The following is a 67,655-nucleotide window of genomic DNA, read 5'->3' as shown; positions in this document are numbered from 1 at the left end:
ACCCCTAGTATTTATAAGATTGGATTTTTAATAATATTTTGGACCCCTAAGATTTTGTAGAGGGGTGTTTGGTTGAAATAATAATTGTTTTTCTTTTTTATCTCATTTTTGAAACAAATAATATTTGTTCCATAAATACATATTATTACGGTACAATTACAGTCAACAATTTCATATACCAAATTTTTTTCGTATTTCGGTTTCTTTTTCGTACACAAACACGTAATTGTAATTAAATAATAAATTAAGGCGGTTTTGAATTTACCTTTGTTACACGACATGAACATATAAATTGACATAAATACATATTTAAAGAAATATTTTAAAATTATTTAAATATATTTTATAAATTATTGTATTTATAATTTTATAAAAAATAGAAAAAATTCAAATTCAAAAATTTGACAACACTTATAACTTATTGACTTAAACTCAATTAATAAAAGTACTCCTAACAAAAAAAATATTGAAAAAGAAAATCATTATTTTGTGAAAATGTTTAAAAACAAAAGAAGAAGCTATTGATTAATTTATAATTAGATTTGAATGAGACCTTTGAACGATTTTCGCTTGCGACTCAACTGGAGGAACCTAAATATGGAAGCGAACGAGGGCTTGTCGTGCATTTGACAAACTCACCACACATATTTCAAGTAAAATGTGTCACTGCACATACGAGTGTAACTTAGAATTTCTTTTGCTTCCCATTCTGCTAGTAATAAAAGATATGCGAAAACTCTTACCCATGTCTCCATATTTTTTTAAATTATTTGCTGGAGTTGTTCGATTATAACTTGAGGCGCTACTTCAATGGCTCGATCTGAAGACGACCGTCTCTACAAGTTTTAGTACCATATCTTCCAAACCAAGTTGTATACCGTCTTGTTTCAACCCTACTATATCCTCGTTTACGATATATATGTATATGTATATATATGTATATATATTTTGTTCATTTCGAATAGGGCGACCTTTTTTTAGTACATGAAATCCATATACGGGGTCAGAGGATTTGGTCATCATATGAAACCTCAATCCAAGATAAATTATTTAATCAATAAACAAATGTCAGCAGAAGATATTTAACATCTATGACCCCAAACTAATCCAAGATCTTTTAAGATTACAGTTCTAGAAACAAGAATTCCAAATTCAATAAATACATTTTTCACTTTCTTTTAAATAATTCTCAATTCAATACCAAACCCACTAGTATAACTTTGAAAAGAAGTACACTATCCCAACTATAAAATAACATAATATAAAATAATATATCTATATATATATATAATATAATATAAACAACTTTACATAACAGAACTTACACTAGTCCGCAAACCCTGGCCAACCACCTTCCAAAAGCTTCTTCATTGCTTCCTCGAATTACACGCTAAATATATATAATATTTTGTTCGTTTCGAGTAGGGCGACCTTTTTTAAGAAAATGAAATCCATACTTTGACAAATGAGATTTATAACAAGTAGACACTTCTGCAGGAGCATAATCGATTTTATGGTTAAATACATTACGAGATATTTTTTCATACTTTTCATATTTAGTTCTAACTATTTTTTGCACCCTTTAATCGACCTGAACAACATTACACATATAAGGATCCCCTCCACCCTTTTTCATTACTAATGGAATATCATTCATTATTTTACTAAAATTGGAACGCAGTGATTTTGTTTTATTTCAAGGTTAAAAACAAATATATTGAGTAACACGAGAAGTACTTTGTTGAACAGGTTTTATTTTTACGGACTCAATTAAGGTCCCTCGGGAACGGAATGCTGCCCTTTTTCTATGTTAGCCAAATAGTCTGGATGGGATGAGACTAAAAATTTAATCGAAATTATAATATTTAAAAATGTTTTGGTCAAAATTACATAAAATATGACACAAAATTACACGACATGCAGGTACATGTACACAAACGAATTCTTAACTAGTGATGGATTTAGTATTCATTTAAACTAAACACGAAAGTACAAGAAGACGTGAAAGAATATAAAATGAACAAATTATCAGGTTTAAGTAAAAATCATCGTTCAACAAAATAAAAATGAATTGACACTAGTACTAAGAAAACTCCATTCAAATAAAAATGATTTTGAACTGAAATTAAAAAATTAAAAATATTTCAATTTAAATGTTTCAATTTCGATAAAATATTCCACCTAAATTGATTAAAATCGACCGTTAATAATATAAATAAATAAATATTATTCATATTTTATATAACTATTTGCTATTGCATTTTTAGGAACAGGAGATATATGATTCTTGTTCCAATTTTATCCGAAAAATAAGCGACTGCATTTTAGATAGGGTCAGAGGGAGGAGGGAGGGAGGGAGTGAGGTTCTTGTTGTTTCCACTTTCTCTCAAAGTTATTCCTCACCAGTCCTCACACTAGAACTCCCGCACAATACTTGGTACTTGGTTCTTGATTGACATAAGTTCAATCTATGTTCCGCGTTCTTTCATAACAGTAAAAGCAATCCTCCTTTCTTTTATCTTTCAAAGCTTGTCTATTCACGGTTTTATCATCGTAAAATCGAAAATGAGTGTTTAACATGCTGAGGATTGCCATCAAATTTGAGTAGAATCATAGTATTTCTTAACTTCTTTGGGCACAACCTATTGTAGAAACATTGCTAGTTTCTTGGCTAAGGTATATGATAATGTTATTGAATAAATGCAAATGCAACTTGTTCTCTGAAAAATGGTACTGTCACTTTATTTGCATAGGTACACAAAGGAAGATTTAAGCTGATCAACGAGATGTGCACCAAGGAATTATCATCATAAATATTCAGTCTAATAGCGTGATTAGTAAAATAACGACATAAGATTCTTCCAAAAACAGCTCTGCTCCCATCTTCCCATCCAATCTTATAAGGGATTCGATTCATTAAGAAGTGGATGTGGATTTTCACATCGTCCATTAAAACCAGATCCTAACTACTAAACTTATACATTTATAAATTATTAATATATATAAATAAAATTTAAATATAATCAATTAATAAAATTAATTTATATGTATTAATATTCTAATTTTTCAAGTTATTTATTTTATTTTCAAAGTAACTATTATTTCATCATATTAAATTTCTTCTACACACCACATTTTATCATATTATAATGAGTGAATCATGTGTGTCAGAAATTATTTTCAATACATAATTAGTTTATTTATTCACAGTCAACATTTTTTATTTTAATTTTTAAAAACGACTTATATAATTAATTCATATCTTTCTTAAATTACATGTTTTACTTTTATGTATTTATTTTATAATTATTTTAAACTGAACTATTTCACATATTCAATATTTCACAAATCTTCTGACTTAAAGTTGTGTGCTACACATCTTCTGAACCATTTAAATTAATTATTCATCTCAAAAAATTTAAATGGATTCGGAAGGTCCGATCCGATAATCGAGATCCTAATGAATTTGGATATAAATTATGTTATTAAAAAATCTGAAATTGATCTGATCTCAATCCAATCCAACAAATTTAAATAAATATGAATTAATTAAATCCGATCCAAATTTGAACATCAGCACAAGGATAACTTACTCGATTCACATTGTATATCTCCTATAAGGCACTTACCGCTTCAATTCAACAGAAATGGAATGAAATTTTATCATGTTTTACTAAAATTGCACCAAAATTTCCATCATATTTTAGCCAATATTACTTGTATGGTAATATTCTATCCCCAAAAACTTCTGTATTCATGATTATATCTTCCTATAAAGAGGTGTTAGCATATTTTTCGGCAATTGAACCTTCCTCCAACAAAAAATTCTTTTAAGGCCATATTATTAAATGAAAAATAGATTATTCCCATTATTTGATACATTGACAGTCTTCGGATCGTAATATCTTAAAAATCTTATGCAAATCATGTTTTTCCCGGTAAGAAAAATATATTTAAAAGGAAATTACAATACCGAATTTGACACGTAAGTCACAGCAAAAAATTTAGTCAAAACGGACACTGCTAAATAATTAGCTTATATGTAGATATTGTCGAATTATTTTTTAATGTGAATTTAAGGAAATTTTCAGCTAGATTAAGTAAAATGAGAGTGGTGGTGACAACCGGCAGAATAACAAATTCGCTAGAATAAGTATTTAATAATAAAATTTATTGGCTTAATTTGAATTAAAAATGTGCAATAGCATTAATATTACTAATATCCATACATTAAGAAATAAGATTTTTGTAACTCCCGAATCATTGATAGTGTCACAAGGTACAATATGTTTAATACCTTAAAACAGATTAGGAGGTTATAATTGTTGCCAGCTTCAGTGTAAATGCCAAGCCTCTTATAAATAGCAAATGATTTTACACTACAAATCAGAGCTTCAACATGCATAAACATTGCTCCATTGTCTTTTCTTTTGGTTTCCGTTCTTGATAGCTTGTTTAGAGATGGAAAAAAGAGCCCAGCATTGGTCACCAAAAGATCAAGATTGCGAAAATAGAGCGTAAGAATCACCTGCAAGTTACCTTCTCCAAACGTCGATCGTGGCCTTTTAAGAAGGCGAGTGAGCTCCGTACACTTTGTGAGTTGGGATTGCCGTTGTATTCCAAGCGTTTGGTATGAGCGAAAAGCTTAGTCCGAGATATGTTGGACCTTTTGAGGTTTTGGTATCGTAGAGAGTTGCGTTGTCGCCACAAACTATCTCATGTGAATAATGTGTTGGCATGTGTCTAGTTTTGAGGGGCTATAAATATCATCCCTTACACGTAGTTAAAGTATCCATTGAATAAGATTAGAGAAGATCTTTCTTGTGAGGAAGAAGCTTGGGAGGGGGCGAATTTGTGGGAAGAACGCCATTCCGTTATGTGAAATTGTGGAAAAAATCATCATGGAGAGAGAGTCTACTTGGAATTAGAAGATCTATTTGTGAGAATATCCGTATTTATTCGATTCAGTACGAGTTTTTAGTTTGTTAATTCCGGGGACGAATCGTATTTAAGGGGGGTATATATGTAATATACGAGAATTTAATAATAATAATAATAATAATAATAATAAATATAAGATTTGAATTAAAATTAAAATAGTGATTTAATTCATTTGTTAAATAGCATAGAAAATAAAGTAATAGTAATTATTTGTTATAATTCTAATTCTAATAGTTAGAGGGAGACCTTGTGTAATATATATATATATATATATATATATTATATATATATAATATCAACACATGGGCATTCTTAATTTACGCAAGCAAAGGAAAAGAGAAGAAAAATCTTAGAAGAGCAGGCGGATAAAGATCTTAGAGGAAAACAGAGTCATCGAGCCTTGTAGTAGTTTTTTTGTTTGTTTTCATTGAATAAGGTAACTCTTTATTGCATGTTATTATAGATTAGTCATATAGCTAAGCACTTCGCATGTGACCTTGTCAATTGTTGACAGAGCACACACAACACACAAATTTAGTAATAAAGTGTATGGCCATCCTTGTTTCTTTGTTGTCAAATCACGTCATTAGTGTCAAGTACGAATTATATTATTTATTTATACATATGTTTAATCCACAAGATCTGCTGCTTCAATTCCAATATTCATGTTACTTTAAAATTATTAAGTTAGATTATGCATATGTGAGCTTTTATTTAATTGCGGTTGATTAGACTATGATAGTGTGGCAACATGGATGATTCAAGTTATTTAAATTATTTATATAAAATTAAAATTTTGTGAGGGTTTTTCACTACTTCAATATACTTATTTATTAGTTATAATTTAAATTGATTTTATGTATGCCAGCTTACCATTAAAACAATTTAATTGGTGTACATGTACTTAGTCCAATTATACTAGTGAGTCCAATTATACTAGTGTCATAATTTATAATTAATTATTTAATAAGGTGAACAATGGTAGTTAATTTGGAATCTAACTATTTTAAGTATATGTATTATTAAATTAGTAAGCAGTGTGGTAGTTAGGTGCATTCGTTTAAACAAATTGTATAATTATAAATGTAATAATGACATGACATTTGGTCTCTTTAGTGTTAAATTCGAGGACATGTAATGTACTGATTCGGAGCCGAATAGTTGTGTATTGATAAAAAAATTATTTTTGAATAAATTAAGAAGCAACAAACATTAATTATAAATTTTAATTTTGTAATTAGATCACGGGTCGGGGATTTAGCACATCATTTGCAGATTTTGATATTACTTAGTTGCGATATTCGAGGTACGGATTATGTCCCTTTTTTATTCACCGTTACTTCCTCTTGTCCATTATATTTATTTGATTCATTCTGTTCTACTTTCTGTTCATTCCGTTAATATTTGCTTTGACCGTTTTAAATTTCCGAAAATTATTTTAAAATTTGATTTTGAAAATTTAGATATCTGTGTATGCGGTTTTCAAAAATTATTTATGACACTCACCTGCTTTGGAAATTTGTATCATTTTTCTCATGTGATTTTTAAATTTTGCGAGAATATTTTCATTTTGAACCCTTAGTGTGATTTAGGGTATACCGAGTTAACAGGAGTACTACAGCCATGTCATTGCGGTACCAGTGACATGACACTTCCGTGACACTGTGATTGGTCATGGCGTATCCTTCTGTTAGCTCTTGGGAGGAGCGTTTGCCATTTTGATATTTGTTCAGGATACGTGGCTGCACCCAGAATTTGATTTGTGATTTGATTTATGGTGACGTTGTATATGTCGTACACTGTTATCCATTCTGTTGCACATATTAGGTACCCTATGATGTGTGTATTTGTATCCGTTCTGATTTCGGTATGAAATATCATAACCCAAATTTATTGTTTTATTATAAGCTGTGAAATATTTATTTCTGATTTTCTGTTTTATAAATTGTATTCCAAATCCGTACTGGACGTTTGGCTCATGCCGTATTTTTTTCCGGTAGGTGCATAGGGGAAATCTTGGACTGTGCTATGGAGAGCAACCCCATTTATTGATTAGAATTTTTGACTTTATCAATATTAGACTTAATTATTTATTTAGAGATTTCAACATTCATATTTTTGGTTTAGACAGTTTGTAGATTTAATATTATTTTTGGAGATTTTATACTGTTTATTTATTGTTTAGAAATATATTAGTGCTCTGTTTGCAGGTTTATGATAGCTAATACCTCCTTCTAATTTTTAAGAAGGGGTGTTACAAACTGGTAGTATTCAACTCCCATTCTTCCAAAAACAGGTCTGCTCCCACCTTCCCATCTAGAGCTGCAAACGAACAGAACCGAGCCGAGTTCTGTCCGAGCCGAGCCGAGCATAATTTTTTTTTAAAATGAACCGAGCCGAGCTGAGTTTAAAAACCCAGCCGAAAAAAATGTTTACGATCAGCTCGTTTATAAAGGAGCCGAGCCGGACACGAGTTTGCTCACGAATAACCGAGCCGAGCCGAACTCGAGCCGAGCCGAACTCGAGCCGAGTCGAGTTGTTCACTAATAGTTCGCATATATTTTTTAATCGACCAAGCTTAAGGTATAATTTATAACTTTATAAGTTTTATGGAGATCAAATACTAATTTCATCTTACAATTATATACTCACACTTACACTCTACACTTATCAATTTTTTTCACTAGTCGAGTTTTAAGAACAAAATCATTTTTATTTTAAATTAATGAGACATTCATAACTTTAGAAATCATACAATACTTTTAAATTGTTGATGTCGATTGTCAAAGATTTAGTAATTTTTTATATTTCAGTTAAATTGTTTTAGATTAGAAACGAGATATAAAATAAAATAAAGGAAGTAAGCCCATTTAAGTGGTTGAGAAATAAAATTATTAAAAATTATCTTATGTTTTTCTTAAAAATATTATAATTTATTTTAAGAACTCACTATTTTAATTTATTTGAAATTGTAATTTTGGTCGATTTTATCATAGACACCTCTAATAAAAGTGTGAGGTGATATTTAGTGTTAAGTTTAATTAGAAATTGTTTGTTAAAGTAACCAAGCTCTAGTGCTATGTCTGAAATTAATTAAATTATTTATTGTTAAAATATATATTAAATTTTTATTAAATTAATTATTATACTTTAAAATTAGTATTAAATTTTAATTAAAAAAATTTAAAATCTTTATAAAAGTGATTAGTAAATATTTATTACTCCCTCAGTCCCTTCCAATTGTTTACATTTTTGGGGAAGTGTCCGACACGCATTTTAAGGTGCATAAAAAGTATAGTTATGTAACTTATTTTTACAATTTTTTTTTGAATAAAAGTTGAATGTTTTAATTTTTATTCAGAAAAATAAAATTGTAAAAAAAATTACAGAACTATACTTTATATGCACCTTAAAATGCGTGTCGAACACTCTCTAAAAAATGTAAACAATTGAAAGGGACGGAGGGAGTATATGTTATATTTAAAAAATTTATCTGAGCCGAGTTACCGAGTTCGAGCCGAGTCCGAGCTAAACGAACCGAGTCCGAGCCGAATATTAAAAAACTCGGCTCGGCTCGTTTAATTATCTGAGCTTATTTTTTTATTCGCGATCGGCTCGTTTAAGAAAATGAGTCTAGCCAAGTTCACTTAAGCGAACCGATCCCGATTTTTGTTCACGAACGGCTCTGTTCATTTGCAGCTCTATTCCCCTCCAATCTTACAAGGATTCGATTCATTAAGAAGTGGATATGGATTTTCACTCGTCGATAAAAACCACATCCGAACTACTAAACTTATACATTTATAAATTATTTATATATATAAATAAAATTTAACTATAATCAATTAATAAAATTAATTTATACGTATTGGTATTCTAATTTTATAAGTTATTTTATTGTATTTTCACATTAACTATTATTTCATCACATTAAAATTTCTTGTACACACCACATGTTATCATATTCAAATGAGTGAATCATGTATGTCACAAATTATTTTTATACATAATATTTTAGTTATTCACAATTCACAACATTTTTTTATTTTAATTTTTGAAATTGATATATGTAATTGATTCATATATTTCTGAAATTACAATGTTTTACTTTTATGTATTTATTTTATAATTATTTTAAACTGAACTATTTTCACATATTTTCAAAAAAAAATTATTTTCACAACACCTCTAACTTAAAATAGTTTCTTGTGCTTTAGTTTTTTTTATTATTGAACCATGTTAAATTAAAATTATTCATCTCAAAAAATTTAAATGGATCCAGTGGTCCGATCCGATAATCGAAGATCCTAATGAATTTGTTTATGAATTACGCTATTAAAAATCTGAAATTGATCCTGATCTCAATCCAATCCAATAAATTTAAATGAATATGAATATGAATTTAATCAAATCCAATCCACATTTGAACACCAGCACAAGGATAACTTAGTCTGGTTCGCATTGTATATCTCCTAAAAAGGCACTTAAGCTTCAATTCGACGGAAATGGAATGAAATTTTATCATGTTTTACTAAAATTGCACCAAAATTTCCATCCTATTTTAGCCAATATTATTGTATGGTAATAATTCTATTTTAAATGAAAAATAGATTATGCCCATTATTTGATACGTTGACGTCTTACGGATCGTAATATCTTAAAAATTTTATGCAAATCATGCTTTCCGGTAAGAAAAATATATTTAAAAGGAAATTACAATAGCGAATTTTGACACGTAATTCACAGAAAAAAATTTAGTCAAAACGGACACTGCTAAATAACTTATACGTAGATATTGTCAAATTATTTTTCATGTGAATTTTAAGGTAATTTTCACTAGATTAAGTAAAATGAGAATGGTGGCTACAACCAGCAGAATAACAAATTCGCTACAATAAGTATTTAATAACAAAATTTATTGGCTTAATTTGATTTAAAAATGTGCAATAACATGAATATTAGTAATATCCATACATTAAGAAATAAGATTTTTGTAACTCCCCAATCATTGATATTGTCACAGGAACAATATGTTTGATTCCCTTAACACAGATTAGGAGATTATAATTTTTGCCAGCTTTCAGTGTTAATGCCAAGCCTCTTATAAATACCAAATGATTTTACTCTACAAATCAGAGCTTCAACATACATAAACATTGCTCCATTTGCTTTTCTTTTGGTTTCTGTTCTTGATAGCTTGTTTAGTGATGGCCAAAAAGTTCAGCATTGGCCGCCAAAAGATCAAGATTGCGAAAATAGAGCGTAAGAATCACCTGCAAGTTACCTTCTCAAAGCGTCGATCAGGCCTTTTTAAGAAGGCAAGTGAGCTCTGTACACTTTGTGGAGTTGAGATTGCCATTATAGTCTTTTCTCCAGCTGGAAAAGTGTTCTCCTTTGGACATCCTAATGTTGAAGGTATAATTGATAGGTTTTTTTAGTCGCAATCCTCCACCTTCAAACTCAAGCACTCTCCATCTCGTTGAAGCTCATCGCAGTATGACTGTTTGCGAGCTGAACTTCCATCTCACACAGATTTTCAATGAACTAGAGGGTGAGAGGAAGAGAGGAGAGGCACTTGATGACATGAGGCAAGCTAGCCAGAGCCAGTTTTGGTGGGAATCTCCAGTCGAAAAGATGGGATTTGATGAGCTTCAACAATTGAAGGACTGCATGGAAGCGTTGAAGAAAAATGTGAACAATCAAGCTAATAGCATCTTGATTGAGAATGCAAATTCTAATTTGCCACCTTTTGGTTTTAATGGACACAGGGCCTTTAATCAGTTTGAAGCTAAGCCTAATCAGATTGATCCTGCTTCTCATGTCCCTGGTTACGGATATGGTAATGGTTATTTTGGTCTGAGCAACTTTGCTGCGTAATCTGAGCTTGTGTCTTGCTAGACAGTTCTGAGTCTCCATTTTGATTGATGCTGTGTGGCTTTGCCGGAAAAGAAAGTTCATTTTTCTATCTATTGGTTAAAGTTGTAACTTAAATTTGACAAACAGTTTGATCTGAAGTTTATTCTGAGGTTGTAATGGATATTGTTTTTTGAAAATGGTCAGCTGCATATGTCTAAATATTCTTTAAGCTTAAAATGTCAATTACTATTGAAAAGTTATCAAAAAAGAGAGCCCTGTGGGCATCATTCGTTTCAAATAGCCATCATCAACTAACATAAGCACTGAGAGTTGGATGAACGCGCAACTTATAATCTTGTTTTTCATACCAAAACAAGTTATATTGGGAAAGAAAAATTACCAACTTTTTTTTGAAATATTAATAAAAAAAGAAGAAGCAATTGATTAATCTATAAATTAGATTTGAAAGATGAACTTTGACTTGCGACTCAAGGAACTGGATCTCAAAGCGAACGGGGTTTTGTCGTGCATTTGACAAACTCAGATTACAAATTTAAATAGGATATTAACATCTACCAACCCCCACTATATCTACCTTTACTATATATATTATATTTTGTTCGTTTCGGATATAGCATGACTTTTTTGTAGTGTATAAAATTCACACATTAACACTCGAGATCTTGTAATGAGTAGATACTTCCACAAAAGTATAATCGATTTTCTGATTAAATACAGTACCCGATATTTTTCTATACTTTTTGCATTCAATTCTAGCCATTTTCGCACCCTTTAATCGATCTAATCAACATATATACATATAACTCTCCCACCCCTTTTCATTACTAATGGATTATCCTTACTATTTTATTTTACTAAAAATGCAATGATCTTATTTTGTCTCTCGGTTTAAAACATATGTCTTTAGTTACATGAGAAGTATTTTTCTAAACATATTTTATCTTTACTGACTCAATTAAGATCCCTTGGGAATAAAATCTTATCCTTTTTCTATGTTAGCCAAACAGCCAGGCAGATGGAATGAGATTAAAATTTTTAATATTAAAAAAAATGTTTCATTTAAAATTACACAAAATATGACACGAAATTATGATATGAATGTACATAACATGAAACGAATTTTTAACTAGTCATGTTTTGGTTTACTATTCATTTAAACTAAACATAAAAGTTTCCTGATTTGAAAGTATATAAAACAAACGAATTGTCGGGTTTAACTAAACATATACGAATTGGGGGGTTTAAGGTAAAAAGGTCTGAGCTTTAGTGGCTCTCAGGTATAGAGCATGGGTGTGTATGTACAGTATATGCGAAGAGGGGTTTTGGATATGAAGGAATTTATCTGATTCTGAAATGCAGTAACCGCTGCAAGGGGTTTTGGGCTTGAGTAGGTAACCAAAATCGACCTAACCCCAAATTTGTATTATAATTTTTTATGAATTGACTTGTCAGGACATATGTTTAAATTGAATTCGCAGACGCACATGAATGCATGCAAGATCTCATATTATTACGAGAAAAGTTATCTTTTGTTATAATTATTTGGACCCCTAGTATTTATAAGATTGGATTTTTTTAATAATATTTTGGACCCCTAATATTTTGTAGTAGAGGGTTGTTTGGTTGAAATAATAATTGTTTGTTCTTTTTTATTGTCTCATTTTGAAACAAATAATAATGTTGCCATAAATACATATTATTACAGTACAATTACAGTCAACAATTTCATATACGACACAATTTTTTGTCGTATTTCGGTTTATCTTTTTCGTACACAAACACGTAATTGTAATTAAATAAATAAATTAAGAGGCGGTTTTGAATTTACCTATGTTACACCACATGAACAAATATAAATTGACATAAATACATATTTAAAGAAATATTTTAAAATTATTTAAATATATTTTATAAATGTATATTGTATTTATAATTATTATAAAAACAAAATAGAAAAAATTTCAAATTCAAAAATTTGACAACACTTATAACTTATTGACTTAAACTCAATTAATAAAAGTACTCCTAACAAAAAAATTATATTGAAAAAGAAAAATCATTATTTTGTGAAAATGTTAAAAACAAAAGAAGAAGCAATTGATTAATTTATAAATTAGATTTGAATGAGACCTTTGACGATTTTCGCTTGCGACTCAACTGGAGGAACCTAAATATGGAAGCGAACGAGGGTTTGTCGTGCATTTGACAAACTCACCACACATATTTCAAGTAAAATGTGTCACGTGCACAAACGAGTAATGTAACTCATAGAATTTCCTTTTCGCTTCCCATTCTGCTAGTAATAAAAAGATATGCGAGAACTCTTACCCATGTCTCCATATTTTTTAAATTATTTGCTGGAGTTGTTCGATTATAACTTGAGGCGCTACTTCAATGGCTCGATCTGAAAGACGACCGTCTCTACAAGTTTTAGTACCATATCTTCCAAAACCAAGTTGTATACCGTCTTGTTTGCAACCTCTACTATATCCTCGTTTACGATATATATGTATATGTATATATATATAATATTTGTTCATTTCGAATAGGGCGACCTTTTTTTAGTACATGAAATCCATATACGGGGTCAGAGGATTTGGTCATCACGATGAAACCTCAATCCAAGATAAATTGTTTAATCAATAAACAAATGTCAGCAGAAGATATTTAACATCTATGACCCCAAACTAATCCAAGATCTTTTAAGATTACAGTTCTAGAAACAAGAATTCCAAATTCAATAAATACATTTTTCACTTTCTTTTAAAATAATTCTCAATTCAATACCAAACCCACTAGTATAACTTCGAAAAGAAGTACACTAGTCCCAACTATAAAATAACATAATATATAATATAATATAATATAATATAATATAATATAATATAATATAATATAATATAAACAACTTTACATAACAGAACTTACACTAGTCCGCAAACCCTGGACCAACCACCTTCCAAAAGCTTCTTCATTGCTTCCTCGAATTACACGGCTAAATATATATAATATTTTGTTCGTTTCGAGTAGGGCGACCCTTTTTAAGAAAATGAAATTCATACTTTGACAAATGACATTTTGTAACAAGTAGACACTTCTGCAGGAGCATAATCGATTTTATGGTTAAATACATTACGAGATATTTTTTCATACTTTTCATATTTAGTTCTAACTATTTTTTGCACCCTTTAATCGACCTGAACAACATTAACACATATAAGGATGCCCTCCACCCTTTTTCATTACTAATGGAATATCATTCATTATTTTACTAAAATTGGAACGCTGTGATTTTGTTTTATTTCAAGGTTAAAAACAAATATAATGAGTAACAGGAGAAGTACTTTGTTGAACAGGTTTTATTTTTACGGACTCAATTAAGGTCCCTCGGGAACGGAATGCTGCCATTTTTCTATGTTAGCCAAATTGTCTGGATGGGATGAGACTAAAAATTTAATCGAAATTATAATATTTAAATAATATTTTGGTCAAAATTATATAAAATATGACACAAAATTACACGACATGCAGGTACATGTACACGAACGAATTCTTAAGTAGTCATGGATTTAGTATTCATTTAAACTAAACACGAAAGTACAAGAAGACGTGAAAGAATATAAAATGAACAAATTGTCAGGTTTAAGTACAAATCATCGTTCAGCAAAATAAAAAATGAATTGACACTAGTACTAAAACATGAAAACTCCATTCAAATAAAAATGATTTTGAAGTGAAATTAAAAAATTAAAAATAGTTCAATTTAAATGTTTCAATTTCGATAAAATATTCTAACTAAATTGATTAAAACCGGACCTGTTAATAATATAAATAAATAAATATTATTCATATTTTATATAACTATTTGCTATTGCATTTTTAGGAACAGGAGATATATGATTCTTGTTCCAATTTTATCCGAAAAATAAGCCGAATGCATTTTAGATAGGGTCGTAGAAAGGGAGGGAGGGAGGGAGGTTCTTGTTGTTTCCACTTTTTCTCAAAGTTATTCCTCACCAGTCCTCACACTAGCACTCCAGCATAATACTTGGTGTTTGGTACTTGATTGACAAAAATTCAATCTATGTTCCACGTTCTTTCATAACAGCAAAAGCAATCCTCCTTTCTTTTTATCTTTCAAAGCTTGTCTATGCACGGTTTTATCATCGTAAAATCGAAAATGAGTGTTTAACATGCGGAGGATTTCTTGCCATCAAAATTTGAGTAGAATCATAGTATTTCTTAACTTCTTTGGGCACAACCTGTTGTAGAAACATTGCTAGTTTCTTGGCAAAGGTATATGATAATGTTATTGAATATAATGCAAATGCAAATTGTTCTCTGAAAAACGATACTGTCACTTTATTTGCATAGGTACATATAGGAAGATTAAAGCTGATCAACGAGATGTGCACCAAGGAATTATCATCATAAATATTTAGTCTAATAGCGTGATTAGTAAATTAACGACATAAGATTAGTTAAACTTGTAGTATTCAACTCCCCTTCTTCCAAAAACAGCTATGCTCCCGTCTTCCCATCCAATCTTATAAGGATTCGATTCATTAAGAAGTGGATGTGGATTTTCACTCGTCCATAAAAACCAGATCCGAACTACTAAACTTATACATTTATAAATTATTAATATATATAAATAAAATTTAACTATAATCAATTAAACTTATAAGGATTCGATTCATTAAGAAGTGAATGGGAAAGTGTTCATGGACGACTTCTCAGTCTTTGGCGATTCATTTGATGAGTGCTTGCAAAATCTTGGACACGTTCTCAAGAGGTGTGTTGAGACCAATCTGGTTCTCAATTGGGAGAAAAGTCACTTTATGGTACGACAGGGCATTATTCTTAGGCACAAGGTTTCTAGTAAGGGTCTTGAGGTGGATAAGGCCAACGTGGGGGTCATTGAGAATCTTCCTCCACCTATTTCTGTTAAGGGAATTCGTAGTTTTCTTGGTCATGCGAGGTTCTACAAGCGTTTCATCAAAGACTTATTTAAGATTTCGAAGCCATTGTGCAGGTTTTTAGAGAAAGACGTCCCTTTCAGGTTTGATGACGAGTGCCTCGCAGCTTTCGAGACATTGAAGAAGAGTTTAATCACGGCACCAGTCATAACTGCACCTGATTGGAATAAACCTTTTGAGATGATGTGCGATGCAAGTGACTATGCAGTTGGAGCAGTTCTTGGACAGAGGAAGAACAACATATTTCATGTGGTCTACTATGCTAGTAAGACCCTAAATGGTGCCCAACTGAATTATACTACTACGGAGAAAGAGCTTTTGGCTATTGTCTATGGTTTTGAGAAATTTTCGATCTTATTTACTTAGGACTAAGGTGACAGTTTTCACTGATCACGCTGTAATTCGATATCTCGTCTCGAAGAAGGACTTGAAGCCTAGATTGATTAGATGGGTTCTTTTGCTTCAAGAACTTGAACTAGAGATCAAGGACAGAGAAGGAACTGAAAATCAAGTCGCTGATCATATCTCGCGTTTAGAAAATCCTAATGCTACTTCATTGGAGAAGACATTGATAAATGAGTCTTTCCCGACGAGCAGCTGTTTGGAGTGCAAGAAGAAGAACCGTGGTTTGCAGACATTGTGAACTACCTTGTGAGTAATATCATGCCTCCTGACTTATCTTACGCTCAAAGGAAGAAGTTTCTACATGAAGTAAAGTGGTATTGTGGGGATGAGCCATTTATTTTTTGACAAAGAGCTGACCAAACCATCAGGAGATGTATTCCGTACATCGAAACGGGGGGATCTTGCGAGATTGCCACTTAACAGCTTATGGAGGACATTATGGAGGAGAAAGGCAGCAGCTCGTGTTCTTCAAGCAGGTTTCCTTTGGCCGACATTATTTAAAGATGCTCATCAGTTCGTTTTGAAATGTGATCGATGTCAACGGGTGGGTAATATGTCTAAAAGGGATGAGATGCCTCTTAATGTGCTTCTCGAGGTTGAAGTCTTCGATGTTTGGGGAATTGACTTCATGGGGCTATTTGTCTCATCTTGTAACAATCAGTATATCTTGTTGGCGGTTGATTACGTGTCGAAATGGGTTGAAGTTAAGGTGTTATCAAAGAACGATGCGACAGTGGTGCTTAATTTTCTTCATAAGCAGATATTCACAGGTTTGGAACTCTAAGAGTCATAACCAGTGATGAGGGGGTCGCATTTTTGCAATCACAAGTTCACTGCTATGATGAAAAGGTATAATGTGAATCATCGCATTGCTACAGCTAATCGTCCTCATACGATGACCTTTCAGGTAGTGATGAGGAAAAGCTTTTGAAGATTCTGAGAGAGTTCAAATCGGCAATTGGCTGGACTATAGCAGTTATCAAGGGAATCAGCCCTTCTTATTGCATGCATAAAATTCTGCTAGAGGAAGGTAGCAAGCCTATGGTCGAGCAGCAAAGAAGACTTAATCCGATCATGCAAGAGGTAGTGAAGAAGAAATTCTTAAGTGGCTAGATGCAGGGATCATCTACCCTATTTTGACAGTTCATGGGTAACCCTGTTTCAATGTGTGCCAAAGAAAGGTGGAATTACTGTGGTAGCAAATGAGAAGAATGAGCTTATTCCTACTAGAACAGTCACAGGATAGAGAGTTTGCATGGACTATAGAAAGCTGAACAAAGCCACTAGAAAGGATCACTTCCCTTTGCCTTTTATTGATCAGATGCTCGATAGGTTGGCTGGTCATGAGTATTGTTGTCTTCTGGATGGTTATTCGGGTTTTAATCAAATTTGTATCGCTCCAGAAGATCAGGAGAAAACTACCTTCACTTGTCCATTTGGTACTTTCGCCTTCAGACGAGTTTCTTTTGGTCTGTGTGATGCGCCAGCCACATTTCAGAGATGTATGATGGTCATCTTTTATGACATGATTGGCCAGAATGTGGAAGTGTTCATGGACGACTTCTCAGTCTTTGGAGATTCATTTGATGAGTGCTTGCAAAATCTTGGACACGTTCTCAAGTGGTGTGTTGAGACAAATCTGGTTCTCAATTGGGAGAAATGTCACTTTATGATGTGACATGGCATTATTCTTTGGGCACAAGGTTTCTAGTAAGGGTCTTGAGGTGGATAAGGCCAAGGTGGGGGTCATTGAGAATCTTCCTCCACCTATTTCTGTTAAGGGAAATTCGTAGTTTTCTTGGTCATGCGAGGTTCTACAGGCGTTTCATCAAAGACTTCTCTAAGATTTCGAAGCCATTGTGCAGTTTTCTAGAGAAAGACGTCCCTTTCAGGTTTGATGACAAGTGCCTCGCAGCTTTCGAGACATTGAAGAAGAGTTTAATCACGACATCAGTCATAAGTGCACCTGATTGGAATGAACCTTTAGAGATGATGTGCGATGCAAGTGACTATGCAGTTGGAGCAGTTCTTGGGCAGAGGAAGAACAACATATTTCATGTGGTTTTACTATGCTAGTAAGACCCTAAATAGTGCCCAACTGAATTATACTACTACGAGAAAGAGCTTTTGGCTATTGTCTATGGTTTGAGAAATTTCGATCTTATTTACTTGGGGCTAAGGTGACAGTTTTCACTGATCACGCTGTAATTCGATATCTCGTCTCAAAGAAGGACTCGAAGCCTAGATTGATTAGATGGGTTCTTTTGCTTCAAGAACTTGAACTAGAGATCAAGGACATAGAAGGAACTGAAAATCAAGTCGTTGATCATCTCTCGCGTTTAGAAAATCCTAATGCTACTTCATTGGAGAAGACATTGATAAATGAGTATTTTCCCGACGAGCAGCTATTTGGAGTGCAAGAAGAAGAACCGTGATTTGCAGACATTGTGAACTACCTTATGAGTAATATCATGCTTCCTGACTTATCTTACGTTCAAAGGAAGAAGTTTCTACATGAAGTAAAGTGGTATGTGTGGGATGAGCCATTTATTTTTTGACAAGGAGCTGACCAAATCATCAGGAGATGTATTCCCTACAGCGAAACGGGGGGATCTTGCGAGATTTCCAGCTTAACAGCTTATGGAGGACATTATGGAGGAGAAAAGACAGCAGCTCGTGTTCTTCAAGCAGGTTTCCTTTGGCCGACATTATTTAAAGATGCTCATCGGTTCGTTTTGAAATGTGATCGATTCAACGGTGTGGGTAATATGTCTAAAAGGGATGAGATGCCTCTTAATGTGCTTCTCGAGGTTGAAGTCTTCGATGTTTGGGGAATTGACTTTCATGGGGCCATTTGTCTCATCTTGTAACAATCAGTATATCTTGTTGGCGATCGATTACGTGTCGAAATGGGTGTAAAGTTAAGATGTTGTCAAAGAACGATGCGAAAGTGGTGCTTAATTTTCTTCATAAGCAGATATTCACAAGGTTTGGAACTCCAAGAGTCATAACCAGTGATGAGGGTCGCATTTTTGCAATCGCAAGTTCACTGCTATGATGAAAAGGTATAATGTGAATCATCGCATTGCTACAGCTTATCATCCTCATACGAATGGTCAAGCTGGGGTTATCTAAAGAGAGAATCAAGCGTATTTTAGAAAAACTTGTATGTCCATCAAGGAAATATTGGTCTTTGAAGCTTTATGAAGCTGTATGGGCTTATTGAACAGCTTACAAAACTCCTTTGGGAATGTCGTCGTTCCAGTTGGTTTATGGTAAAGGTTGTCATTTACTTGTGGTTCTCGAGCATAAAGCATACTGGCTTTGAAGAAGTTGAAGTCTGGATTTGGATGCGGCTGGAAAGAAGAGGATGCTTCAATTGAATGAACTCGACGAGTTCGACTTCAAGCTTATGAGAACAACAAAATGTACAAGGAGAAAGTCAAGAGGTGGCACGATCGAGGTCTAGTGCTTAAATCATTTATGTCGGGGAAATAATTCTTTGTTCAACTCTCGTCTCGTCTTTTTCCTAGAAAGTAGAAGTCAAAATGGTCAGGGTCCGTTTATTGTCTAAACAATGTTTTCACATGGAGCGGTGGAAATTTTTAGAATGATCCGGCCCAAGCATTCAAGTAAATGGTCAGAGGTTGAAGCATTACTATGGTAACACGGTAAACCGCGAGGTGGTTAGTGTCGTTCTATTGTCCATTTGATCTCGAGATTCTACGTCGAGCTAGCGAGTAAAAGAAGCGCTTCTTGGGAGGCAAACCAATTTGTTGTACATTCGTAGGTAGAGGATGCAAGAAAAAAGGATAAAAACCAAAAAAAATCAGATAAGAACGAAAATTCGGGCCAACTCCAATGACCAAGTGCTGGCCTCGCTGATCCAGTGCGCGCGCCACGCTCGTGCCGATTTTCCAGAGAGTGAGCGCGCCCGCGCCGTCCTAGCAGGCACCCGCGCCGGGTCCCTGTTCGAAAAAAAATTAAACAGCAGTTTTAAGAGAAAATCAGGATTTTTAATCAAAAATCAATTCCAAACTGATTTTTACTCTTCCCCATCCCATAATTCCCTCTCCAAATCAAACCCATTATTCCCACGATTCTCATAATCAATTCCAACTTCTATTCCTTATCAAATTCTAATCCTTATCAATTATCAGTATATGCGAAGAGGGGTTTTGGATATGAAGGAATTTATCTGATTCTGAAATGAAGTAACGCTGCAAGGGGTTTGGGCTTGAGTAGGTAACCAAAATCGACCTAACCCCAAATTTGTATTATAAATTTTTATGAATTGGACTGTGTCAGGACATATGTTCAAATTGAATTCGCAGACGCACATGAATACATGCAAGATCTCATATTATTACGAGAAAGTTATCTTTTGTAATAATTATTTGGACCCCTAGTATTTATAAGATTGGATGTTTTAATAATATTTTGGACCACCTATTATTTTGTAGTAGAGGGTTGTTTGGTTGAAATAATAATTGTTTGTTCTTTTTTATTATCTCATTTTGAAACAATGAATAGTGTTTTCCATAAATACATATTATTACGGTACAATTACAGTCACAATTTCATATATTTTTTTCGTATTTCGGTTATCTTTTTCGTACACAAACACGTAATTGTAATTAATAATAAATTAAGAGGCGTTTGAATTTACCTTTGTTACACAACATGAACAGATATAAATTGACATAAATACATATTTAAAGAAATATTTTAAAATTATTTAAATATATTTATAAATGTATATTGTATTTATAATTTTTATAAAAAAATAGAAAAAAATTCAAATTCAAAAATTTGACAACACTTATAACTTATTGACTTAAACTCAATTAATAAAGTACTCCTTACAAAAAAAAATATATGAAAAAGAAAAATCATTATTTTGTGAAAATGTTAAAAACAAAAGAAGAAGCTATTGATTAATTTATAAATTAGATTTGAATGAGACCTTTGACGATTTTCGCTTGCGACTCAACTGGAGGAACCTAAATATGGAAGCGAACGAGGGCTTGTCGTGCATTTGACAAACTCACCACACATATTTCAAGTTAAAATGTGTCACGTGCACATACGAGTAATGTAAACTTAGTAGAATTCCTTTTGGCTTCCCATGTCTGCTAGTAATAAAAAGATTGCGAAAACTCTTACCCATGTCTCCATATTTTTTTAAATTATTTGCTGGAGTTGTTCGATTATAACTTGAGGCGCTACTTCAATGGCTCGATCTGAAAGACGACCGTCTCTACAAAGTTTTAGTACCATATCTTCCAAAACCAAGTTGTATACCGTCTTGTTGCAACCTCTACTATATCCTCGTTATGATATATATGTATATGTATATATATGTATATAATATTTTGTTCATTTCGAATAGGGTGACCTTTTTTTAGTAAATGAAATCCATATACGGGGTCAGAGGATTTGGTCATCACGATGAAACCTCCATCCAAGATAAATTATTTAATCAATAAATAAATGTCAGCAGAAGATATTTAACATCTATGACCCCAAACTAATCCAAGATCTTTTAAGATTACAGTTCTAGAAACAAGAATTCCAAATTCAATAAATACATTTTCACTTTTTTTAAATAATTCTCATTCAATACCAAACCCACTAGTATAACTTCGAAAAGAAGTACACTAGTCCCAACTATAAATACATAATATAATATAATATAAATATAATATAATATAATATAATATAATATAATATAATATAATATACTATAAACAACTTTACATAACAGAAACTTACACTAGTCCGCAAACCCTGGACCAACCACCTTCCAAAAGCTTCTTCATTGCTTCCTCGATTACATGGCTAAATATATATAATATTGTGTTCGTTTTGAGTAGGGCGACCTTTTTTAAGAAAATGAAATCCATACTTTGACAAATGAGATTTTATAACAAGTAGACACTTCTGCAGGAGCATAATCGATTTTATGGTTAAATACATTACTGAGATATTTTTTCATACTTTTCATATTTAGTTCTAAACTATTTTTTGCAACCCTTTAAGCGACCTGAACAACATTACACATATAAGGATCCCCTCCACCCTTTTCATTACTAATGGAATATCATTCATTATTTACTAAAATTGGAACGCAGTGATTTTGTTTTATTTCAAGGTTAAAAACAAATATATTGAGTAACAGGAGAAGTACTTTGTTGAACAGGTTTTATTTTTAAACGGACTCAATTAAGGTCCCTCGGGAACGAATGCTACCATTTTTTCTATGTTAGCCAAAGTGTCTGGATGGGATGAGACGAAAAATTTAATCGAAAATTATAATATTTAAAATAATGTTTTGGTCAAAATTATATAAATATGACATAAAAGTATACGACATGCAGGTACATTGTACACGACGAATTCTTAAGTAGTCAGGGATTTAGTATTCATTTAAAACTAACACGAAAGTACAAGAAGACGTGAAAGAATTAAAAATGAACAAATTGTCAGGTTTAAGTAAAATCATCGTTCAACAAAATAAAAAATGAATTGACACTAGTACTAAAAACATGAAAACTCCTTCAAATAAAAATGATTTTGAAGTGAAATTAAAAAAATTAAAAATAGTTCAATTTAAATGTTTCAATTTCGATAAATATTCAACTAAATTGATTAAAACCGGACCTGTTAATAATATAAATAATAAATATCATTCATAGTTTATATAACTATTTGCTATGCATTTTTAGGAACAGGAGATATATGATTCTTGTTCCAATTTATATCCGAAAAAAGACAAGCCGAATGCATTTTAGATAGGTTCATAAAAAGGGAGGGAGGGCGGGAGGTTCTTGTTGTTTCCACTTTTCTCAAGTTATTCCTCACCAGTCCTCACACTAGCACCTCCCGCATAATACTTGGTACTTTGGTACTTGATTGACATAAAGTTCAATCTATGTTCCAGCGTTCTTTCATAACAGTAAAAGCAATCCTCCTTTCTTTTATCTTTCAAAGCTTGTCTATGCACGGTTTTATCATCGTAAAATCGAAAATGAGTGTTTAACATGCTGAGGATTGCCATCAAAATTGAGTAGAATCATAGTATTTCTTAACTTCTTTGGGCACAACCTGTTGTAGAAATATTGCAAGTTTTCTTGGCTAAAGGTATATGATAATGTTATTGAATAGAATGCAAATGCAAACTTGTTCTCTGAAAAAATGCGTACTGTCACTTTATTTGCATAGGTACACAAAGGAAGATTTAAGCTGATCAACGAGATGTGCACCAAGGAATTATCATCATAAATATTCAGTCTAATAGCGTGGTTAGTAAAATAATGACATAAGATTCTTCCAAAAACAGCTATGCTCCCATATTCCCATCCAATCTTATAAGGATTCGATTCATTAAGAAGTGGATGTGGATTTTCACATCGTCCATAAAACCAGATCCTAACTACTAAACTTATACATTTATAAATTATTAATATAATAAATATAAAATTTAAATATAATCAATTAATAAAATTAAATTTATATGTATTAATATTCTAATTTTTCAAGTTATTTTATTTTATTTTCAAAGTAAACTATTATTTCATCATATTAAAATTTCTTCTACACACCACATTTATCATATTATAATGAGTGAATCATATGTGTCTGAAATTATTTTCATACATAATATTTTATTTATTCACAATTCACAACATTTTTTATTTTAATTTTAAAAACGACTTATATAATTAATTCATATATTTCTTAAATTACAATGTTTTACTTTTATGTATTTATTTTATAATTATTTTAAATTGAACTATTTCACATATTTTCAAATTTTTATTTTCACAACATCTCCAACTTAAAATAGTTGTTGTGTGCTTAAGTTTTTTATTATTGAACAATGTTAAATTAAAATTATTCATCTCAAAAAATTTAAATGGATTCGGAGGTCTTATCCGATAATCGGAGATCCTAATGAATTTGGATATAATTATGTTATTAAAAATCTGAAATTGATCTGATCTCAATCCAATCCAACAAATTTAAATAAATATAATTTAATTAAATCCGATCCAAATTTGAACATCAGCACAAGGATAACTTACTCCGATTCACATTGTATATCTCCTAAAAGGCACTTACTCTTCAATTCAACAGAAATGGAATGAAATTTATCATGTTTTACTAAAATTGCAACAAAATTTCCATCATATTTTAGCCAATATTATTGTATGGTATAATTCTATCCCCAAAAACTTCTGTATCATGATTATATCTTCCTATAAAGAGGTGTTAGCATATTTTTCGGCAATTGAACCTTCCTCCAACAAAAATCCTTTTAGGCCATAATTATTAAATGAAAAATAGATTATTCCCATTATTTGATACATTGACATCTTACGGATCGTAATATCTAAAAATCTTATGCAAATCATGTTTTCCGGTAAGAAACATATATTTAAAAGGAAATTACAATACCGAATTTTGACACGTAAGTCACAACAAAAAATTTAGTCAAAAACGGACACTGCTAAATAATTAGCTTATACGTAGATATTGTCGAATTATTTTTTCATGTGAATTTTAAGGAAATTTTCACTAGATTAAGTAAAATGAGAGTGGTGGTGACAACCGGCAGAATAACAAATTCGCTAGAATAAGTATTAATATAAATTTATTGGCTTAATTTGAATTAAAAATGTGCAATAGCATTAATATTACTAATATCCATACATTAAGAAATAAGATTTTTGTAACTCCCGAATCATTGATATTGTCACAGGTACAATATGTTTAATTTCCTTAAAACAGATTAGGAGGTTATAATTGTTGCAGCTTTCAGTGTAAATGCCAAGCCTCTTAAAATAGCATATGATTTACACTACAAATCAGAGCTTCAACATGCATAAACATTGCTCCATTGGCTTTTCTTTTGGTTTCCGTTCTTGATAGCTTGTTTAGAGATGGCAAAAAAGCCCAGCATTGGTCACCAAAAGATCAAGATTGCGAAAATAGAGCGTAAGAATCACCTGTAAGTTACCTTCTCCAAATGTCGATCTGGCCTTTTTAAGAAGGCTGAGTGAGCTCCGTACACTTTGTGGAGTTGGATTGCCGTTGTAATTCCAAGCGTTTTGGTATGAGGGAAAAGCTTAGTCCGAGATATGTTGGACCTTTTGAGGTTTTGGTATCGTAGAGAGTTGCGTTGTCGCCACAACTATCTCATGTGCATAATGTGTTTCATGTGTCTGTTTTGAGGGCTATAAAATATCATCCATTACACGTAGTTTAGTATCCATTGAATAAGATTAGAGAAGATCTTTCTTGTGAGGAAGAAGCTTGAGAGGAGCGAATTTTGAGGAAGAACGCCATTCCGTTTGTGAAAATTTTGTGGAAAAATCATCCGGAGAGAGAGTCTACTTGGGAATTAGAAGAATCTATTTGTGAGAAATATCCGTATTTATTCGATTCAGGTACGAGTTTTTAGTTTTGTTTAATTCCGGGGACGGAATCGTATTTAAGGGTGGTATATATGTAATATACGAGAATTTAATAATAATAATAATAATAATAATAAGATTTGAATTAAAATTAAAATAAGTGATTTTAATTCATTTGTTAAATAGCATAGAAATAAAAGTAATAGTAATTAGTTGTTATAATTCTAATTCTAATAGTTAGAGGATACCTTGTGTAATATATATATATATATATATATATATATATATATCAACACATGGGCATTCTTAATTTACGCAAGCAAAGGAAAAGAGAAGAAAAATCTTAGAAGAGCATGCAGATAAAGACTTAGAGGAAAACAGAGTCATCGAGCCTTGTAGTAGTTTTTTGTTTGTTTTCATTGAATAAGGTAACTCTTTATTGCCTGTTATTATAATTAGTCATATAGCTAAGCACTTTGCATGTGACCTTGTCAATTGTTGACAGAGCACACACAATACACAAATTTAGTAATAAAGTGTATGGCCATCCTTGTTTCTTTGTTGTCAAATCACGTCATTAGTGTCAAGTGCGAATTATAATATTTATTTATACATATGTTTAATCCACAAGATCTGCTGCTTCAATTCCAATTTTCATGTTACTTTAAAATTATTAAGTTAGATTATGCATATGTGAGCTTTTATTTAATTACGGTTGATTAGACTATGATAGTGTGGCAACTGGATGATTCAAGTTATTTAAATTATTTATATAAAATTAAAATTTTGTGAGGGTTTTTCACTACTTCAATATACTTATTTATTAGTTATAATTTAAATTGATTTTATGTATGCCACTTACGATTAAAACAATTTAATTGGTGTACATGTACTTAGTCCAATTATACTAGTGAGTCCAATTATACTAGTGTCATAATTTATAATTAATTATTTAATAAAGGTGAACAATGGTAGTTAATTTGGAATCTAACTATTTTAAGTATATGTATTATTAAATTATTAAGCAGTGTGGTAGTTAGGTGCATTCGTTTAAACAAATTGTATAATTATAAATGTAATAATGACATGACATTTGGTCTCTTTAGTGTTAAATTCGAGGACATGTAACGTACTGATTCAGAGGCGAATAGTTGTGTATTGATAAAAAAATCATTTTTGAATAAATTAAGAAGCAACAAACATTAATTATAAATTTTAATTTTGTAATTAGATCACGGGTCGGGGATTTAGCACATCATTTGCAGATTTTGATATTACTTTAGTTGCGATATTCGAGGTACGGATTATGTCCCTTTTTTATTCACCGTTACTCCTCTTGTCCATTATATTTATTTGATTCATTATGTTCTACTTTCTGTTCATTCCGTTAATATTTGCTTTGACCGTTTTAATTTCCGAAAATTATTTTAAAATTTGATTTTGAAAATTTAGATATCTGTGTATGCGGTTTTCAAAAATTATTTATGACACTCACCTGCTTTGGAAATTTGTATCATTTTTCTCATGTGATTTTTAAATTTTGCGAGAATATTTTTATTTTGAACCCTTAGTGTGATTTAGGGTATACCGAGTTAACAGGAGTACTACAGCCATGTCATTGCGATACCAGTGACATGACACTTCCGTGACACTGTGATTGGTCATGGCCTATCCTTCTGTTAGCTCTTGGGAGGAGCGTTTGGCCATTTTGATATTTGTTCAGGATACGTGGTTGCACCCAGAATTTGATTTGTGATTTGATTTATGGTGTCGTTGTATATGTCGTACACGTTATCCATTCTGTTGTACATATTAGGTACCCTATGATTTGTGTATTTGTATCCGTTCTAATTTCGGTATGAAATATCATAACCCAAAATTATTGTTTTATTATAAGCTGTGAAATATTTATTTCTGATTTTCTGTTTTATAAATTGTATTCCAAATCTGTACTGGACGTTTGGCTTATGCCGTATTTTTTTCCGGTAGGTGCATAGGGGAAATCTTGGACTGTGCTATGGAGAGCAACCCCATTTATTGGTTAGAATTTTTGACTTTATCAATATCGGACTTAATTATTTATTTAGAGATTTTAACATTCATATTTTTGGTTTAGACAGTTTGTAGATTTAATATTATTTTGGAGATTTTATACTGTTTATTAATTGTTTAGAAATATATTAGTGCTCTGTTTGCAGGTTTATGATAGGTAATACCTCCTTCTAATTTTTAAGAAGGGGTATTACAAACTGGTAGTAATCAACTCCCGTTCTTCCAAAAACAGGTCTGCTCCCACCTTCCCATCTAGAGCTGCAAACGAACAGAACCGAGCCGAGTTCTATTCGAGTCGAGCCGAGCATAATTTTTTTTAAAATAAACCGAGCCGAGCTGAGTTTAAAAACCCAGCCGAAAAAAAATATGTAATCAATAAACCTCCATCCAAGATAAATTATTTAATCAATAAACAAATGTCAGCAGAAGATATTTAACATCTATGACCCCAAACTAATCCAAGATCTTTTAAGATTACAGTTCTAGAAACAAGAATTCCAAATTCAATAAATACATTTTTCACTTTTTTTAAAATAATTCTCAATTCAATACCAAACCCACTAGTATAACTTCGAAAAGAAGTACACTAGTCCCAACTATAAAATAACATAATATATAATATAATATAATATAATATAATATAATATAATATAATATAATATAATATAATATAATATAATATAAACAACTTTACATAACAAAACTTACACTAGTCCGCAAACCCTGGACCAACCACCTTCCAAAAGCTTCTTCATTGCTTCCTCGAATTACATGGCTAAATATATATAATATTTTGTTCGTTTTGAGTAGGGCGACCTTTTTTAAGAAAATGAAATCCATACTTTGACAAATGAGATTTTATAACAAGTAGACACTTCTGCAGGAGCATAATCGATTTTATGGTTAAATACATTATGAGATATTTTTTCATACTTTTCATATTTAGTTCTAACTATTTTTTGCACCCTTTAAGCGACCTGAACAACATTAGCACATATAAGGATCCCCTCCACCCTTTTTCATTACTAATGGAATATCATTCATTATTTTACTAAAATTGGAACGCAGTGATTTTGTTTTATTTCAAGGTTAAAAACAAATATATTGAGTAACAGGAGAAGTACTTTGTTGAACAGGTTTTATTTTTACGGACTCAATTAAGGTCCCTCGGGAACGGAATGCTACCATTTTTCTATGTTAGCCAAATTGTCTGGATGGGATGAGACTAAAAATTTAATCGAAATTATAATATTTAAATAATGTTTTGGTCAAAATTATATAAAATATGACATAAAATTATACGACATGCAGGTACATGTACACGAACGAATTCTTAAGTAGTCATGGATTTAGTATTCATTTAAACTAAACACGAAAGTACAAGAAGACGTGAAAGAATATAAAATGAACAAATTGTCAGGTTTAAGTACAAATCATCGTTCAACAAAATAAAAAATGAATTGACACTAGTACTAAAACATGAAAACTCCATTCAAATAAAAATGATTTTGAAGTGAAATTAAAAAAATTAAAAATAGTTCAATTTAAATGTTTCAATTTCGATAAAATATTCTAACTAAATTGATTAAAACCGGACCTGTTAATAATATAAATAAATAAATATTATTCATATTTTATATAACTATTTGCTATTGCATTTTTAGGAACAGGAGATATATGATTCTTGTTCCAATTTTATCCGAAAAACAAGCCGAATGCATTTTAGATAGGTTCATAAAAAGGGAGGGAGGGAGGGAGGTTCTTGTTGTTTCCACTTTTTCTCAAAGTTATTCCTCACCAGTCCTCACACTAGCACTCCCGGATAATACTTGGTGTTTGGTACTTGATTGACAAAAATTCAATCTATGTTCCACGTTCTTTCATAACAGCAAAAGCAATCCTCCTTTCTTTTTATCTTTCAAAGCTTGTCTATGCACGGTTTTATCATCGTAAAATCGAAAATGAGTGTTTAACATGCGGAGGATTGCCATCAAAATTTGAGTAGAATCATAGTATTTCTTAACTTCTTTGGGCACAACCTGTTGTAGAAATATTGCTAGTTTCTTGGCAAAGGTATATGATAATGTTATTGAATATAATGCAAATGCAAATTGTTCTCTGAAAAACGATACTGTCACTTTATTTGCATAGGTACATATAGGAAGATTAAAGCTGATCAATGAGATGTGCACCAAGGAATTATCATCATAAATATTTAGTTTAATAGCGTGATTAGTAAATTAACGACATAAGATCAGTTAAACTTGTAGTATTCAACTCCCCTTCTTTCAAAAACAGCTCTGCTCCTGTCTTCCGATCCAATCTTATAAGGATTCGATTCATTAAGAAGTGGATGTGGATTTTCACTCATCCATAAAAACCAGATCCTAACTATTAAACTTATACATTTATAAATTATTAATATATATAAATAAAATTTAACTATAATCAATTAACCTTATAAGAATTCGATTCATTAAGAAGTGAATGTGAAAGTGTTCATGGACGACTTCTCAGTCTTTGGCGATTCATTTGATGAGTGCTTGCAAAATCTTGGACACATTCTCAAGAGGTGTGTTGAGACCAATCTGGTTCTCAATTAGGAGAAATATCACTTTATGGTGTGACAGGGCATTATTCTTAGGCACAAGGTTTCTAGTAAGGGTCTTGAGGTGGATAAGGCCAACGTGGGGGTCATTGAGAATCTTCCTCCACCTATTTCTGTTAAGGGAATTCATAGTTTTCTTGGTCATGCGAGGTTCTACAAGCGTTTCATCAAAGACTTATCTAAGATTTCGAAGCCATTATACAGGTTTTTAGAGAAAGACGTCCCTTTCTGGTTTGATGTCGAGTGCATCGCAGCTTTCGAGACATTAAAGAAGAGTTTAATCACGGCACCAGTCATAACTGCACCTGATTGGAATAAACCTTTTGAGATGATGTGCGATGCAAGTGACTATGCAGTTGGAGCAGTTCTTGGACAGAGGAAGAACTACATATTTCATGTGGTCTACAATGCTAGTAAGACCCTAAATGGTGCCCAACTGAATTATACTACTACGGAGAAAGAGCTTTTGGCTATTGTCTATGGTTTTGAGAAATTTCGATCTTATTTACTTAGGACTAAGGTGACAGTTTTCACTGATCACGCTGTAATTCGATATCTCGTCTCAAAGAAGGACTTGAAGCCTAAATTGATTCATTGGGTTCTTTTGCTTCAAGAACTTGAACTAGAGATCAAGGACATAGAAGGAACTGAAAATCAAGTCGCTGATCATATCTCGCGTTTAGAAAATCCTAATGCTACTTCATTGGAGAAGACATTGATAAATGAGTCTTTTCCCGACGAGCAGCTGTTTGGAGTGCAAGAAGAAGAACCGTGGTTTGCAGACATTGTGAACTACCTTGTGAGTAATATCATGCCTCCTGACTTATCTTACGCTCAAAGGAAGAAGTTTCTACATGAAGTAAAGTGGTATGTGTGGGATGAGCCATTTATTTTTTGACAAAGAGCTGACCAAACCATCAGGAGATGTATTCCCTACATCGAAACGGGGGGATCTTACGAGATTGCCACTTAACAGCTTATGGAGGACATTATGGAGGAGAAAAGGCAGCAGCTCGTGTTCTTCAAGCAGGTTTCCTTTGGCCGACATTATTTAAAGATGCTCATCAGTTCGTTTTGAAATGTGATCGATGTCAACGGGTGGGTAATATGTCTAAAAGGGATGAGATGCCTCTTATTGTGCTTCTCGAGGTTGAAGTCTTCGATGTTTGGGGAATTGACTTCATGGGGCCATTTGTCTCATCTTGTAACAATCAGTATATCTTGTTGGCGGTTGATTACGTGTCGAAATGGGTTGAAGTTAAGGTGTTGTCAAAGAACGATGCGAAAGTGGTGCTTAATTTTCTTCATAAGTAGATATTCACAAGGTTTGGAACTCCAAGAGTCATAACCAGTGATGAGGGGTCGCATTTTTGTAATCACAAGTTCACTGCTATGATGAAAAGGTATTATGTGAATCATCGCATTGCTGCAGCTTATCATCCTCATACGAATGGTCAAGATGGGGTATATAACAGAGAGATCAAACGCATTTTGGAAAAACTTGTATGTCCATCAAGGAAATATTGGTCTTTGAAGCTTGATGAAGCTGTTTGGGCTTATAGAACAACTTACAAAACTCCTTTGGGAATGTCGTCCTTCCAGTTGGTTTATGGTAAAGGGTGTCATTTACTTGTGGTTCTCGAGCATAAAGCATACTGGGCTTTGAAGAAGTTCAATCTGGATTTCGATACGGCTGGAAAGAAGAGGATGCTTCAATTGAATAAACTCGACGAGTTTTGACTTCAAGCTTATGAGAACAACAAAATGTACAAGGAGAAAGTCAAGAGGTGGCATGATCGAGGTCTAGTGCTTAAATCATTTGTGTCGGGGAAATAATTTCTTTTGTTCAACTCTCGTTTCCGTCTTTTTCCTAGAAAGTAGAAGTCAAAATGGTCAGGGCCGTTTATTGTCTAAACAATGTTTTCACATGGAGCGCTGGAAATGTTTTAGAATTATCCGGCCCAAGCATTCAAGGTAAATGGTCAGAGGTTGAAGCATTACTATGGTGATACGGTAAACCGCGAGGTGGTTAGTGTCGTTCTATTGTCCATTTGATCTCGAGTTCTACGTCGAGCTAGCGACGTAAAAGAAGCGCTTCTTGGGAGGCAACCCAATTTTGTTGTACATTCGTAGGTAGAGGATGCAAGAAAAAAGGATAAAAACATAAAAAAAATCAGAAAAAGAAGAAAATTCAGGGCCAACTCCAGTGACCAAGTGCGGCCTCGCTGATCCAGCGCGCGGCCACGCTCGTGCCGATTTTCCAGAGAGTGAGCGCGCCCGCGCCGTCCTAGCAGGCACCCGCGCCGGGTCCCTGTTCGAAAAAAAATAAAACAGCAGTTTTAAGAGAAAATCAGGATTTTTAATCAAAAATCAATTCCAAACTGATTTTTACTCTTCCACATCCCATAATTCTCTCTCCAAATCAAACCCATTATTCCCACGATTCCCATAATCAATTCCAACTTCTATTAATTATCAAATTCTAATCCTTATCAATTACAGTATATGCGAAGAGGGGTTTTAGATATGAAGGAATTTATCTGATTATGAAATTGAGTAACGCTGCAAGGGGTTTTGGGCTTGAGTAGGTAACCAAAATCGACCTAACCCCAAATTTGTATTATAAATTTTTATGAATTGACTTGTCAGGACATATGTTCAAATTGAATTCGCAGACGCACATGAATACATGCAAGATCTCATATTATTATGAGAAAAGTTATCTTTTGTAATAATTATTTGGACCCCTAGTATTTATAAGATTGGATTTTTTAATAATATTTTGGACCTCTAATATTTTGTAGTAGAGGATTGTTTGGTTGAAATAATAATTGTTTGTTCTTTTTTATTATCTCATTTTGAAACAAATAATAATTTTTCCATAAATACATATTATTACGGTACAATTACAGTCAACAATTTCATATACGACATAATTTTTTTCGTATTTCGGTTTATCTTTTTCGTACACAAACACGTAATTGTAATTAAATAAATAAATTAAGAGGCGGTTTTGAATTTACCTTTGTTACACAACATGAACAGATATAAATTGACATAAATACATATTTAAAGAAATATTTTAAAATTATTTAAATATATTTTATAAATGTATATTGTATTTATAATTTTTATAAAAAAATAGAAAAAAATTCAAATTCAAAAATTTGATAACACTTATAAGTTATTGACTTAAACTCAATTAATAAAAGTAATCCTAACAAAAAAAATATATTGAAAAAGAAATTCATTATTTTGTGAAAATTTTAAAAACAAAAGAAGAAGCTATTGATTAATTTATAAATTAGATTTGAATGAGACCTTTGACGATTTTCGCTTGCGACTCAACTGGAGGAACCTAAATATGGAAGCGAACGAGGGCTTGTCGTGCATTTGACAAACTCACCACACATATTTCAAGTAAAATGTGTCACGTGCACATACGAGTAATGTAACTTATAGAATTTCCTTTTGGCTTCCCATTCTGCTAGTAATAAAAAGATATGCGAAAACTCTTACCCATGTCTCCATATTTTTTTAAATTATTTGCCGGAGTTGTTCGATTATAACTTGGGGCGCTACTTCAATGGCTCGATCTGAAAGACGACCGTCTCTACAATTTTTAGTACCATATCTTCCAAAACCAAGTTGTATACCGTCTTGTTTGCAACCTCTACTATATCCTCGTTTACGATATATATGTATATGTATATATATGTATATAATATTTTGTTCATTTCGAATAGGGCGACCTTTTTTTAGTACATGAAATCCATATACAGGGTCATAGGATTTGGTCATCACGATGAAACCTCAATCCAAGATAAATTATTTAATCAATAAACAAATGTCAGCAGAAGATATTTAACATCTATGACCCCAAACTCATCCAAGATCTTTTAAGATTACAGTTCTAGAAACAAGAATTCCAAATTCAATAAATACATTTTTCACTTTCTTTTAAAATAATTCTCAATTCAATACCAAACCCACTAGTATAACTTTGAAAAGAAGTACACTAGTCCCAACTATAAAATAACATAATATATAATATAATATAATATAATATAATATAATATAATATAATATAATATAATATAATATAATATAATATAATATAATATACTTTAATATAATATAATATAATATAATATAATATAATATAATATAATATAATATAATATAATATAATATAATATAATATAATTTAATATAATATAATATAATATAATATAATATAACAACTTTACATAACAGAACTTACACTAGTCCGCAAACCCTGGACCAACCACCTTCCAAAAGCTTCTTCATTGTTTCCTCGAATTACACGGCTAAATATATATAATATTTTGTTCGTTTTGAGTAGGGCGACCTTTTTCTATGTTAACCAAATAGTCTGGATGGGATGAGACTAAAAATTTAATCGAAACTATAATATTTAAACAATGTTTTGGTCAAAATTACATAAAATATGACACAAAATTACACGACATGCAGGTATATGTACACAAACGAATTCTTAACTAGTGATGGATTTAGTATTCATTTAAACTAAACACGAAAGTAGAAGAAGACGTGAAAAAATATAAAATGAACAAATTATCAGGTTTAAGTAAAAATTATCGTTCAACAAAATAAAAAATGAATTGACACTAGTACTAAAACATGAAAACTCCATTCAAATAAAAATGATTTTGAACTGAAATTAAAAAATTAAAAATATTTCAATTTAAATGTTTCAATTTCGATAAAATATTCCACCTAAATTGATTAAAATCGGACCTGTTAATAATACAAATAAATAAATATTATTCATATTTTATATAACTATTTGCTATTGCATTTTTAGGAACAGGAGATATATGATTCTTGTTCCAATTTTATCCGAAAAATAAGCGACTGCATTTTAGATAGGGTCATAGAGAGGGAGGGAGTGAGGTTCTTGTTGTTTCCACTTTCTCTCAAAGTTATTCCTCACCGGTCCTCACACTAGAACTCCCGCACAATACTTGGTACTTGGTTCTTGATTGACATAAGTTCAATCTATGTTCCGCGTTCTTTCATAATAGTAAAAGCAATCCTCCTTTCTTTTTATCTTTCAAAGCTTGTCTATTCACAGTTTTATCATCGTAAAATCGAAAATGAGTGTTTAACATGCTGAGGATTGCCATCAAAATTTGAGTAGAATCATAGTATTTCTTAACTTCTTTGGGCACAACCTATTGTAGAAACATTGCAAGTTTCTTGGCTAAGGTATATGATAATGTTATTGAATAGAATGCAAATGCAACTTGTTCTCTGAAAAATGGTACTGTCACTTTATTTGCATAGGTACACAAAGGAAGATTTAAGCTGATCAACGAGATGTGCACCAAGGAATTATCATCATAAATATTCAGTCTAATAGCCTGGTTAGTAAAATAATGACATAAGATTCTTCTAAAAACAGCTATGCTCCCATATTCCCATCCAATCTTATAAGGATTCGATTCATTAAGAAGTGGATGTGGATTTTCACTCGTCTATAAAAACCAGATCCTAACTACTAAACTTATACATTTATAAATTATTAATATATATAAATAAAATTTAAATATAATCAATTAATAAAATTAATTTATATGTATTAATATTCTAATTTTTCAAGTTATTTTATTTTATTTTCAAAGTAACTATTATTTCATCATATTAAAATTTCTTCTACACACCACATTTTATCATATTATAATGAGTGAATCATATGTGTCAGAAATTATTTTCATACATAATATTTTATTTATTCACAATTCACAACATTTTTTATTTTAATTTTTAAAAACGACTTATATAATTAATTCATATATTTCTTAAATTACAATGTTTTACTTTTATGTATTTATTTCATAATTATTTTAAACTGAACTATTTTCACATATTTTCAAATTTTTTATTTTCACAACATCTCTAACTTAAAATAGTTTTGTGTGCTTAATTTTTTTTATTATTGAACCATGTTAAATTAAAATTATTCATCTCAAAAAATTTAAATGCATTCGGAGGTCCTATCCGATAATCGGAGATCCTAATGAATTTGGATATAAATTATGTTATTAAAAATTTGAAATTGATCTGATCTCAATCCAATCCAACAAATTTAAATAAATATGAATTTAATTAAATCCGATCCAAATTTGAACATCAGCACAAGGATAACTTAGTCTGGTTCGCATTGTATATCTCCTAAAAAGGCACTTAAGCTTCAATTCGACGGAAATGGAATGAAATTTTATCATGTTTTACTAAAATTGCACCAAAATTTCCATCCTATTTTAGCCAATATTATTGTATGGTAATAATTCTATTTTAAATGAAAAATAGATTATGCCCATTATTTGATACGTTGACGTCTTACGGATCGTAATATCTTAAAAATTTTATGCAAATCATGCTTTCCGGTAAGAAAAATATATTTAAAAGGAAATTACAATAGCGAATTTTGACACGTAATTCACAGAAAAAAATTTAGTCAAAACGGACACTGCTAAATAACTTATACGTAGATATTGTCAAATTACTTTTTCATGTGAATTTTAAGGTAATTTTCACTAGATTAAGTAAAATGAGAATGGTGGCTACAACCAGCAGAATAACAAATTCGCTACAATAAGTATTTAATAACAAAATTTATTGGCTTAATTTGATTTAAAAATGTGCAATAACATGAATATTAGTAATATCCATACATTAAGAAATAAGATTTTTGTAACTCCCCAATCATTGATATTGTCACAGGAACAATATGTTTGATTCCCTTAACACAGATTAGGAGATTATAATTTTTGCCAGCTTTCAGTGTTAATGCCAAGCCTCTTATAAATACCAAATGATTTTACTCTACAAATCAGAGCTTCAACATACATAAACATTGCTCCATTTGCTTTTCTTTTGGTTTCTGTTCTTGATAGCTTGTTTAGAGATTGCCAAAAAGTTCAGCATTGGCCGCCAAAAGATCAAGATTGCGAAAATAGAGCGTAAGAATCACCTGCAAGTTACCTTCTCAAAGCGTCGATCAGGCCTTTTTAAGAAGGCAAGTGAGCTCTGTACACTTTGTGGAGTTGAGATTGCCATTATAGTCTTTTCTCCAGCTGGAAAAGTGTTCTCCTTTGGACATCCTAATGTTGAAGGTATAATTGATAGGTTTTTTAGTCGCAATCCTCCACCTTCAAACTCAAGCACTCTCCATCTCGTTGAAGCTCATCGTAGTATGACTGTTTGCGAGCTGAACTTCCATCTCACACAGATTTTTCAATGAACTAGAGGGTGAGAGGAAGAGAGGAGAGGCACTTGATGACATGAGGCAAGCTAGCCAGAGCCAGTTTTGGTGGGAATCTCCGGTCGAAAAGATGGGATTTGATGAGCTTCAATAATTGAAGGACTGCATGGAAGCGTTGAAGAAAAATGTGAACAATCAAGCTAATAGCATCTTGATTGAGAATGCAAATTCTAATTTGCCACCTTTTGGTTTTAATGGACACAGGGCCTTTAATCAGTTTGAAGCTAAGCCTAATCAGATTGATCCTGCTTCTCATGTCCCTGGTTACGGATATGGTAATGGTTATTTTGGTCTGAGCAACTTTGCTGCGTAATCTGAGCTTGTGTCTTGCTAGACAGTTCTGAGTCTCCATTTTGATTGATGCTGTGTGGCTTTTCCGGAAAAGAAAGTTCATTTTTCTATCTATTGGTTAAAGTTGTAACTTAAATTTGACAAACAGTTTGATCTGAAGTTTATTCTGAGGTTGTAATGGATATTGTTTTTTGAAAATGGTCAGCTGCATATGTCTAAATATTCTTTAAGCTTAAAATGTCAATTACTATTGAAAAGTTATCAAAAAAGAGAGCCATGTGGGCATCATTCGTTTCAAATAGCCATCATCAACTAACATAAGCACTGAGAGTTGGATGAATGCGTAACTTATAATCTTGTTTTTCATATCAAAACAAGTTATATTGGGAAAGAAAAATTACCAACTTTTTTTTGAAATATTAATAAAAAAGAAGAAGCAATTGATTAATCTATAAATTAGATTTCAAAGATGAACTTTGACTTGCGACTCAAGGAACTGGATCTCGAAGCGAACGGGGTTTTGTCGTGCATTTGACAAACTCAGATTACAATTTTAAATAGGATATTAACATCTACCAACCCCCACTATATCTACCTTTACTATATATATTATATTTTGTTCGTTTCGGATATAGCATGACTTTTTTTGTAGTGTATAAAATTCACACATTAACACTCGAGATCTTGTAATGAGTAGATACTTCCACAAAAGTATAATCGATTTTCTGATTAAATACAGTACGCGATATTTTTCTATACTTTTCGCATTCAATTCTAGCCATTTTCGCACCCTTTAATCGATCTAATCAACATATATACATATAACTCTCCCACCCCTTTTCATTACTAATGGATTATCCTTACTATTGTATTTTACTAAAAATGCAATGATCTTATTTTGTTTCTCGGTTTAAACCATATGTCTTTAGTTACATGAGAAGTATTTTTCTAAACATATTTTATCTTTACTGACTCAATTAAGATCCCTCGGGAATAAAATCTTACCCTTTTTCTATGTTAGCCAAACAGCCAGCCAGATGGAACGAGATTAAATTTTTAATATTAAAAAAAATGTTTCATTTAAAATTACACAAAATATGACACGAAATTATGATATGAATGTACATAACATGAAACGAATTTTTAACTAGTCATATTTTGGTTTACTATTCATTTAAACTAAACATAAAAGTTTCCTGATTTGAAAGTATATAAAACAAACGAATTGTCGGGTTTAACTAAACATATACGAATTGGGGGGTTTAAGGTAAAAAGGTCTGAGCTTTAGTGGCTCTGAGGTATAGAGCATGGGTGTGTATATACAGTATATGCGAAGAGGGGTTTTGGATATGAAGGAATTTATCTGATTCTGAAATGCAGTAACGCTGCAAGGGGTTTTGGGCTTGAGTAGGTAACCAAAATCGACCTAACCCCAAATTTGTATTATAAATTTTTATGAATTGACTTGTCAGGACATATGTTCAAATTGAATTCGCAGACGCACATGAATGCATGCAAGATCTCATATTATTACGAGAAAAGTTATCTTTTGTTATAATTATTTGGACCCCTAGTATTTATAAGATTGGATTTTTTAATAATATTTTGGACCCCTAATATTTTGTAGTAGAGGGTTGTTTGGTTGAAATAATAATTGTTTGTTTCTTTTTTATTGTCTCATTTTGAAACAAATAATAATGTTGCCAAAAATACATATTATTACGGTACAATTACAGTCAACAATTTCATATACGACATAATTAACATATTATCTTTTTCGTACAAAAACACGTAATTGTAATTAAATAAATAATTAAGAGGCGGTTTTGAATTTACCTTTGTTACACCACATGAACAAATATAATTGACATAAATACATATTTAAAGAAATATTTTAAAATTATTTAAATACATTTTATAAATGTATATTGTATTTATAATTATTATAAAAACAAAATAGAAAAAATTTCAAATTCAAAAATTTTACAACACTTATAACTTATTGATTTAAACTCAATTAATAAAAGTACTCCTGACAAAAAATTATATTGAAAAAGAAAAATCATTATTTTGTGAAAATGTTAAAAACAAAATAAGAAGCAATTGATTAATTTATAAATTAGATTTGAATGAGACCTTTGATGATTTTCGCTTGCGACTCAACTGGAGGAACCTAAATATGGAAGCGAACGAGGGCTTGTCGTGCATTTGACAAACTCACCACACATATTTCAAGTAAAATGTGTCAGGTGCACATACGAGTAACGTAACTCATAGAATTTCCTTTTCGCTTCCCATTCTGCTAGTAATAAAAAGATATGCGAGAACTCTTACCCATGTCTCCATATTTTTTTAAATTATTTGCTGGAGTTGTTCGATTATAACTTGAGGCGCTACTTCAATGGCTCAATCTGAAAGAAGACCGTCTCTACAAGTTTTAGTACCATATCTTCCAAAACCAAGTTGTATACCAAGTTTTAGTACTATATCCTCGTTTACGATATATATGTATATGTATATATATATATAATATTTTGTTCATTTCGAATAGGGCGACCTTTTTTAGTACATGAAATCCATATACGGGGTCAGAGGATTTGGTCATCACGATGAAACCTCAATCCAAGATAAATTGTTTAATCAATAAACAAATGTCAGCAGAAGATATTTAACATCTATGACCCCAAACTAATCCAAGATCTTTTAAGATTACAGTTCTAGAAACAAGAATTCCCAAATTCAATAAATATATTTTTCACTTTCTTTTAAAATAATTCTCAATTCAATACCAAACCCACTAGTATAACTTTGAAAAGAAGTACACTAGTCCCAACTATAAAATAACATAATATATAATATATAATATAATATAAATAATATAATATAATATAATATAATATAATATAATATAATATAAACAACTTTATATAACAGAACTTACACTAGTCCAAAAAACCCTGGACCAACCACCTTCCAAAAGCTTCTTCCTTGCTTCCTCGAATTACACGGCTAATATATATAATTTTGTTTATGTTCGAGTAGGGCGACCTTTTTAAAGAAATGAAATCCATACTTGACAAATGAGATTTTATAACAAGTAGACACTTCTGCAGGAGCATAATCGATTTTATGGTTAAATACCTTACGAGATATTTTTTCATACTTTTCATATTTAGTTCTAACTATTTTTTGCACCCTTTAAGCGACCTGAACAACATTAGCACATATAAGGGACCCCCCTCCACCCTTTTCATTACTAATGGAATATCATTCATTATTTTACTAAAATTGGAACGCAGTGAGTTTTGTTTTATTTCAAGGTTTAAAAACAAATATATTGAGTAACAGGAGAAGTACTTTGTTGAACATGTTTTATTTTTACGGACTCAATTAAGGTCCCTCGGGAACGGAATGCTACCATTTTTCTATGTTAGCCAAATTGTCTGGATGGGATGAGACTAAAAATTTAATCGAAATTATAATATTTAAATAATGTTTTGGTCAAAATTATATAAAATATGACACAAAATTACACGACATGCAGGTACATGTACACGAACGAATTCTTAAGTAGTCATGGATTTAGTATTCATTTAAACTAAATACGAAAGTACAAGAAGACGTGAAAGAATATAAAATGAACAAATTGTCAGGTTTAAGTACAAATCATCGTTCAACAAAATAAAAAATGAATTGACACTAGTACTAAACATGAAAACTTCATTCAAATAAAAATGATTTTGAAGTAAAATTAAAAAATTAAAAATAGTTCAATTTAAATGTTTCAATTTCGATAAAATATTCTAACTAAATTGATTAAAACCGGACCTGTTAATAATATAACTAAATAAATATTATTCATATTTTATATAACTATTGCTATTGCATTTTTAGGAACAGGAGATATATGATTCTTGTTCCAATTTTATCCGAAAAATAAGCCGAATGCATTTTAGATAGGGTCGTAGAAAGGGAGGGAGGGAGGGAGGTTCTTGTTGTTTCCACTTTTTCTCAAAGTTATTCCTCACCAGTCCTCACACTAGCACTCCCGCATAATACTTGGTGCTTGGTACTTGATTGACAAAAATTCAATCTATCTTCCTCCACCTATTTATGTTAAGGGAATTCGTAGTTTTCTTGGTCAGGCGTGGTTCTACAAGCGTTCATCAAAGACTTATCTAAGATTTCGAAGCCATTGTGCAGGTTTTAGAGAAAGACGTCCCTTTCAGGTTTGATGACGAGTGCCTCGCAGCTTTCGAGACATTGAAGAAAGAGTTTAATCACGGCACCAGTCATAACTGCACTTGATTGGAATAAACCTTTTGAGATGATGTGCGATGCAAGTGACTATGCAGTTGGAGCAGTTCTTGGACAGAGGAAGAACAACATATTTCATGAGGTCTACTATGCTAGTAAGACCCTAAATGGTGCCCAACTGAATTATACTACTACGGAGAAAGAGCTTTTGGCTATTGTCTATGATTTTGAGAAATTTTGATCTTATTTACTTAGGACTAAGGTGACAGTTTTCACTGATCATGCTGTAATTCGATATCTCATCTCAAAGAAGGACTTGAAGCCTAGATTGATTAGATGGGTTCTTTTGCTTCAAGAACTTGAACTAGAGATCAAGGACAGAGAAGGAACTAAAAATCAAGTCGCTGATAATATCTCGCATTTAGAAAATCCTAATGCTACTTCATTGGAGAAGACATTGATAAATGAGTCTTTCCCGACGAGCAGTTGTTTGGAGTGCAAGAAGAAGAACCGTGGTTTGCAGACATTGTGAACTACCTTGTGAGTAATATCATGCCTCCTGACTTATCTTACGCTCAAAGGGAGAAGTTTCTACATGAAGTAAGTGGTATGGTGGGGGATGAGCCATTTAGTTTTTGACAAAGAGCTGACCAAACCATTAGGAGATGTATTCCCTACATCGAAACGGGGGGATCTTGCGAGATTGCCACTTAACAGCTTATAGAGGACATTATGGAGGAGAAAAGGCAGCAGCTCGTGTTCTTCAAGCGGTTTCCTTTGGCCGACATTATTTAAAGATGCCTCATCAGTTCGTTTGAAATGTGATTGGATGTCAACGGTTGGGTAATATGTCTAAAAAGGATGAGATGCCTCTTAATGTGCTTCTCGAGGTTGAAGTCTTCGATGTTTGGGGAATTGACTTCATGGGGCTATTTGTCTCATCTTGTAACAATCAGTATATCTTGTTGGCGGTTGATTACGTGTCGAAATGGGTTGAAGTTAAGGTGTGTCAAAGAACGATGTGAAAGTGGTGCTTAATTTTCTTCATAAGCAGATATTCACAAGGTTTGGAACTTTAAGAGTCATAACAAGTGATGAGGGGTCCGCATTTTTGCAATCACAAGTTCACTGCTATGATGAAACGGTATAATGTGAATCATCGCATTGCTACAGCTAATCATCCTCATACGATGACCTTTCAGGTAGTGATGAGGAAAAGCTTTTGAAGATTCTGAGAGAGTTCAAATCGGCAATTGGCTGGACTATAGCAGTTATCAAGGGAATCAGCCCTTCTTATTGCATGCATAAATTCTGCTAGAGAAGGTAGCAAGCCTATGGTCGAGCAGCAAAGAAGACTTAATCCGATCATGCACGAGGTAGTGAAGAAGAAATTCTTAAGTGGCTAGATGCAGGGATAATCTACCCTATTTTTGATAGTTCATGGGTAACCCTGTTTCAATGTGTGCCAAAGAAAGGTGGAATTTCTGTGGTAGCAAATGAGAAGAATGAGCTTATTCCTACTAGAACAGTCACAGGATAGAGAGTTTGCATGGACTATACAAAGCTGAACAAAGCCACTAGAAGATCACTTCCCTTTGCCTTTTATTGATCAGATGCTCGATAGGTTGGCTGGTCATGAGTATTGTTGTCTTCTGGATGGTTATTCGGTTTTAATCAAATTTGTATCGCTCCAGAAGGATCAGGAGAAAACTACCTTCACTTGTCCAATTTGGTACTTTCGCCTTCAGACGAGTTTCTTTTGGTCTGTGTGATGCGCCAGCCACATTTCAGAGATGTATGATGGTCATCTTTATGACATGATTGGCCAGAATGTGGAAGTGTTCATGAACGACTTCTCACTCTTTGGCGATTCATTTGATGAGTGCTTGCAAAATCTGGACACGTCTCAAGTGGTGTTGTTGAGACAAATCTGGTTCTCAATTGGGAGAAATGTCACTTTATGATACGACATGGCATTATTCTTGGGCACAAGGTTTCTAGTAAGGGTCTTGAGGTGGATAAGGCCAAGGTGGGGTCATTGAGAATCTTCCTCCACCTATTTCTGTTAAGGGAATTCGTAGTTTTCTTGGTCATGCGAGGTTCTACTAGGCGTTCATCAAAGACTTCTCTAGGATTTCGAAGCCATTGTGCAGTTTTCTAGAGAAAGACGTCCCTTTTAGGTTTGATGACAAGTGCCTCGCAGCTTTCGAGACATTGAAGAAGAGTTTAATAATCACGACATCAGTCATAAGTGCACCTGATTGGAATGAACCTTTAGAGATGATGTGCGATGCAAGTGACTATGCAGTTGGAGCAGTTCTTGGGCAGAGGAAGAACAATATATTTCATGTGGTTTACTATGCTAGTAAGACCCTAAATAGTGCCCAACTGAATTATACTACTACGGAGAAAGAGCTTTTAGGCTATTGTCTATGGTTTTGAGAAATTTCGATCTTATTTACTTGGGGCTAAGGTGACAGTTTTCACTGATCACGCTATAGTTCGATATCTCGTTCTCAAAGAAGGACTCAAGCCTAGATTGATTAGATGGGTTCTTTTGCTTCAAGAACTTGAACTAGAGATCAAGGACATAGAAGGAACTGAAAATCAAGTCGTTGATCATCTCTCATGTTTAGAAAATCCTAATGCTACTTTCATTGGAGAAGACATTGATAATGAGTCTTTTCCCGACGAGCAGCTATTTGGAGTGCAAGAAGAAGAACCGTGATTTGCAGACATTTTGAACTACCTTGTGAGTAATATCATGCTTCCTGACTTATCTTACGTTCAAAGGAAGAAGTTTCTACATGAAGTAAAGTGGTATGTGTGGGATGAGCCATTATTTTTTGACAAGGAGCTGACCAAATCATCAGGAGATGTATTTCCTACAGCGAAACGGGGGGATCTTGTGAGATTTCCACTTAACAGCTTATGGAGGACATTATGGAGGAGAAAAGACAGCAGCTCGTGTTCTTCAAGCAGGTTTCCTTTGTCCGACATTATTTAAAGATGCTCATCAGTTCGTTTTGAAATATGATCGATATCAACGGGTGGGTAATATGTCTAAAAGGGATGAGATGCCTCTTAATGTGCTTCTCGAGGTTGAAGTCTTCGATGTTTGGGGAATTGATTTCATGGGGCCATTTGTCTCATCTTGTAATAATCAGTATATCTTGTTGGCGGTCGATAACGTGTCGAAATGGGTTGAAGTTAAGATGTTGTCAAAGAACGATGCGAAAGTGGTGCTTAATTTTCTTCATAAGCAGATATTCACAAGGTTGGAACTCCAAGAGTCATAACCAGTGATGAGGGGTCGCATTTTTGCAATCGCAAGTTCACTTCTAAGATGAAAAGGTATAATGTGAATCATCGCATTGCTACAGCTTATCATCCTCATACGAATGATCAAGCTGGGGTATCTAACAGAGAGATCAAGCGTATTTTGGAAAAACTTGTATGTCCATCAAGGAAATATTGGTCTTTGAAGCTTTATGAAGCTGTATGGGCTTATTGAACAGCTTACAAAACTCCTTTGGGAATGTCGTCGTTCCAGTTGGTTTATGGTGAAGGGTGTCATTTACTTGTGGTTCTCGAGCATAAAGCATACTGGGCTTTGAAGAAGTTGAATCTGGATTTGAGATGTGGCTGGAAAGAAGAGGATGCTTCAATTGAATGAACTCGACGAGTTTCGACTTCAAGCTTATGAGAACAACAAAATGTACAAGGAGAAAGTCAAGAGGTGGCACGATCGAGGTCTAGTGCTTAAATCATTTGTGTCGGGGAAATAATTTCTTTTATTCAACTCTCGTCTCCGTGTTTTTCCTAGAAAGTAGAAGTCAAAATGGTCAGGGCCGTTTATTGTCTAAACAATGTTTCCACATGGAGCGGTGGAAATTTTTAGAATGATCCGGCCCAAGCATTCAAGGTAAATGGTCAGAGGTTGAAGCATTACTATGGTGACACGGTAAACCGCGAGGTGGTTAGTGTCGTTCTATTATCCATTTGATCTCGAGATTCTACGTCGAGCTAGCGACGTAAAAGAAGCGCTTCTTGGGAGGTAACCCAATTTTGTTGTACATTAGGAGGTAGAGGATGCAAGAAAAAAGGATAAAACCAAAAAAAAATCAGAAAAAGAAGAAAATTCAGGGCCAACTCCAGTGACCAAGTGCGGCCCGCTGATCCAGCCGCGGCCACGCTGATCCAGCGCGCGGCCACGCTCGTGCCGATTTCCAGAGATGTGAGCGCACCCTGCGCCGTCCTAGCAGGCACCCGCGACGGGTCCCTGTTCGAAAAAAAAATAAAATAGCAGTTTTAAGAGAAAATCAGGATTTTTAATCAAATATCAATTCCAAAACCGATTTTTACTCTTCCACATCCCATAATTCCCTCTCCAAATCAAACCCATTATTCCCCACGATTCCCATAATCAATTCCAACTTCTATTCCTTATCAAATTCTAACCTCCCCACCTATAAATATATACACTTAACACAACTTCTCCACCACATCACAAATTCTCAAACACAAATCTCTCTCAAACACTTAAACTTTTATTTTTTCTCATTCAATCCCAATGGCACCCAAGAGACAAAGAACACAAGTAGGCAGCAGCACCACCAATTCTTCATATGCGGGTGGTGTGAGGCCCAGGTTTTCTACTACTGAGGCTGAGGAGGAGTACACGAGGCTTCTCTCAAAGCCTATTGCTAAGGAGCGAGGTTTTCTGCCATCGGGAAAGGATGCTAAGCTGTTAGAGATGATTCTCGAGATGGGCTGGGTTTCTTTTTGTGAGGCGCCCGCTGCTATGCTCATGAGTGTTATGCGGGAGTTCTATGCTAATACCAAGGCAGAGAAGAAGGGCTTCATGGAGTGAGGGGAGGACTATTGAGTACAGTGTTGATGCTATCAGGACGGTGATTGAGCCGCCCGCGAGGAAGGTGGGTCAGGACACTTGGAATGATAAGACTCCGGAGGACTTTGATTTGGATCTCATTGTTGCTACTCTCTACGTGCCTGAGACTCATTGGAAGTTCAAAAGTGGCACTACTGATTACTCCACATTCCCTGCTTCGTGCATGAACAGGTTTGCACGGGCTTGGAACTCACTTATTTGTGCTAACATTTATGCCATCTTTGCATGTGCATGAGTTACTATGGAGCGTGCTAGTCTGATGTGAGGGATGCAGGGTGATTATATTGATTTGGAGATGGTTATATATTAGGGGATTCTGAGATTTTTGAGAGGAGGTACTACAGGTGTTATTTTGTATGCGTTCGTAGTGATGAAGTTGTGTGTGGCAGTTGGTGTTCATTGGCCCGCACATGAGCAGCTTCAGTTTCCCAGCGCTCCTATTGACAGTTCTACACTGTTGAGCATGCAGGAGTGGTATGGAGGGAAGCCCAATCCTAAGGGTCTTGGGTACTCGTATGATTATCTGCTAGGTGGTAAGCCTATGGAGGCAGCTACGGCGGGGGGTTCTCAGCATGCCCGTCGAGCAGCTTGGAGAGCTCAGTTAGGAGAGGAGGCTGAACCGTCAGGATCGCAGCAGCAGCAATAGCAGGAGGCAGCAGAGGTTGGAGCTGGTTCGAGTTCAACACAGTATAGGCGTCTTACGAGGAGGATGGATGTGATGCACGACATCCATAGTCGGTTTGCACACGATCTCACCCAGGCACTTGGGACAACTTTTAAAGCCATCGGAGTTGACATCCAGTGGCCAGTTTTTGGTGAGGATTCCGTGTATGCGCCTCCAGACACGCCTGACACTCCACCCGTTGAGGGTGATGATTCTGATTCGCATTAGGTATGCCTGATTTCTTACTATTACCTTCATTGAGGACAGTGAATATTTTAAGTTTGGGGGTAGTAGTTGAAGAAATATGTTATTGTGTGAATCACATATAGTTGCATGTTCATGATAGTTTAGTTCATATAGTTTGCATATTTTGCCATGTAGTATATTTTTATTATTTTATTTTTGATAGTTTTATTTTATTTTGTTCATATAGTTTTCATGCATTTGCATTACAACATGATCCATTAGATAATTTTTTTGATTGATTTGTGATGTTGATGCTAGTGTAGTGATGTCGTGTTTAGAGATGTTAAGTCATATTAAGTTGGTTTGCATGCTAGAGACACTTGTATTTCACTAAGTCTTATAGGTTGCTAGAGTGCTAGATCATGGTCATGGTTTGTTTGTTTGTCGAGGTGTAATCGCTTGTTTATATTTAAAATTTAGGATATTCTCTTAATAATAAAAGACAAGGATATTTAAAAAATTGGAGAAATTGGATTTCATTGCTAGTTGTGTGGCTAGGTGTCAAATGGCTAGTAGTCGGATCATATTTTATGAGTAGTCTAGGGTTGAATGAGATGGAGCGAAATGCACTCATTCAAAAATTCGTTGAAAAAAAAAGAGAAAAAAAATGAAAGAGAAGAAAAAAAAAGAGAATAAGTGTTATGTATAATTGATCATGAGTGGGCTCTTTAGTACTCGAGTTATTAAGTTCTTAGGGGAGTTTGTGCCTAATGACCTAAGGCTTTTATAGTCTGGGATCCGCTAACCTAACGCTCGCTACATGGGTACTATTGTATAAGTCTTTTGTGAACCTCACTCATTGCACGATCAAATAAGCAATCTGTTATTTTATTATGAATAAAATCATGAATCCATATAAAACTCTGATATAAGAATTGAAGTGTTGTAAGTTATTCTGAGTCTAGTTCTGTTTATAAACTTGCATTGTCTTGGTAAGTAGTGAGTCATGATTGTTGATCTAGTTACGATAGTACATCTGTAAGCATTTGTACACATGCACGTCTCTAGTTTGTAAGTTAATTTATGAGGTTTGACTGATCTTTATGCAAATAATTACATTTCCTGAGGTATTGCTTGTAGATTGGTTTAGTTATTCTATGGAGGAGAAAAGACAGCAGCTCGTGTTCTTCAAGCAGGTTTCCTTTGGCCGACATTATTATAAATTTTTATGAATTGACTTGTCAGGACATATGTTCAAATTAAATTCACAGACGCACATGAATACATGCAAGATCTCATATTATTACGAGAAAAGTTATCTTTTGTAATAATTATTTGGACCCCTAGTATTTATAAGATTGGATTTTTTAATAATATTTTGGACCCCTAATATTTTGTAGTAGAGGGTTTTTTGGTTGAAATAATAATTGTTTGTTCTTTTTTATTATCTCATTTTGAAACAAATAATAATTTTTCCATAAATACATATTATTACGGTACAATTACAGTCAACAATTTCATATACGACATAATTTTTTTCGTATTTTGGTTTATCTTTTTCGTACACAAACACGTAATTGTAATTAAATAAATAAATTAAGAGGCGGTTTTGAATTTACCTTTGTTACACGACATGAACAGATATAAATTGACATAAATACATATTTAAATAAATATTTTAAAATTATTTAAATATATTTTATAAATGTATATTGTATTTATAATTTTTATAAAAAAATAGAAAAAAATTCAAATTCAAAAATTTGACAAAACTTATAACTTATTGACTTAAACTCAATTAATAAAAGTACTCCTAACAAAAAAAATATATTGAAAAAGAAAAATCATTATTTTGTGAAAATGTTAAAAACAAAAGAAGAAGCTATTGATTAATTTATAAATTAGATTTGAATGAGACCTTTGACGATTTTCGCTTGCGACTCAACTGGAGGAACCTAAATATGGAAGAGCGAACGAGGGCTTGTCGTGCATTTGACAAACTCACCACACATATTTCAAGTAAAATGTGTCACGTGCACATACGAGTAATGTAACTTATAGAATTTCCTTTTGGCTTCCCATTCTGCTAGTAATAAAAAGATATGCGAAAACTCTTACCCATATCTCCATATTTTTTTAAATTATTTGCTGGAGTTGTTCGATTATAACTTGAGGCGCTACTTCAATGGCTCGATCTGAAAGATGACCGTCTCTACAATTTTTAGTACCATATCTTCCAAAACCAAGTTGTATACCGTCTTGTTTGCAACCTCTACTATATCCTCGTTTACGATATATGTATATGTATATATATGTATATACTATTTTGTTCATTTCGAATAGGGCGACCTTTTTTTAGTAAATGAAATCCATATACGGGGTCAGGGATTGGTCATCATGATGAAACCTCAATCCAAGATAAATTATTTAATCAATAAACAAATGTCAGCAGAAGAATTTAACATCTATGACCCCAAACTAATCCAAGATCTTTTAAGATTACAGTTCTAGAAACAAGAATTCCAAATTCAATAAATACATTTTTCACTTTCTTTTTAAAATAATTCTCAATTCAATACCAAACCCACTAGTATAACTTTGAAAAGAAGTACACTAGTCCCAACTATAAAATAACCTAATATATATATAATATAATAATATAATATAATATAATATAATATAATATAATATAATATAATATAAACACTTTACATAACAGAACACTAGTCCAGCAAACCCTGGACCAACCACCTTCCAAAGCTTCTTCATTGCTTCCTCGAATTACACGGCTAAATATATATAATATTTTGTTCGTTTCGAGTAGGGCGACCTTTTTTAAGAAAATGAAATCCATACTTGACAAATGAGATTTTTAACAAGTAGACACTTCAGCAGGAGCATAATCGATTTTATGGTTAAATACATTACGAGATATTTTTTCATACTTTTCATATTTAGTTCTAACTATTTTTTGCACCCTTTAATCGACCTGAACAACATTTACACATATAAGGATCCCCTCCACCCTTTTTCATTACTAATGGAATATCATTCATTATTTTACTAAAATTGGAACGCAGTGATTTTGTTTTATTTCAAGGTTAAAAACAAATATATTGAGTAACACGAGAAGTACTTTGTTGAACAGGTTTTATTTTTACGGACTCAATTAAGGTCCCTCGGGAACGGAATGCTGCCCTTTTTCTATGTTAGCCAAATAGTCTGGATGGGATGAGACTAAAAATTTAATCAAATTATAATATTTAAACAATGTTTTGGTCAAAATTACATAAAATATGACACAAAATTACACGACATGCAGGTACATGTACACAAACGAATTCTTAACTAGTGATGGATTTAGTATTCATTTAAACTAAACACGAAAGTACAAGAAGACGTGAAGAATATAAAATGAACAAATTATCAGGTTTAAGTAAAAATCATCGTTCAACAAAATAAAAAATGAATTGACACTAGTACTAAAACATGAAAACTCCATTCAAATAAAATGATTTTGAACTGAAATTAAAAAATTAAAAATATTTCAATTTAATTGTTTCAATTTCGATAAAATATTCCACCTAAATTGATTAAAATCGGACATGTTAATAATATAAATAAATAAATATTATTCATATTTTATATAACTATTTGCTATTGCATTTTAGGAACAGGAGATATATGATTCTTGTTCCAATTTTATCCGAAAAATAAGCGACTGCATTTTAGATAGGGTCATAGAGAGGGAGGGAGGGAGGGAGTGAGGTTCTTGTTGTTTCCACTTTCTCTCAAAGTTATTCCTCACCAGTCCTCACACTAGAACTCCCCGCACAATACTTGGTACTTGGTTCTTGATTGACATAAGTTCAATCTATGTTCCGCGTTCTTTCATAACAGTAAAAGCAATCCTCCTTTCTTTTTATCTTTCAAAGCTTGTCTATTCACGGTTTTATCATCGTAAAATCGAAAATGAGTGTTTAACATGCTGAGGATTGCCATCAAAATTTGAGTAGAATCATAGTATTTCTTAACTTCTTTGGGCACAACCTATTGTAGAAACATTGCTAGTTTCTTGGCTAAGGTATATGATAATGTTATTGAATAGAATGCAAATGCAACTTGTTCTCTGAAAAATGGTGCTGTCACTTTATTTGCATAGGTACACAAAGGAAGATTTAAGCTGATCAACGAGATGTGCACCAAGGAATTATCATCATAAATATTCAGTCTAATAGCGTGATTAGTAAAATAACGACATAAGATTCTTCTAAAAACAGCTCTGCTCCCATATTCCCATCCAATCTTATAAGGATTCGATTCATTAAGAAGTGGATGTGGATTTTCACTCGTCCATAAAAACCAGATCCTAACTACTAAACTTATATATTTATAAATTATTAATATATATAAATAAAATTTAAATATAATCAATTAATAAAATTAATTATATGTATTAATATTCTAATTTTTCAAGTTATTTTATTTTATTTTCAAAGTAACTATTATTCATCATATTAAAATTTCTTCTACACACCACATTTTATCATATTATAATGAGTGAATCATGTGTGTCATAAATTATTTTCATACATAATATTTATTTATTCACAATTCACACATTTTTTATTTTAATTTTTAAAAACGACTTATATAATTAATTCATATATTTCTTAAATTACAATGTTTTACTTTTATTGTATTTATTTTATAATTATTTTAACTGAACTATGTTCACAATATTTTCAAATTTTTATTTTCACAACATCTCTGACTTAAAATAGTTTGTGTGCTTAAGTTTTTTTATTATTGAACCATGTTAAATTAAAATATATTCATCTCAAAAATTTAAATGGATTCGGAGGTCCTATCCGATAATCGGAGATCCTAATGAATTTGGATATAATTATGTTATTAAAAATCTGAAATTGATACTGATCTCAATCCAATCCAACAAATTTAAATAAATATGAATTTAATTAAATCCGATCCAAATTTGAACATCAGCACAAGGATAACTTACTCCGATTCACATTGTATATCTCCTAAAAGGCACTTACGCTTCAATTCAACAGAAATGGAATGAAATTTTATCATGTTTTACTAAAATTGCACCAAAATTTCCATCATATTTTAGCCAATATTATTGTATGGTAATAATTCTATCCCCAAAAACTTCTGTATTCATGATTATATCTTCCTATAAAGAGGTGTTAGCATATTTTTTCGGCAATTGAACCTTCCTCCAACAAAAAATCCTTTTAGGCCATATTATTAAATGAAAAATAGATATTCCCATTATTTGATACATTGACGTCTTACGGATCGTAATATCTTAAAAATCTTATGCAAATCATGTTTTCCGGTAAGAAAAATATATTTAAAAGGAAATTACAATACCGAATTTGACACGTAAGTCACAGCAAAAAATTTAGTCAAAACGGACACTGCTAAATAATTAGCTTATACGTAGATATTGTCGAATTATTTTTTCATGTGAATTTTAAGGAAATTTTCACTAGATTAAGTAAAATGAGAGTGGTGGTGACAACCGGCAGAATAACAAATTCGCTAGAATAAGTATTTAATAATAAAATTTATTGGTTTAATTTGAATTAAAAATGTGCAATAGCATTAATATTACTAATATCCATACATTAAGAAATAAGATTTTTGTAACTCCCAAATCATTGATATTGTCACAGGTACAATATGTTTAATTTCCTTAAAACAGATTAGGAGGTTATAATTGTTGCCAGCTTTCAGTGTAAATGCCAAGCCTCTTATAAATAGCATATGATTTTACACTACAAATCAGAGCTTCAACATGCATAAACATTGCTCCATTGGCTTTTCTTTTGGTTTCCGTTCTGATAGCTTGTTTAGAGATGGCAAAAAAAGCCCAGCATTGGTCACCAAAAGATCAAGATTGCGAAAATAGAGCATAAGAATCACCTGTAAGTTACCTTCTCCAAACGTCGATCTGGCCTTTTTAAGAAGGCGAGTGAGCTCCGTACACTTTGTGGAGTTGGACTGCCGTTGTATTCCAAGCGTTTTGTATGAGGAAAAAGCTTAGTCCGAGATATGTTGGACCTTTGAGGTTTTGGTATCGTAGAGAGTTGCGTTGTCGCCACAACTATCTCATGTGCATAATGTGTTTCATGTATCTGTTTTGAGGGGCTATAAATATCATCCATTACACGTAGTTTAGTATCCATTGAATAAGATTAGAGAAGATCTTTCTTGTGAGGAAGAAGCTTGAGAGGAGCGAATTTTGAGGAAGACGCCATTCCGTTTGTGAAAATTTTGTGGAAAAATCATCCGGAGAGAGAGTCTACTTGGGAATTAGAAGAATCTATTTGTGAGAAATATCCGTATTTATTCGATTCAGGTACGAGTTTTTAGTTTGTTTAAGTCTGGGGACGGAATCGTATTTAAGGGGGGTATATATGTAATATACGAGAATTTAATAATAATAAGATTTGAATTAAAATTAAAATAAGTGATTTTAATTCATTTGTTAAATAGCATAGAAATAAAAGTAATAGTAATTAGTTGTTATAATTCTAATTCTAATAGTTAGAGGATACCTTGTGTAATAGATATATATATATATATCAACACATGGGCATTCTTAATTTACGCAAGCAAAGGAAAAGAGAAGAAAAATCTTAGAAGAGCAGGCGGATAAAGACTTAGAGGAAAAACAGAGTCATCGAGCCTTGTAGTAGTTTTTTTGTTTGTTTTCATTGAATAAGGTAACTCTTTATTGCCTGTTATTATAATTAGTCATATAGCTAAGCACTTCGCATGTGACCTTGTCATTGTTGACAGAGGCACACACAACACACAATTTAGTAAGAAAGTGTATGGCCATCCTTGTTTCTTTGTTGTCAAATCACGTCATTAGTGTCAAGTGCGAATTATATTATTATTATACATATGTTTAATCCACAAGATCGGCTGCTTCAATTCCAATTTTCATGTTACTTAAAATTATTAAGTTAGATTATGCATATGTGAGCTTTTATTTAATTGCGGTTGATTAGACTATGATAGTGTGGCAACTGGATGATTCAAGTTATTTAAATATTTATATAAATATTAAAAGTTGTGAGGGTTTTTCACTACTTCAATATACTTATTTATTAGTTATAATTTAAATTGATTTTATGTATGCCACTTACGATTAAAACAATTTAATTGGTGTACTGTACTTAGTCCAATTATACTAGTGAGTCCAATTATACTAGTGTCATAATTTAATATTAATTAGTTAATAAAGGTGAACAATGGTAGTTATTTGGAAGTCTAACTATTTTAAGTATATGTTATTATTAAATTAGTAAGCAGTGTGGTAGTTAGGTGCATGTTGTTTAAACAATTGTATATATAAATGTAATATGACATGACATTTGTCTCTTAGTGTTAAATTCGAGGACATGTAATGTACTGAGTCGGAGCCTAATGTTGTGTAGTGATAAAAAAAATCATTTTGGAAATAAATTAAGAAGCACAAACTGAATTATAAATTTTAATTTTGTAATTAGATCACGGGTCGGGATTTGCACATCATTTGCAGATTTTGATATTACTTTAGTTGCGATATTCGAGGTATGGATATGTCCCTTTTTTATTCACCGTTACTCCTCTTGTCCATTATAGTTATTTGATTCATTATGTTCTACTTTCTGTTCATATTTCCGTTAATATTGCTTTGACCTTTTAATTTCCGAAATTATTTAAAAATTTGATTTGAAAATTTAGATATCGGTGTATGCGGTTTTCAAAAACTTATTTATGACACTCACCTTGCTTTGGAAATTTGTATCATTTTTCTCATGTGATTTTTAAATTTTGCGAGAATATTTTCATTTTGAACCTTAGTGTGATTTAGGGTATACCGAGTTAAACAGGAGTACTACAAGCCATGTCATGGCGGTACCCAGTGACATGACACTTCCGTGACACTGTGATTGGTCATGGCATATCCTTCTGTTAGCTCTTGGGAGGAGCGTTTGGCCATTTTGATATTGTTCAGGATACGTGGCTGCACCCCAGAATTGATTTGTGATTTGATTTATGGTGACGTTGTATATGTCGTACACGTTATCCATTCTGTTGTATCATATTAGGTACCCTTATGATGTGTGTATTTGTATCCGTTCTGATTTCGGTATGAAATATCATAACCCAAAATTATTGTTTATTATAAGCTGTGAAATATTTATTTCTGATTTTCTGTTTTATAAATTGTATTCCAAATCTGTACTGGACGTTTGGCTCATGCCGTATTTTTTTTCCGGTAGTGCATAAGGGAAAATCTTGGACTGTGCTATGGAGAGCACCCCATTTATTGATTGAAATTTTGACTTTATCAATATCGGACTTAATTATTTATTTAGAGATTTCAACATTCATATTTTGGTTTAGACAGTTTGTAGATTTAATATTATTTTTGGAGATTTTATACTGTTTATTTATTGTTTAGAAATATATTAGTGCTCTGTTTGCAGGTTTATGATAGGTAATACCTCCTTCTAATTTTAAGAAGGGGGTGTGTACAAACTGGTAGTAATCAACCTCCCGTCTTCTTCCAACAACCACAGGTCTGCTCCCCACCTTCCATCTAGAGTGGCAAACGAACAGAACCGAGCCGAGTTCGTCCGAGTCGAGCCGAGCATAATTTTTTTTAAAATGAACCGAGCCGAGCTGAGGTTTTAAAAACCCAGCCGAAAAAAAGATATTTACGATCGGCTCGTTATAAAGGAGCCGAGCCGGACACGAGTTTGCTCACGATAACCGAGCCGAGCCGAACTCGAGCCGAGTCGAGTTGTTCACTAATAGTTCGCATATATTTTTAATCGACAAGCTTAAGGTATAATTTATAACTTTATAAGTTTATGGAGATCAAATACTAATTTCATCTTACAATTATATACTCACACTTACACTCTACACTTATCAATTTTTTCACTAGTCGAGTTTTAAGAACAAATTATTTTTATTTAAATTAATGAGACATTCATAACTTTAGAAATTATACAATACTTTTAAATTGTCGATGTCGATTGTCAAAGATTTAGTAATTTTTTTATATTCAGTTAAATTTGTTTAGATTAGAACGAGATATAAAATAAAATAAAGGAAGTAAGCCCATTTAAAGTGGTTGAGAAATAAAATTATTAAAAATTATCTTATGTTTTTCTTAAAAATATATAATTATTTTAAGAACTCACTATTTAATTTATTTTGAAATTGTAATTTTGGTCGATTTATCATAGACACCTCTAATAAAAGTGTGAGGTGATATTTAGTTTAAGTTTAATTAGAAATTGTTTGTTAAAGTAATCAAGCTCTAGTGTTATGTCTGAAATTAATTAAATTATTTATTGTTAAAATATATATTAAATTTTTATTAAATTAATTATTACATTAAAATTAGTATTAAATTTTAATTAAAAAATTTAAAATCTTTATAAAAGTGATTAGTAAATATTTATACTCCCTCAGTCCCTTCAAATTGTTTACATTTCTGGGGAAGTGTCCTGGCACGCATTTTAAGGTGCATAAAAAGTATAGTTATGTAACTTATTCTTACAATTTTTTTTTGAATAAAAGTTGAATGTTTTAATTTTTATTCAGAAAAATAAAATTATAAAAAAAATTACAGAAATATACTTTATATGCACCTTAAAATGCGTGTCGGACACTCTCTAAAAAATGTAAACAATTGAAAGGACGGAGGGAGTATATGTTATATTTAAAAAATTTATCTGAGCCGAGTTACCGAGTTCGAGCCGAGTCCGAGCTAAACGAGCCGAGTCCGAGCCGAATATTAAAAAACTCGGCTCGGCTCGTTTAATTATCTGAGCTTATTTTTTGTTCGCGATCGGCTCGTTTAAGAAAACGAGTCTAGCCAAGTTCACTTAAGCGAACCGATCCCGATTTTTGTTCACGAACGGCTCTGTTCATTTGCAGCTCTATTCCCCTCCAATCTTACAAGGATTCGATTCATTAAGAAGTGGATATGGATTTTCACTCGTCGATAAAAACCACATCCGAACTACTAAACTTATACATTTATAAATTATTTATATATATAAATAAAATTTAACTATAATCAATTAATAAAATTAATTTATACGTATTGGTATTCTAATTTTATAAGTTATTTTATTGTATTTTCACATTAACTATTATTTCATCATCATTAAAATTTTCTTGTACACACCCTACATGTTATCATATTCAAATGAGTGAATCATTGTATGTCACAAATTATTTTTATACATAATATTTTAGTTATTCACAAGTTCACACACATTTTTTTTATTTTAATTTTTGAAATTGACATATGTAATTAATTCATATATTTGTGAAATTACAATGTTTTACTTTTATGTATTTATTTTTCTAATTATTTTAAACTGAACTAGTTTCACATATTTTCAAAAAAAAATTATTTTCACAACACCTCTACTTAAAATAGTTTCTTGTGCTTTAGTTTTTTTTATTATTGAACCATGTTAAATTAAAATTATTCATCTCAAAAATTTAAATGGATCCAGTGGTCCGATCCGATAATCGAAGATCCTAATGAATTTGTTTATGAATTACGCTATTAAAAATCTGAAATTGATCGATCTCAATCCAATCCAATAAATTTAAATGAATATGAATATGAATTTAATCAAATCCCAATCCCACGTTTGAACCTCAGCACAAGGCTAACTTAGTCTGGTTCGCATTGTATATCTCCTAAAAAGGCACTTAAGCTTCAATTCGACGGAAATGGATGAAATTTTATCATATTTTACTAAAATTGCACCAAAATTTCCATCCTATTTTAGCCAATATTATTGTATGGTAATAATTCTATTTTAATGAAAAAATAGATATACCCATTATTTGATACCGTTGACGTCTTACGGATCGTAATATCTTAAAAAAATTTTGCAAATCATGCTTTTCGGTAAGAAAAATATATTTAAAAAGAAATTACAATAGCGAATTTCGACACTTAATTTAGAGAAAAAATTTAGTCAAAACGGACACCGCTAACAATAACTTATACGTAGATATTGTCAAATAATTTTTCATGTGAATTTTAGGGTAATTTTCACTAGATTAAGTAAAATGAGGGAATGGTGGCTACAACCAGGCCGAATAACAAATTCGCTACAATACGTATTTAATAAACAAAATTATTGGCTTAATTTGATTTTAAAAATGTGCAATAACATGAATATTAGTAATATCCATACATTAAGAAATAAGATTTTTGTAACTCCCCAATCATTGATATTGTCACAGGAACAATATGTTTGATTCCCTTAACACAGATTAGGAGATTATAATTTTTGCCAGCTTTCAGTGTTAATGCCAAGCCTCTTATAAATACCAAATGATTTTACTCTACAAATCAGAGCTTCAACATACATAAACATTGCTCCATTTGCTTTTCTTTTGGTTTCTGTTCTTGATAGCTTGTTTAGAGATGGCCAAAAAGTTCAGCATTGGCCGCCAAAAGATCAAGATTGCGAAAATAGAGCGTAAGAATCACCTGCAAGTTACCTTCTCAAAGCGTCGATCAGGCCTTTTTAAGAAGGCAAGTGAGCTCTGTACACTTTGTGGAGTTGAGATTGCCATTATAGTCTTTTCTCCAGCTGGAAAAGTGTTCTCCTTTGGACATCCTAATGTTGAAGGTATAATTGATAGGTTTTTTAGTCGCATATCCTCCACCTTCAAACTCAAGCACTCTCCATCTCGTTGAAGCTCATCGTTAGTATGGACTGTTTGCGAGCTGAACTCCATCTCACACAGATTTTCAATGAACTCGAGGGTGAGAGAAGAGAGGAGAGGCACTTGAGGACATGAGGCAAGCTAGCCAGAGCCAGTTTTGGTGGGAATCTCCAGTCGAAAAGATGGGATTTGATGAGCTCAACAATTGAAAAGGACTGCATGGAAGCGTTGGAAGAAAAATGTGAACAATCAAGCTAATAGCATCTTGATGAGAATGCAAATTCTAATTGCCACCTTTTGGTTTTAATGGACACAGGGCCTTTAATCAGTTTGAAGCTAAGCCTAATCAGATTGATCCTGCTTCTCATGTCCCTCGGTTACGGATATGGTAATGGTTATTTTAGGTCTGAGCAACTTTGCTGCGTAATCTGAGCTTGTGTCTGTGCTAGACAGTTCTGAGTCTCCATTTTGGATTGATTGCTGTGTGGCTTTGCCGGAAAAGAAAGTTCATTTTTCTATCTATTGGTTAAAGTTGTAACTTAAATTTGACAAACAGTTTGATCTGAAGTTTATTCTGAGGTTGTAATGGATATTGTTTTTTGAAAATGGTCAGCTGCATATGTCTAAATATTCTTTAAGCTTAAAATGTCAATTACTATTGAAAAGTTATCAAAAAGAGAGTTGGATGAACGCGTAACTTATAATCTTGTTTTCATATCAAAACAAGTTATATTGGGAAAGAAAAATTACCAACTTTTTTGAAATATAAAAAAAAAGAAGAAGCAATTGATTAATCTATAAATTAGATTTGAAAGATGAACTTTGACTTACGACTCAAGGAACTGGATCTCGAAGGGAACGGGGTTTTGTCGTGCATTTGACAAACTCAGATTACAAATTTAAATAGGATATTAACATCTACCAACCCCCACTATATCTACCTTTACTATATATTATATTTTGTTCGTTTCGGATATAGCATGACTTTTTTTGTCATGTATAAAATTCACACATAACACTCCGAGGATCTTGTAATGAGTAGATACTTCCACAAAAGTATAATCGATTTTCTGATAAATACAGTACGCGATATTTTTTTATACTTTTGGCATGCAATTCTAGCCATTTTCGCACCCTTTAATCGATCTAATCAACATATATACATATAACTCTCCCACCCCTTTTCATTACTAAGGATTATCCCTACTATTTATTTTACTAAAAATGCAATGATCTTATTTTGTTCTTCTCGGTTTAAAACATATGTCCTTTAGTTACATGAGAAGTATTTTTCTAACCATATTTATCTTTACTGACTCATTAAGATCCCTCGGGAATAAAATCTTACCCTTTTTCTATGTTAGCCAAACAGCCAGCCAGATGGAACGAGATTACAATTTTAAACTGGAGGAACCTAAATATGGAAGCGAACGAGGGCTTGTCGTGCATTTGACAACTCACCACACATATTTCAAGTAAAAATGTGTCACGTGCACATAACGAGTAAGGATACTCATAGAATTTCCTTTCGCCTTCCCATTCTGCTAGTACTAAAAAGAGATGCGAGAACGCTTACCCATGTCTCCATATTTTATGTAAATGATTTGCTGGAGTTGTTCGATTATAACTGAGGCGCTAACTTCAATGCTCGATCTGAAAAGACGACCGTCTCTACAAGTTTTAGTACCATATCTTCCAAAACCAGTTGTATACCGTCTTGTTTTGCACCTCTAGCTATATCCTCATTTACGATATATATGTATATGTATATATATATAGAATATTTGTTCATTTCGAATAGGGCGACCTTTTTTAGTACCATGAAATCCATATACGGGGTCAGAGGATTTGGTCATCACGATGAAACCTCAATCCAAGATAAATTATTTAATCAATAAACAAATGTCAGCAGAAGATATTTAACATCTATGACCCCAAACTAATCCAAGATCTTTAAGATTACAGTTCTAGAAACAAGAATTCCAAATTCCAATAAATACATTTTTCACTTTCTTTTAAAATAATTCTCAATTCAATACCAAACCCACTAGTATAACTTTGAAAAGAAGTACACTAGTCCCAACTATAAAATAACATAATATATATAATATAATATAATATAATATAATATAATAATATAATATAATATAATATAAACAACTTTACATAACAGAACTTACACTAGTCCGCAAACCCTGGACCAACCACCTTCCAAAAGCTTCTTCATTGCTTCCTCGAATTACACGGCTAAATATATATAATATTTTGTTCATTTCGAGTAGGGCGACCTTTTTTAAGAAAATGAAATCCATACTTTGACAAATGAGATTTTGTAACAAGTAGACACTTCTGCAGGAGCATAATCGATTTTATCGTTAAATACATTACGAGATATTTTTTCATACTTTTCATATTTAGTTCTAACTATTTTTTGCACCCTTTAATCGACCTGAACAACATTAACACATATAAGGATCCCCTCCACCCTTTTTCATTACTAATGGAAATATATTCATTATTTTACTAAAATTGGAACGCAGTGATTTTGTTTTAATTTACAAGGTTAAAAACAAATATATTGAGTAACTGGAGAAGTACTTTGTTGAACAGGTTTTATTTTTACGGACTCAATTAAGGTCTCTCGGGAACGGAATTGCTGCCATTTTTTCTATGTTAGCCAAATTGTCTGGATGGGATTAGACTAAAATTTAATCGAAATTATAATATTATATAATGTTTTGGTCAAAATTATATAAATATGACACAAAATTACACGACATGCAGGTACATGTCCACGAACGAATTCTTAAGTAGTCATGGATTTAGTATTCATTTAAACTAAACACGAAAGTACAAGAAGACGTGAAAGAATATAAATGAACAAATTATCAGGTTTAAGTACAATCATCGTTCAACAAATAAAAAATGAATTGACACCAGTACTAAAACATGAAAACTCCATTCAAATAAAAATGATTTTGAAGTGAATTAAAAAATTAAAAATATTTCCAATTTAAATGTTTCAATTTCGATAAAATATTCTAACTAAATTGATTAAAACCGGACCTGTTAATATAGAAATAAATAAATATTATTCATATTTTATATAACTATTTGCTATTGCATTTTTAGAACAGGAGGATATATGATTCTTGTTCCAATTTTATCCGAAAAATAAGCCGAATGCATTTTAGATAGGGTCGTAGAAAGGGAGGGAGGGAGGGAGGTTCTTGTTGTCTCCACTTTTTTCTCAAAGTTATTCCTCACCAGTCCTCACACTAGCACTCCCGCATAATACTTGGTGTTTGGTACTTGATTGACAAAAATTCAATCTATGTTCCACGTTCTTTCATAATAGCAAAGCAATCCTCCTTTCTTTTTATCTTTCAAAGCTTGTCTATGCACGGTTTTTATCATCGTAAATCGAAAATGAGTGTTTAACATGCGGAGGATTGCCATCAAAATTTGAGTAGAATCATAGTATTTCTTAACTTCTTTGGGCACAACCTGTTGTAGAAACATTGCTAGTTTCTTGGCAAAGGTATATGATAATGTTATTGAATATAATGTAAATGCAAATTGTTCTCTGAAAAACGATACTGTCACTTTATTTGCATAGGTACATATAGGAGATTAACAGTGATCAACGAGATGTGCACCAAGGAATTATCATCATAAATATTTAGTTTAATAGCGTGATTAGTAAATTAACGACATAAGATCAGTTAAACTTGTAGTATTCAACTCCCCTTCTTCCAAAAACAGCTCTGCTCCTGTCTTCCTATCCCAATCTTATAAGGATTCGATTCATTAAGAAGTGGATGTGGATTTTCACTCGTCCATAAAAACCAGATCCTAACTACTAAACTTATACATTTATAAATTATTAATATATATAAATAAAATTTAACTATAATCAATTAAACTTATAAGGATTCGATTCATTAAGAAGTGAATGTGAAAGTGTTCATGGACGACTTCTCAGTCTTTGGCGATTCATTTGATGAGTGCTTGCAAAATCTTGGACACGTTCTCAAGAGGTGTGTTGAGACCAATCTGGTTCTCAATTGGGACAAATGTCACTTTATGGTGCGACAGGGCATTATTCTTAGGCACAAGGTTTCTAGTAAGGGTCTTGAGGTGGATAAGGCCAACGTGGGTCATTGAGAATCTTCCTCCACCTATTTCTATTAAGGGAATTCATAGTTTTCTTGGTCATGCGAGGTTCTACAAGCGTTTCATCAAAGACTTATCTAAGATTTCGAAGCCATTGTGCAGGTTTTTAGAGAAAGATGTCCCTTTCAGGTTTGATGACGAGTGTCTCGCAGCTTTCGAGACATTGAAGAAGAGTTTAATCATGGCACCAGTCATAACTGCACTTGATTGGAATAAACCTTTTGAGATGATGTGCGCTGCAAGTGACTATGCAGTTGGAGCAGTTCTTGGACAGAGGAAGAACAACATATTTCATGAGGTCTACTATGCTAGTAAGACCCTAAATGGTGCCCAACTGAATTATACTACTACGGAGAAAGAGCTTTTGGCTATTGTCTATGGTTTTGAGAAATTTCGATCTTATTTACTTAGGACTAATGGTGACAGTTTTCACTGATCACGCTGTAATTCGATATCTCGTCTCAAAGAAGGACTTGAAGCCTAGATTGATTAGATGGGTTCTTTTGCTTCAAGAACTTGAACTAGAGATCAAGGACAAAGAAGGAACTGAAAATCAAGTCGCTGATCATATCTCGCGTTTAGAAAATCCTAATGCTACTTCATTGGAGAAGACATTGATAAATGAGTCTTTTCCCGACGAGCAGTTGTTTGGAGTGCAAGAAGAAGAACCGTGGTTTGCAGACATTGTGAACTACCTTGTGAGTAATATCATGCCTCCTGACTTATCTTACGCTCAAAGGAAGAAATTTCTACATGAAGTAAAGTGGTATGTATTGGGATGAGCCATTTATTTTTTGACAAAGAGCTGACCAAACCATCAGGAGATGTATTCCCTACATCGAAACGGGGGGATCTTGCGAGATTGCCACTTAACAGCTTATAGAGGACATTATGGAGGAGAAAAGGCAGCAGCTCGTGTTCTTCAAGCAGGTTTCCTTTGGCCGACATTATTTAAAGATGCTCATCAGTTTGTTTTGAAATGTGATCGATGTCAACGGGTGGGTAATATGTCTAAAAGGGATGAGATGCCTCTTAATGTGCTTCTCGAGGTTGAAGTCTTCGATGTTTGGGGAATTGACTTCATGGGGTTATTTGTCTCTCTTGTAAAATCAGTATATCTTGTTGGCGGTTGATTACGTGTCGAAATGGGTTGAAGTTAAGGTGTTGTCAAAGAACGATGCGAAAGTGGTGCTTAATTTTCTTCATAAGCAGATATTCACATGGTTTGGAACTTTAAGAGTCATAACAAGTGATGAGGGGTCGCATTTTTGCAATCACAAGTTCACTGCTATGATGAAAAGGTATAATGTGAATCATCACATTGCTACAGCTAATCATCCTCATACGATGACCTTTCAGGTAGTGATGAGGAAAAGCTTTTGAAGATTCTGAGAGAGTTCAAATTGGCAATTGGCTAGACTATAGCAGTTATCAAGGGAATCAGCCCTTCTTATTGCATGCATAAAATTCAGCTAGAGGAAGGTAGCAAGCCTATGGTCGAGCAGCAAAGAAGACTTAATCCGATCATGCAAGAGGTAGTGAAGAAGAAATTCTTAAGTGGCTAGATACAGGGATCATCTACCCTATTTTTGACAGTATATGGGTAACCCTGTTTCAATGTGTGCCAAAGAAAGGTGGAATTACTGTGGTAGCAAATGAGAAGAATGAGCTTATTCCTACTAGAACAGTCACAGGATAGAGAGTTTGCATGGACTATAGAAAGCTGAACAAAGCCAGTAGAAAGGATCACTTCCCTTTGCCTTTTATTGATCAGATGCTCGATAGGTTGGCTAGTCATGAGTATTGTTGTCTTCTGGATGGTTATTCAGGTTTTAATCAAATTTGTATCACTCCAGAAGATCAGGAGAAAACTACATTCACTTGTCCATTTGGTACTTTCGCCTTCAGACGAGTTTCTTTTGGTCTGTGTGATGCGCCAGCCACATTTCAGAGATGTATGATGGTCATCTTTTATGACATGATTGGCCAGAATGTGGAAGTGTTCATGGACGACTTCTCAGTCTTTGGCGATTCATTTGATGAGTGCTTGCAAAATCTTGGACACGTTCTCAAGTGGTGTGTTGAGACAAATCTGGTTCTCAATTGGGAGAAATGTCACTTTATGATGCGACATGGCATTATTCTTGGGCACAAGGTTTCTAGTAAGGGTCTTGAGGTGGATAAGGCCAAGGTGGGGTCATTGAGAATCTTCCTCCACCTATTTCTGTTAAGGGAATTCGTTTTCTTGGTCATACGAGGTTCTACAGGCGTTTCATCAAAGACTTCTCTAAGATTTCGAAGCCATTGTGCAGTTTTCTAGAGAAAGACGTCCCTTTCAGGTTTGATGACAAGTGCCTCGCAGCTTTCGAGACATTGAAGAAGAGTTTAATCACGACATCAGTCATAAGTGCACCTGATTGGAATGAACCTTTAGAGATGATGTGCGATGCAAGTGACTATGCAGTTGGAGCAGTTCTTGGGCAGAGGAAGAACAATATATTTCATGTGGTTTACTATGCTAGTAAGACCCTAAATAGTGCCCAACTGAATTATACTACTACGGAGAAAGAGCTTTTAGCAATTGTCTATGGTTTTGAGAAATTTCGATCTTATTTACTTGGGGCTAAGGTGACAGTTTTCACTGATCACGCTATAATTCGATATCTCGTCTCAAAGAAGGACTCAAAGCCTAGATTGATTAGATGGGTTTTTTGCTTCAAGAACTTGAACTAGAGATCAAGGACATAGAAGGAACTGAAAATCAAGTCGTTGATCATCTCTCGCGTTTAGAAAATCCTAATGCTACTTCATTGGAGAAGACATTGATAAATGAGTCTTTTCCCGACGAGCAGCTATTTGGAGTGCAAGAAGAAGAACCGTGATTTGCAGACATTATGAACTACCTTGTGAGTAATATCATGCTTCCTGACTTATCTTACGTTCAAGGGAAGAAGTTTCTACATGAAGTAAAGTGGTATGTGTGGGATGAGCCATTTATTTTTTGACAAGGAGCTGACCAAATCATCAGGAGATGTATTTCCTACAGCGAAACGGGGGGATCTTGTGAGATTTCCACTTAACAGCTTATGGAGGACATTATGGAGGAGAAAAGACAGCAGCTGTTCTTCAAGCAGGTTTCCTTTGTCCGACATTATTTAAAGATGCTCATCAGTTCGTTTTGAAATATGATCGATATCAACGGGTGGGTAATATGTCTAAAAGGGATGAGATGCCTCTTAATGTGCTTCTCGAGGTTGAAGTCTTCGATGTTTGGGGAATTGATTTCATGGGGCCATTTGTCTCATCTTGTAACAATCAGTATATCTTGTTGGCGGTCGATAACGTGTCGAAATGGGTTGAAGTTAAGATGTTGTCAAAGAACGATGCGAAAGTGGTGCTTAATTTTCTTCATAAGCAGATATTCACAAGGTTTGGAACTCCAAGAGTCATAACCAGTGATGAGGGGTCGCATTTTTGCAATCGCAAGTTCACTGCTATGATGAAAAGGTATAATGTGAATCATCGCATTGCTACAGCTTATCATCCTCATACGAATGGTCAAGCTGGGGTATCTAACAGAGAGATCAAGCGTATTTTGGAAAAACTTGTATGTCCATCAAGGAAATATTGGTCTTTGAAGCTTTATGAAGCTGTATGGGCTTATTGAACAGCTTACAAAACTCCTTTGGGAATGTCGTCGTTCCAGTTGGTTTATGGTAAAGGGTGTCATTTACTTGTGGTTCTCGAGCATAAAGCATACTGGGCTTTGAAGAAGTTGAATCTGGATTTGGATGCGGCTGGAAAGAAGAGGATGCTTCAATTGAATGAACC

General features: G+C 32.7%; 1 protein-coding gene and 1 pseudogene across 1 annotated transcript; both read left to right on the top strand.

Moving 5' to 3' along the window:
* Window positions 1-10,148: 10,148 nt before the first annotated feature.
* LOC141701453 (agamous-like MADS-box protein AGL62) lies at window positions 10,149-10,818 on the top strand (annotated as a pseudogene).
* A 20,387-nt stretch (window positions 10,819-31,205) lies between these two features.
* Window positions 31,206-37,687, top strand: LOC141701452 (agamous-like MADS-box protein AGL61). Its single transcript, XM_074505102.1, has 3 exons — window positions 31,206-31,311; window positions 37,226-37,457; window positions 37,561-37,687. The coding sequence occupies exons 1-3, from the start codon at window positions 31,206-31,208 to the stop codon at window positions 37,685-37,687; spliced, it is 465 nt and encodes a 154-aa protein (XP_074361203.1).
* Window positions 37,688-67,655: the final 29,968 nt, after the last annotated feature.

Source organism: Apium graveolens, unplaced genomic scaffold (assembly GCF_009905375.1).
Source record: "Apium graveolens cultivar Ventura unplaced genomic scaffold, ASM990537v1 ctg3853, whole genome shotgun sequence".
Lineage (NCBI taxonomy): Eukaryota > Viridiplantae > Streptophyta > Magnoliopsida > Apiales > Apiaceae > Apium > Apium graveolens.
Note: the sequence above shows the minus strand (reverse complement) of the source record. Positions and strands in the feature narration are given on the sequence as shown.

Excerpts from the sequence above, each read along its gene's own strand:
- LOC141701452 (XM_074505102.1), top strand. The coding sequence starts at position 31,206 with ATGTATTCCCTACATCGAAACGGGGGGATCTTACGAGATTGCCACTTA. Across the intron at positions 31,312-37,225 it reads AGCTCGTGTTCTTCAAGCAG|CTTGTTTAGAGATTGCCAAA; the intron begins GTTTCCTTTGGC and ends TGTTCTTGATAG. Across the intron at positions 37,458-37,560 it reads GTTGAAGGTATAATTGATAG|ATTTTTCAATGAACTAGAGG; the intron begins GTTTTTTAGTCG and ends CATCTCACACAG.